The sequence below is a fragment of the Pinus tabuliformis genome, chromosome 5_2, assembly GCF_031772625.1.
Source record: "Pinus tabuliformis cultivar Carrire ecotype Pingquan chromosome 5_2, CPIR1, whole genome shotgun sequence".
Lineage (NCBI taxonomy): Eukaryota > Viridiplantae > Streptophyta > Pinopsida > Pinales > Pinaceae > Pinus > Pinus tabuliformis.
Genome location: NC_142306.1, coordinates 772905821 through 772977909, shown reverse-complemented (window position 1 = coordinate 772977909; position 72089 = coordinate 772905821).

Here is a 72089-nt window from a genome sequence, read left to right as displayed (position 1 = left end):
CCATTCTTCTCAACAGTTTGTTATTTATGAGTTGTTTCATATACTCCTTGGTCTGTATGTTAAATATGTTTTATTTTATGAGATATTCAGGTGCTATTTAATCGTTTGATTGTTAGTGAATGCAGGTTTCGAAGAGAAGGAGGAGCTCATCCGGATCAACGAGGCTGGACTACTACAACAGCGTTGGGTAACAGGTAGGATCTAAACACTTGATTTCTTATATTGTAAATGCATATTTAGAGAAGGATTGCTCTTAATTGTCTTGTTTTTCACTAGAAAGCCTTAAGCTTCTAGGGAGGTTGGCTTTGTCCGCAAAGTTGACTCTTTCCGCATGACAAACAGACTATTACTTATTCTCCGCCATTCCCAGAAAGATTGATTATGCCTCTCCCAATCGAATATCCCGACTTCAATCTCCTACGAGAATTAAAAAATATTTGTGTAAAAATTCCCCTCCTCTAGGCTATTTAGGACATTCCAATCTATCCAAAAACCATTAAGGAATTGTGTACCAAAAAGCCTACGAGGAAAATAAAGGTAACACCAATTGTCCACGTAGTCAGAACTTTGTCTAATTTTTTATTAGGCAGAGAAATACCAAGACCCAAGAAACTCTATTGTCACAGTACAAATAAATGGATGCTCCTTTCCCAATGCATTAGTCGATCTAGGGGCAACCATTAATATTTTCACGACAACAACCTATCAGAAACTTGGCATCACAGGGTTAGATCCAACTATGAACTTGCTGGAACTTGTTGAACGTTCAGTTATTAAACCAGAAGGGAAATTACAGGATGTAATGGTGTCTGTAGATTCTTGGGAGTACCCAATAGATTTCTTGATTATTAATCCTAGAAACCCGCTAGATGGACATCCTCTAATTAGGAAGACCTTGGATAGCGATTGCAGATTCTTATATAAGTTGTCGAATAGGCAGTACGACTATAGCCAGAGGAAATGATGTGAAGAACCTAGCTTTATACCCTCCAACTCAGCCAAGCCTAACCATAATAAAAACTAGGAAGCAACCTGTAACATATTTAGCCAAAAATATTCAATCACCACTAACTGTAATAGATGCTCTTGAATTTAAGAACCAAACAAAAGATGATATTATTAACACTCACATTAACCACCCAGCTGCCGTATCTAATCTAAAATGTCACATGATTGAAGTAGTCCTTGATAATGAAATTGAATAAGATCCTTTAAAAGATATCAATGACCAAACAATACCAACAATGATTGTCTATAACAGCAAACCTATTGAAATTGAGCCAGGGAAAGTCCTTAACATTAATAAAAACTTGACTGATGACGAACAGTAGAAGCTTATTCAAATCCTTAGGAAATATAAAGGGGCTTTCACTTGGGATTACCAAATATGAAAGGGATTGACCCCAAATTATGTATGCACCACATCTACACTGAAAAAGATGCAAGACCCATTCGACAACCTCAGTGAAGATTAAACCCTCACCTAAAGGATGTTGTTAAAGACGAACTACAAAAACTGTTAGATGTAAATTTCATCTATCCTATATCTGATAGTAAATGGGTTTCTCCATTAGTTGTGGTTCCTAAAAAGAATGGGAAATGGTGTATATGTGTCGATTATAGAGAGCTTAACAAAGCAATGAAAAAAGATCATTTTCCCCTTCTGTTTATCGACCAGGTTCTAGACACATTGGCAGGTAAAAAATTCTTCTCTTTCCTGGACGGCTTCAGTGGCTACAACCAAATCCATATTGCCCCTGAAGACCAAGATACGACTACCTTCACTTGCCCCTGGGGGACGTTTTCTTATAGGGTATTACCTTTCAGACTGTGCAATGCACCTGCTACATTCCAAAGAGCCATACTCAGTATTTTTGCAGACTTGATAAAAGATGGATTAGAGGTGTACATGGACGATTTTACACCCTATGGAGATGACTTCGAGTAGGCATTACAGACACCAAAGAAAGTCCTGGAAAGATGCATTGCTACTAGGCTCTACTTAAGCCACGAGAAATGCCACATGATGATGACAAAGGGCCTGATCCTGGGTCATTACGTTTCAGCAGTTGGAGTTCAAGTAGATCCAACAAAAATTCAGGTAATCCTCTTACTAGCTACCCCCTGCACTCAAACAGGGCTACGTGGTTTTTTGGGATTTTCTGGATATTATTGGAAATTTATAAAAAACTTCTCCCAAATTGCTGCACCATTATATGCTTTGACAGGAAATATCGATTTTATATGGAATGACAAATGTGACGTTGCCTTTGGAAAATTAAAACGTCTAGTATCAACAGCCCCAGTACTATGGGGCCTGACCATTCCAGATTTCATCTGATGCATCAAATACAACCATTGGAGTAGCTCTTGGCCAAGAAGAATACAAAAAACCCTATGCGATATACTACATCAGCAAAAATTTAACTCCTGCTGAGTTGAATTACACAGTGACCGAGAAAGAGTTTCTAGCTGTAATCTATGCTATTAACAAATTCAAACACTATATAATAGGATACCCTGTGGTCCTGTATAATGATCACTCTGCTATCAAATATTTAGCTAATAAACCTATTGCGAATGGAAGAGTGACACAATGGTTAATCCTTTTGCAGGAATTTGACATAACGATCAAGGATCGACGAGGAAAGGAAAATATGGTGGTAGACTTCCTCTCACGTGTGCCAAGAACAGATGACGCAGTGGCGATAGTAGACTAGTTCCCTGATGAGCACCTATTTTTTGTGACCATGAAAACACCCTGGTATGCAGATGTCGCGAATTACTTAGCAGTGGGAAATTATACTACCCAAACACCTAATGCCCAAAGAAAGAAAATTAATAGTGCAACGTAACGCTCGGTTCTCCTGGATCGGAGGATACCTCTTTCACACAGGAGCTGATATGCATATCCGCAGGTGTATTAGGGAAGATGAAATCTACGATATCCTAAAAGCCTGTCACGATGGACCTTGCGGTGCACACTTTGTAGACCGCAGGACTGGACATAAAATCTTACATATGGGCTATTATTGGCGCATGACTTTTAAGGACACCAAGAAATTTGTCCAAGCATGCGACAGTTGCCAAAGAATGGGCCGCCCTGGCAAGTCTAACGAGATGCCCCTACATCCATAGTTAGTCACCGAACCTTTTGAACGCTGAGTGTTAGATTTCATTGGCCCGATAAATCCATCATCTAATCAAAAGTAGTATATACTCGTCGCAATGGAATACGTGACTAAATGGGTGGAGACAGTAGCATTACCAAGAGCAACAGAGGACATAGTAATCAACTTTATTTTCAAAATTTTCGTGCAGCATGGCTTGCCCAGAGAAATAATTACAGATGGAGGGCCACAATTTGTAGGCCATAAGATTGTTGCTACACTAAAAAAACATCACATTTTGTACAGAATCACATCTTCATACCACCCGCAAGCAGATGGCCAAGTAAAATGTACCAACAAAGTAATCGAGGCCATTCTAACAAAGACAGTCACCTCGCATAGATGCGACTGGGCTACCCGATTACCAGAAGCCCTGTGGGCATATTGCACAACTTGGAGGAATACCACAAGATACTCCCATATCAGTTGGTGTTTGGTAAGGAAACTAACTTCCCCATAGAATTCGAAATTCAATCATTGAGGATAGCCTAAGAAGTAGGGTTAGATTTGTATGAAGGACAGATTAACATATTACAAAAAATAAATGAATTGGATGAAATCTGGCTATAGGCTCTTCAACATACTACACTTATTCAACAACAAGGAGCAAAATGGCATGACGCCCTCATCAAGAAAAAGATATTCCATGAAGGCAACTAGGCACTTCTATACGATTCCAAGTTCCAGGATTTCCCAGTCAAACTCTAGACTAGATGGTTAGGTCCCTATGAGATAAAAGAGGTGCATGATAATGGCACCCTTACATTAGCCACCATTGATGAGTCTGGCTACTATTTTAAAGAAAATGGGCATCGGGTACGCTTATACCACAAATCGCTTACAAGGGAATCCTTTCTCCAATAGATACACGAAGATTCTATGATAGAAATTATCATTGCAGAAGGCAACTCTTCGACAGCACCACTCCCATAAAAAAATTATTTTTGAAACTTGTACATACAATTGTTTTTCCATTTTTTTCTATTCAATTGTATTTTCTTAGAATAGTAGAGATGATTGTTTGTGGGTTTTTCTTTTTCAAGTTTTCCTTTGTTGTTCCCTACAGGGAATAACTGCTATTCCCTATAGGGAACAACACTTTTCGTGTGTGTTTTTCTTTGCTATTCCCTATAGGGAACAGTTGTTGTTCCCTATATGGAACAAAACTTTTTTGCATGTATTTTCTTTTGTTGTTCCCTATAGGGAACAACACTTTTCGTCTATATTTTTCTTTGTTGTTCCCTACAGGGAGAAATGATTTTTCCCTATAGGGAACAACACTTTTCGCATATTTTTTTATTTGTTGTTCCATACAGGGAATAGCTATTGTTCCCTATAGGGAACATCACCTTTTGCGTGTGTTTTTCTTTGTTGTTCCCTACAGGGAACAGTGGTTGTTCCCTATAGGGAACAGTTATTGTTCCCTATAGGGAACAACACTTTTGCATGTTTTTTCTTTTGCTATTCCCTTCAGGGAACAACACCTTGTGAGTATTTTTGAGAATACCCTTTCTTCCCCTTGCATGATCATTCCTAGCCCATCCCAGTTCACTCTTTATGTTCCTCTTTATGGCATAAAAGTACAATACATATCTAAGGACAACAAGCATGGAGTCTATTGAAGCAAGTGAATATCTTGAATATTATCATCTTTAACAATATTTCTTTATGATGATCGTAAAAGAAGGGACACAATTATCTATATCACTTCACTATCCTCATTTCCGCTATCAAGGAAACTGATTGATTATCTTTACCATGCAGGTTCTCCCTCGTCTCGTATAATTCTCTCTATTTATTATCAATAAGATTATGGGTATATTTTTTCTATTGATATTTTCAAACTTCTTTCGCCATCCCTACTCTTAAGGAGTACTGATCCACCCTCTATATATAAAACAGGGAGTGTTAAATATATAAAAATATATATATATATATAGATACACATATATATATTCACTAACAATTTTATGATTCTTTTCCTTAGATGGAGGATAGGGGGTCTGATTACGAGCCAGCCTACCATGATTGATTCGGATTTAAATAAGAACGCAATAAATTATAGAGATAACCATAAACATAGAGATGCAGTGGAAATAATACTTCATTTCATTAATGTAAAATACTAAAATATGCTTACAAACAGCAATGGAAATAAACCAGCTGGGGTGATGGTAGCTTATCTCTGAGAAGAGATGTGGTAGCTACATGCCTTTGAACTATGTTACAATGACGCTCGAAGGCCTATTTATTATTGAGAAACAACGAAAAACCCTTAACATCCCAAAACCTAACCCTAGAAGATGAAACGCCAAATTGTGGGCCCTGTTTGGGTAAATTGGTACATCAATTTCTCGGGGTCGTAACATTGGCACCTGATCTCTGTTTGATGCGTACAGTAGCTCATTAGAAATATCTATCCGTTAGAGCCTAGATTTGCCTCAGGCTGAAAAGACAAGGTTCTAGGTCCACATCAAACCACGCTCAGCCTCGTAGCTAGCCCTACGAGGACAGGAGAAGGCTCTCTCCGGGTCAATCTCAGCGAAATATAATCGATGGGGCTTGAGAAGACTGATTTAATAACTGATCTTAGGCTAGGTATAAAAGTGAAAAGTTTTGATTTGAGTTTTTTTGGGGTTTTGTTGGAAAAAAGGGACAGGCAAATTTTGGGTCCAGGGATGAGGCCAGATTTTTGCAGAGTTTAGGTAGGGGCAAGATAGGCAGTAGTTTTGATGCTTTGGATTGAATGAATGGGTGGATCAGACTGGTGAGGATCTAATGAGGGAAATAAGGTCTCAAGATTCCTCCTCAAATAGATGAAAACATGAAGAATTAAACAAAATATCCAGGCAGAGCATAGCAGTCCATGAATTCTACCTTAATCACTCATTTGTTTAATTGCAGAAGACAAGAGAAGCGAAAATGATACACAATAACATCAATGAACTTACAAATACATAGAGAAACACACCATCAAATCATAGAGCCACATGGATCCCAACAAGTGCTACAAAACCCTGGTCCTTCCTTTGCCAAAATTGCATAAATGAAATGTACAATAGAGTGCCAAGCAATCCCAAGTGTCCAACCATGAAAATGACTGAGAAATTACATAATATAGACAAGCCCAACCCATTCTCTTGCCTCTAGGGGTCAAGCTCATCATTCTAGGAGCCGTTTGAACTAATTCTAAACAAGGAACTGAAATCTAGGTAGTCAAACAACTTACCCCTATATGCTAGGAAACTAATTCATTCATTTAATTTTCACTTTTTAGTGAATGAATCCTCTAGAACAAGTAAAATGTGCCAATATTACATCATGGTTATGAAAATACATCATTTTGGATCAAGAGTTACATCAGAAATCAAAACTGGTCAAAACTGGGTGAATTTTTGAGCTGTACAGTGGAAAACAGGCCAAAATTCTCTATGCGCTGCGCCCAAATTCTCTATGCATTGCGCCACTTTGGAGCTAATTCTGAGGCACTTCTGGAAGTCCAAATTGAGCCCAAGATAGCTCGTTGGAAATCCTTGCCTATCTACTTTCCAACCCAAGTGGAATCTCTAGATTTTGATGTCATTTTCCCCTCCAAAACTTCAATCTTTCAAGACTGCTTCCTGTGGGTGCAAAAGCTTGCAAAAAGGCCATTTTTAAGGTGTTTTTGACCCTTTAGGCAACCTAGAACTTGATGAAATCCTTAGGTAATTCATGAGCATACATAACTTTCGATGACAAATCCAAAAATGTAAATTTTTCCTCCTGGAGATCTCCCAATTACAAGGGTGCGCCAAGTGGTGCTACGCGTTGGGCGGAAAAACCTGTTTTGTAACCAAAAATTTCAAAATTGACAAAATTTTCTCCAAATTCCTTGAAATTTGGGCTGGAGGTCTATCATTGAGTATCATGTTCAGCCAAGGAAGCCTCAGCCAAGATTCCGAGTCTATCATCCTTTTTTCGACATTTTAGTGCCCTCCTGGTGCATGCAGTTCTGTGGTAGAATCACTGTCTCGGTTGTATGATGTGTCGGTGTCCGTCTCCATGGTGTTACCAGTCTATGCCAATGATATGTTTAGCTCGTTGAAACTGAGAAATTGGTACCTTTATCTCCAATTTCCAAGTGTATGTTTGAGTTGTATGAAATGAGAATTTGGTGCCTTTTGTTTCAATTATCAAAATATGCCAAGTAGAAAGGTGTTGTGGCACATAGGGATAGTGGGGTCTTGTCAAGTGATAATTTGCACTTTTAAAACTTCTATGTTGACAATGTAGAGACAATGGGACAGTCACTTTTTTATTTGGGTTTACTTGGGATTTTGGGAATTTTTATACAAGTGAAATAGGAAATATGAATGATAAGGAATAAAGTCACTTAGGGATAGGAGAATGGAACTTAGGAATAAGTGTATAAGGGGATATAAGGAAATAAAAGTAGCAATGGGATCATGGAAGATGGGAAAACAAGGTGGGGAGTGGCACCAAAAATGTTCTAAGACTTCAACACAAAACTTCAAATAGAAATCTTTACTAAGAGATTATGGCTTAAAGTTTGATATTCAAATTCTCATACTTAGTCATATAACCACACCAAACACTCATCAAAGGCGATTGCAAGATGACTTGACCTTACTTGGAACATAGGAGGCCATTCCATTTGAAGTTTGATTTAGGTGGCGAAAATTTTAACGTTCCAGCCCTATGCGCCATGCAACAGCCCAACGCACCGGCACGCCATGTGCATCATGCCAATGTATTTTTACACTGCAAAAAAACTGCCCAATGCACTGCGCACAAACCCAATGCGTCGCGCCACCAAACCCTGTTTTTTAGTTCTTTTTTTAGGAGACTTTTGGAGGCCTTCCTAGCGTCCAAATTGGGTGCAGGATAGCGCGTTGGAAAGGTATTTGAGTCTAATTTCCCACCCAACTATAATTTTTCAATTTGGAGTTCATTTTCCCTGTAAAAAATCAAATCTCCCAAGACTGGTCAAAATGTGCCAAATGAGGCTGCCTCAAGGCAGAGTGCTGTTGCAGTCAACTTGTGAAGGTGTTCCTCAACTCCAAATTGAGCTCATGATAGCTCATTGGAAATCTCTTTGTGTCTATTTATCATTTTACTCATCAAGCAAGTCACTTGGCTAACCAAGCTAGGATAAAACGTTATTTTTCCAAGGTCACTTCAAAGGTGCATCAATTCTCCCGAGGCAATTGTATTTTTGACATTTCTCTAAAAACATGACACTTGTGTTAAAAGTGAAGGAGTTTTTTCTTCCTTGGCCTGTTGTGGATAAAAACCTCTCTCAGTGTTTCCAAATTCATCTTTCCTTGCTCAGAAACATCATTGGAGTAAAACCTATCTCGATGTGTGGAACAGGGGATTTGTCGAAATGAAGCGAAATGAAGGGGATAAAGGGCTTCTAAATTCTTGAGAAAATTTTAGGAAGTAGGGAGGGATGTTAGGAAGTAGGGGAAAGTGGAATATTAGAAATTGAGTGAGGGAAGGGGTAAAATATGGCAAAACATAGGCCTAGCCTAGAAAATAGGGTTTGTAGCAAGAAACTAGGGTTTGTGCGAAAATGAGGAATTGGAGGGATCTCAGTGATGGGAAGTGTTTAATAAGGTACATTAAGGATAGGGGAAGGTGTATGAACATCAGGATAAAAATTTTGCTGATGATTTGACCGTCCAAGAGAAATTACCTCCAAAACCCTAGGAGAGGGAAATGGACCTTGCCTAGGCACAACTGAAGCATGAACAAGGCGTAAAATGACCCAGTGGAACTTGACATGATGATGAAAACTCTCAGAATGATGGTACACTCAGCTGAATGGTGACATGCACCGACATCTGGAGAAATTTGGATGGAGTAAAAGCAAACCCTAGACCTAATACCTAGTGACCAAATTTTGCTTGAAGACTCACTGAAATGACAAAATTTAACCTTGACACCTTAAAATCACTTTGTAAGAGCATGTTTGATCACTGGAGGAAGGCTGCAAAGACTGACACTAACACTATCCGAGAATTATAACTTTGGGAAGAGAAACATTAGTCCATGGACCCATGTTGCTCCCATATTTCCCCAAAAACATCGTTTAGGGCCTCAAAATGGCTCCGAAAGTTCAGGACCTGAAAAACTACTAAAAATAGTAAATTGGACTACAATTAAGGAAACTGAAAAACTAAAAGATACAGTTGTGGGGGTCCAAGTGTGATAGGTGGGTGGCCACCAACATCCACTTGGATCATTCCTCCCCTAAGGAAGCAATGGTCCCCATTGCATTGAGTTCCTCCATGAGATGAGGAAACTTCTGCTAAACTTGGTCCCTAGTGAGTTCTTCTGCAATCTTGGATGTGTCCAGTAATGGTGGGAAGCATGGCCAAGGGCGGTACACATTGAAAACTTGGTGTAGGCGAAGGAATGGAGGAATGTGGTGCTCCAAAGCATTGTTTCCCACAACCTTGGTAATGTTGTACGGACCACGTCGGAGTGGTCTGAGCTTCTGATGGGCTCTTGTAAGGCGTTCTTTCTGCATATGTAACCAAACTTTGTCACCCACCTGAAACTTGTGTGGTGCCCTTGTGGGTGAGGAGAAGTTGTTCCTTTGTTCTTTCATGACCGTATCCCTCTGCTGCGTGGAGGAACCCTTCGCGGGGGCCATGAATGTGGTGACAATCTTCCCCTTACTTTGGGAGTGATCCAGAGAGAAAATGAATTTCCTAGTCTGGGAGATGAGCTTGTTTCCTTTCTTGGCAATGATCAAAGAGGTGGCGGTAGGTGGGGCTACCTTCGGTATCCTGTATAATGAATTACCCAAATAAATAATGACAGTGCGAGGCCTTGACTCATACACAGCATGTCACCTCCACAAGTATGGCTGGCCTAATAATACATCACAAACATCCAGAGGTGTAACATCACATAATACCTCATCTGTGAACGGCTTGATGTTGTAGGGAAGGCAACACTACCGACAAACTTTGAGATCTCATCCTTCATGAAGCCACCTGATACTGTACGACTGTGGGTGTGGTGTAGTCAGTAGGCCCAACTACTTCACAACCTCTGTTGAAATGAGGTTCTTTTGGCTACCACTGTCGACAATGAATTGCAGCGGCAAATGCTTCACCCACATCTATGAGTGTAAAAGACTCTCCCCCTCCTCTGGATCTTCGAGCTCATTCTTCTAGATCTTGGTGGTGACAACAATGGTGCTGGGCTCCACATCAATGATCTGCTTCCCTTTGTCATTCCCCTTGTCAGGTTCTGACTCAGGGTCAAAACATGCATCTGATTCTGAAGCCTACAACTCGGCCACCAATGACTGCTTGGTCTGACACTCACTTGTGTTATGAGTGGGACTCTTGTGGAACTCACACCACTTTTTTGTGTCCCTCTTTGACTTCATGGTGTTGTTCTTTTCTTGCTGCTTCGATGGGTTGTCTTGGGTTACTCCACCTTGGCTTTGTCCTTTGGTCTTTGGATTTGCAGATCTGAAGTCTCACTTCTTCTATTTGAAATTTTGCTTGATTTTGATAGCATATCGGTATGCCATGTTGAGCAAGGAGATGTTTAGGAACTCCATGTCTTCCTAGATGTAGCTTTGTAGGTAGCCACGTTATTTGAGTACCAAATGCAACTCAGAGTCCTTGATACCCAACTGGGTGCGAAGGGCATGAAAAATGTTTGTGAACTCCAACACATCCTGGTCCCTTCCCTGCCGCAGTGTGGTCCATTTGATGTATTTGTCCTCATAGCTTTTGACAGAGTAGTACTGCTCCTTGACGGCATCATGGAATGAATCTCAAGGGGGTGCAGCTGAAAATAGTTAGCCGGTATTTTCATCCTTCTTCTCGCAGTAGGTTTCCCACCAGTCCTTGATGTGGGGGGTTGCTTTGAGAAGAGTGGAAACAATCTTTTCCTGTCTCGAAAATTCATGAACAGAAAAACACCCTTCTAGCAGATTTAACCATTTATCTATGGCATCTACATCTATTTGACCCTCGAAGATGGGAATTTCGAAATTAACTTGTACCTTAAAGGGTGTGGCATTTCTAGAGTAGCTTATGGAAACTGATGCGTTGCCTCTAGGTAGCCACTAAAGGATCTGTGCAAAGCTATCCATCATCGTGTTCCTTTGCCACTCGAGGGCTTCTTCGAGCAAGATTTTGATAGGATCTCCTACCCCCTCATCTTTCTTCTCATTCACCATGGGAATCCATCGGGGTTTACAGGGCTGGTCTTGCAAAGGTTCGACTAGTTTAAGCCCTAACTCCTTATATCCTGACCTCGTTGGGGACATGCAAAGAAAAACAGAGAAAAACAAGACCGCTCTAATACCATTGATCTGGATTTAAATATGAACGCAATAAATTACAGAGATAACCATAAACGTAGAGATGTAGTGGAAATAATACTTCATTTCATTAATGTAAAATACCGAAATATGCTTACAAACAGCAATAGAAATAAACTAGCTAGGGCAATGGTAGCTTATCTCTGAGAAGAGATGTGGCAGCTACATGCCTCTGAACTATGTTACAATGAGGCTTGAAGGCCTATTTATTGTTGATAAACAATGGAAAACCCATAACATCCGAAAACCTAACCCTAGATGATGAAACACCAAATTGTGGGCCTCGTTTGGGTAAATTGGTACATTAATTTCTTGAGGTTGTAATTTTGGCACCCAATCTCTGTTTGGCACGTAAAATAGCTCGTTAGAAAGATCTATCCAAGAAATATAACTTTGGGTAGAGCAACATGGGTTCCTGGAACCATGTTGCTCCTAGATTTCCAAAAAAACATCATTTAGGGCCTCAAAACGGCTCCATAATTTCAGGACTCGAAAAACTGCTAAAAATAGTAACTTGGGCTACAATTAAGGAAACTAAAAAACTAAAAGAGACAGTTGTGCGGGTCCAAGTGGGATAGGTGGGTGGCCACCAACATCCACCTGGATCAATGATCATAAGGAAGGATTGAAGTGGCATTCCCACTATGGCCACCACACTAGGTATATGATCCACCGGATGCATCAAGAAACAAAGTCCTTGGAACAGGAGGTCTCATCACGAGCCGACTTGACCACTTTCGCTACTTCCCAGTGAATGGTAATGTGTTCATCTAGTTACCATGCCAACACATTGGTCTCTACTATGGACATCATAATAAACTTCCCCAATTATACATAGAGGACCTTGGCTCCCAAGGGTTAGAAATCAACTCTGTCGAGGCTATGGATGCCTGCAGGCAACAGAAGCTCTGCTTATGGTATTGAAGCTTTATTTTCTACATCAATACTTATTACAATGCCCTCTTCTTACTTTTCTATTTTTTTCTACAGAGAGATTATTTCCCTAACTTACCTTGAACCTTTATGCATGAGTTAATATTTCAAAATCAATCACAACATTTTCAAGTGGAATAACAATGGTAAGATATCATCTCTTGTGTATGTTGTCCTTTTTATTTGTCGCATCACCTCACGACATCTTATCACTTATTAATAATTCTCATTGCATGCCTTGTTTTCATTACTCCAATAACCTTTTATGATCCTTTCATTAATATACGTACCCTATCTCTTTTATTACCCAATCCATTACCCCTATACTTCGCTGCCAGCTCGTCATCTTTTCATCCATTCGGTCGTAGGCAACCTATCATTTCGAGAGGAGGCGAGGAACTCTAGTATACTCATGCATGTGCTGCCATCTTTTCATTTGATTTTTTAGAATAATACATCCCATAATCACAGAGTGTGTGTTATTATAATAGTCCTCAATTTAACGGTATTTATGTTTATAAAACATCACCTGATAGAGCCATTACAACTAGTTGGTGTTCCATCTCTCAGCTCTACTCATTGCTATGCTTTCTCCACTGCACTAATCATTTGCAGAAGAGGGAAGAACTCAAGCATCATGGGAGGAAAAACAGTGCGCTGAGAACCTTTAACACTGGCTATCTCCGATGAAGCCAAGGAAATTCTAGCTCGCACAGGATGGTCAACATATTTTACAAGATTTCAAACCCCCAATGAGGAAATCACCATTGAATTTTTACACCATCTACAGAATGGAAAATCCTTCGTGAGAGGTAGACAAATCTCCATAGCAGATGCTCTGATAACAGAAGTGCCTAGGTTGCTGGTAAAAGAACCAGTATGGGCTGACAAGCGATTAAGGCTGCATGATGCTATGGAGATTTTGCACGATTTTGAGGCAAGAATGGCCCAGGTCTTGGCCAACATGAACGTCTACAAGCAGCCTGAGGAACCACTTAATCCTAACTTATGAAAAACCCAATATCTAGGGAATTCTAGCTACACCAAAATTCTGTCTTCCTCAAGAGATACAAACCGCGAAGCAGAAATAGATACAGAGGCTATTCAAGAATTAGGGAACCAATCTGGTGACACGCTCCCAGTGGAAAATAGTCATGAAGGTCTAGACACAGAAAACATAGTCCAACAAGAGGAAGTAGAGACAGAGGTTATTCGGGAGTCTGATAATCAATTTGGAGACACACTCTTATTGGAACAAATCTAGGGTGAACAACCGAGCTCTTTAGAGATAGAAGTTATTAATGAGACTATTAGCAGACCAGTTACTCCTCAGAAAAGGCATAGAGCCAGAACGAAATCGAAGAAGCTAAGAAAAGAACACTAGAAGCTTCATAAGACGTCAAGAGGCTCCGAAGAAAAATAAAAGAAACCACAATGGGAAAGGTTCTGAGCAATACCCCTGTGGTAGTAAATGTGGTCATGCAAATGGAATTATGTGAAGATAGGGCTACAGGAACTCAAACTGAGCTCATACCTACTCAAACAATCATCACTCAAGAAGGACCGCATGCAAATTTATTAGACGTAGCTACTCAGACAGAGGTTTTGACCTCCTACAATAAATAAGTACAGATAGAATATATCCCCTCTTATAACATAGGCACTCAGACGGACATACAAGCCAAAGACATTATGATGCACCATGACCCCATTCTACTAAATCTTCAAGAGGGATTGGCACAAGCTCAACTCACATTGGAACGATTTGAACAAGAGACCTTTTCATAGCAAAAATATCAAGAGCTACAGAAACACCTTCGGGAACTTACTATAACAGAGAATGATACTTTTGACAGGTGTAGAAAGGTGAAAGAAAAAATGGAGAAGATCAAGTGCAAGCTAGACAGAGTCATAAATCAAACAACAATTGCCTGCTCACTGTATTCAGATGTCCTGACGTGCAAGTCTCCCACCACCAATTATGCCTTGTTTCTATTAGAACGATACCCGTTATTGAAAATCAAAGCTATAATATCTGGTAAACCAATTGAATTAGGGACAATTGAAGATTTTATAAATTTTTGCAAGCAACATAGTGTAAAGGTCCAAAGGCTTCTTTGGGAGTTTTATCTGCACAATTTCACATTAGAAAACAAGGTGGAAAAGAACCCTAACCCTTTTATAGGAGATGTTCAATTCCAGGCTTTTATTTTGTTTGTAGTTAACCAACTCAAATGGTTTAAAGCTTATAATTCATTTCAAAGACAGGAACATGGATTGGATCTTTGGGTGAGAAGTGAACCTAAACACCCCTTACAAATGTTTGCCAACCATAAGAGTCTGATGAAACGAGAAGGGGTGATTAAAACTTTAGGGCCCATACATAAGGAGATTGTGCAAAAAGGAATATCATATTTCCTCTCCATTCAAGAAAGATCTCTGACTGCATCTAAGCTCAGATGGATGATCTCCACTAATAATGTGAAAGATAGGGAACCATTTAATTACAGAAATTTTAAAGTTGTTGTGGCCCGTATGGTCACCTACAACAATATTATTTTGAGAGAAGGACCTTATTGGTTAGGATGTCAGTTTCGAAGTCCCATTATTTGGTATCCCTCTAAAGGTTATCGGGTTGACTATGAATTGCCTGAAGGACAGGAAGGGCCTGCCGTTGCACTCCTTGCTTGACATCATGGTTTTAGACCAATTTTTGATGCTTTCTCTCCAACCTACTCTCTAACTGCATTGCATAAAAACTATTTACTTTTCATGAGGACATGAAACAAGGTAAGCAGGGGAGTACGTTGAGTTACGCAATGGGTATATATTTACTGTTAATTCCATCACCTTTTTCCTATTTTCTTATCTCTTTCGTATCTTGATACGCTAACATATTGATGGATTATCATAAGAAATGAATGAACTACTCTCGATTAAAATTTGGCCACCGTAACTAACTCTTATTCATTTTTATGCAAAGAAATGATGAAAGGAATAGTTGTTGTTCCCTAGAGACAGAACAACATAAACCAACAAAGGAAGAATGAGGCGCGTCGGTTGCAGTCAGTTCAGAGGACGAATCAGGAGGATCAATGCTAAATATGAAGGGTGTCAGAAGATAGCATTCAGTTGTGAATACCTCAGGATATTTATCTTTTACATCTTTCTAACTAGAAAAGTTAAAACTGTAGGAGAAAAGGGGATCGACTTTTTGTTCATTTCAAATTCTACTTTATAGTACAGACTCTTTCTTTGGAGGAACAACACCATATTGTAATGAGAATTGAGTTTAATGGTTAATATATAATTTACGTTGTTGTTCATTCGTATTCTTTGAAGTAGCTCAGCAGTATTCATTGGTGGCTAAGTGCATGGCCTCTGGTGAATCAAACTGCAATCCTTTGTGTTATATATTTCTAATTCACACAAGTTTGATTGGTTTGATATTTTTCCCATTTTCTATGAGTTTATCTTATTTGCTATTTACCAATTTCCTATATTGAAGTTAGTACATTTTATTTACATGCTTCGCAGCGTTGTCATTTGATTCTATTTATCCTTATTGTAAATTAAATTAATTAGCAATTAAGACAATGAACATTATTGATTACAATAAGAGTGTGGTTAGTATCTAATCAGCTGAAAGAGTTTGGTTACCGCTATTGAACTCTCGGTTGACATCATTTCCATTTGAATTTCTGGTTTGAGATCTGATTACAGTTTCAGTTGAAGATTAAGTCTCGATGTAATATTTCCATTAACAGTTGTAGTTTTTGAGGTGTATCAAAGTTTTATATTTCATTTTGAAGAAACATTACTCTCTGGATTCATAACAAGCAGATATTTTGTACACTCTTGGAATAAAAGAACTTGCCCAGGTTGATGATTAATGTGAGGTAATTAGGAGTTTTAAAAGACACCTTTTAGCACCTAACAATGACCTTTTGACCAGGTAACATGTAGTCTCCACCGCCTCTACCAAGAATTCCTGTCCTAGCCCTGCACCACTAAGCATGCTTCTTGCCCTTTCCATCAACGTCTTGTTCATTATTTCTACAGATCCATTTTTCTCAGGTGTATATGGAGTAGACTTCTATTGTGCTATACCACACTTCTTAAAGAATTCTTAAAATTCCTTACTACAAAACTCTCCACCATTATCTATCCTCAGCAACTTTATCTTCTTTTCTATCTGGTTTTCCACCAGAGCCTTAAATTCTTTAAACCTGTCAAAGACTTTAGATTTCTTCTTGTGGAAGTATATCCATGTATTCCTTGAGAAGTAATTTATAAATGATACATAGTACACATACTTACCTAGTGAAGGAACCTTCACAGGTCCAAACACATCACTGTGCACAAGCTCTAATATCTGTTTCGCCCTCTTACCACTAGAGGGGAAACTCACTCGATTCTGCTTCCCATATACACAATTTTCACAGAAAACAAAATCCAAAGAGCTATTAGTCATACCTTATACCGTACCTTTACCATGAAGTATTCGAAGGCCCTTCTCTCCAATATGTCCAAGCCATTGATGCCATAGCATGGTCTTTTCTCCAAAGACCACTAGATTTTCTGCTCCTCTTTCAGGAACCACAGAACCATTGCACCCATCAATAACAATGCTAACTTGCAGCTTGTACAGAGTTCCAATCCTAAATCCCCACATCAATACTAGTGCTCCCCGAACCATCTTGCATGTATCTTTCTCAAACATTGTTTTTACACCTGCATAATCCATCTTGCTTATAGAAATCAAATTTCTAGCCAATGTAGGAATATGCAAAACACCCAAAAGTGTTCTAACCCTTCCACCTTGCAACTTCAACTTTAATTTTCTGTGACCAACGATTTTAGCCTTCCTATCATCTCCTAAGAAGACTTCACCACCATCATATTTCTCATACTCGCAGAACCACTCTCTATGGGGAGTGAAGTGAAAGGACGCACCTGAGTCAATCAAACATGCCTCATGATCTACATGTGTACTTGAAGAAGCCATGTGCACATCGCCACCTTCATCAGAGGTAGTTTTCGCCTTTAAAGAAAGAGCATCATTAGATCCCTCTCCTTTGTCAGGAGCTTTAGATTTACAGTCCCTTTTGTAGTGCCCTTCCTTTTCACATTTCCAGCAAACCACCTTTACACGTTTTCCTGGAGATTTATATCTCCCTCTAGATTTAGATCTCCCACTTGATGACTTATTTTTTTCTCTATTCTGGGACCGTCCTCGTACAGATAAGGCATCACCATTATGGCTCTCCATATTTTTCCATCTCATCTCCTCCGTTAGCAAGGATGAGACTATTTCATCAAACTGCAAGGTAGTTGCATTGCTACCTATTGTAGTAACTAGACTGTCCCACGAATTTGGTAGAGAACACAACAAACTGATGCACTTACCTTAATCTGAAATTTTAATATCAACATATAATAACTGACTTACCACATTATTAAATGCGTTCATATGCTCTGTCACCGAGTCTCCATCTTTCATCCTCAGGTTATACATCTTTTTCCGTAGGAATAGTTTATTTACTAGAAACTTAGATTGGTACATAGTCCCTAACTTGTCCCACAAAGCCTTAGTCATAGCTACCCCTGATACATTCAACAATACTGAATCTAAGACACACAATCGTATTATGATCCTTGCCTTCCGATCCAACTTTTTCCATTCTTGATCGGACACTGTTGTTGGTTTAGTAACCGGATCTACCGTGACCCACTGATCTTTATCCACCAACAAATCCTCCATCTTGAGTTTCCACAACTCAAAACTATAACCATAAAATTTCTCGATCTCTATCTTTCCACTGCTCACCATCTTCTTTCACCACTAGAATCGATCCCGCTGATCTCCCATTAAACAAGGTATACCACAGGCCCTGGAGTGAAACCCTTTAGCAACAAAGGCATCCCCTTGAAACCAAAATAGCTCCGATACCAAATGTAGGTTTCAACCCCGTACAAAAATTACCTAGATATGAATTCTAAAACACAGAAAATAAACAATGAGAGAGAATAACATGTAAAACACATATACACAGATATTTTCCCCTAGATCCCAAAACCAGGACTACCAGCTTGATTTTTCTTTTTTTTTCTTCTTTTAATGTTATAATACATATTTATACATGTCGAAGCATCCAATACCATGGAATGAAAACCATCGCGTCCAAAACCATGGACTGAAAACCATCGCGTCCAAAACCATGTGCGAAAACCAGGCGCAACTATATGTCAGATAACAGGGAAACATATGATGGATAACTCCCATTTGGTGCAGAAGTTTGTACAAACACCACAACAACCGTTCTGCAACTTTAACAGGTCAGTAGGGCATGCTGAGTGCAACTACCAAATTTATGAATTGATGATGGATAGAACACCCACTTATAGGGTTTAGGTAGAAACACATCCCCCTAACCAGAGGGTTGGGATGGCGCGAACAGGCTTTCAGGGGCGCAGACGAGGCCGAGGCAGAGGAGGACGCGGTAGAGGTTGAGGACAGCTAATCTGATACAACTGTGGAGGACTAGGACACTATGCCCATGAATATACTAACCTGACACGTCTTTCATGCAAATATTGTACATAGTTTGATCATGAGACAGAGGACTATCTTAACTGATAGCAAGGATACGTGGAAAACAGGTTCTACCACCTCAGCGTTCTTATAACCTACAGATGATGAGGTATGAGCATCATGAAGAGGATCTGAATGTGAATATAGTGCTCCGAAGTTGAATTGCAATGGATGATGATAAGGGGAAGAAACCAAAGAAAGTGCATGGGTTCGCAAAGCTCCAAGGAAGGAGGCTAAATTTGATTTAGAACTCGGACGCGAAATGTTCATGGAGGCAAAGAAGAGCTTCGTTGAGACCTCTACCTCAGGGAGTAGGGATAAGCCTGATAAGGAAATGGACCGTTCTATGCTTACGACCTTTCTAGGAACTTGTATGCCAATGTTGCGCGATAAAAAGGCTATGAAGGGGTTACAGGAGCTTATAAATAGATGTGCCAGAAACACTCCGAGTGAACTGTGCTTTGTACCAAATATTGGTAAGCATAAATCAAGGATAGGACAAGAGATGAGACTAACCGTGTAGATAGGAGAATATGAAATGGATCAGGTTATTCTAGATTTGCGGTCAGACACGAACATTCTACCAAACAAGACTTGGGAACGGATGGGAAGACTCGCGCTGTAGTGGTCTCCGATTCAATTAAGGATGGAAAACTAGCAAAAGATCATCCCCATGGGCTGGCTGCAAGGAGTAACTATAGATATTGAAGGCACGAGCCCATTGGCTAATTTTGAAGTAATAGAAGTTGTGGATGACAGCAACCCCTACCCTGTGCTCCTTGGCATTGATTGGGCTACTGACATGAATGGGGTAATAAACCTAAAGAAGCGAGAGATGATATTTGAAAAAAATCGCTTCGTGTAACAGTATCCCTAGATCCTACTAAAGGATCGCGTTGTACTAAACCAGTTCACGATTATGAGAGCGATGACGATTTGGACTGCATATATAAGATAACAATGTGAGACCAAGATTAGGTGAATGCGACAACAGATGGATGAATTACATGGGATCGCAAGAGCTCTTGCACCTCAGATTCTGATGAAGAATTAGAGGGCTGGAAGAATTAGCTACATGAAGTAACCACGCTTAGTTGTAACATGATGACTCGGTCACTGCACTATATATCATCAGAGGTAAGAAATCTTCCCACTTATGATGCCCTGAATGATGTAGATGTATTTTTGTATGCATTTGAGAGGGAGGTACCAAAAAAGAAGTGCTTCCACGCTTTGGACTGGGCACTACGTGCTACGCCCGCAAGATGGTCGGGTACGCACATGGGAAGTTTACACGATTGGCACGAGTGTAGGAGGATGATGAGAACATGGTTTGGGAATCTGAAGGTACAAATGACAGACAAATATGATGGGAAGGATGATCCGCATGCACACTTGGCCAAATGGGCTAAGGCATATGGAGGGAAGCCCCAACCTGAATGGGTGCACTTGTTCTGTCACACCTTGGATGTCATCTCGATGAACTAGTACTTGGAGACAAAGCTCCGTCGTGGTACAGGTGAATGGGATATTCTGCATGAAGGATTCATAATGACGTTTAGCTTCAAAGACGGGTTTGACTGTATTAACGAAGCGCTACATGAAGTTAAAGCAAAAATCTTTAGGATACCGCAGGATCCTTTGGATATGATCTACCTTGATTGGACTACTCAGCTAAGCCACATGCTGGAATGCTATAATGTGACTGTTGAAGAAGAAGACGAGGATCCACGAAAGATTAATATCCCCAAAACCGAGGGTCACCTGAAGGTTGAGGGATCACCGATTGAGAATCCTGATATAACCGCGCCACTGAAAACGAAACATGTAAATATTGGTACTGTTATCACTCTGATAATTTTTTTGAAGTAGAAAGAAAGAAAAACCAAAGGTAACCACAAACCTCTTTTGGAGATCAAGACCTTGCCTTCTTGATGCTTAGAGAGGGCTCTCTCTTTAAAATTTAACTTTGTTTTAGTTAAGATGCTTTAAGGCTAGCTATGATTGTTTAAGGGATTTTTGATTTGTATTTGAGATTGGGTGGTGGGATCTACTTAGGCAAATGGATAAATTGATGTCTTTAGATGATTGGGCTATGGAATCAAACAATAAGGAAGAAAACATGGATTAACTCACTAAAGGGAATGTTCCAAGGGCGTGATAGCAGAGTGTTTTTCAAATCTTTGACATAGAGGGGTGAAAGGATTTCACTCGGGGTGATAAAGCAGTTAAGGGTTCTCAGACGCGGATACTGAATGATGAATGAAGGGGTAATCAAGGTCAAAGGGAAATTAAGAATCCTTTAACCTGGATATTCAAGAAATCAATCTAAACTAAAGAGCAATTAAGAATTGTTTAATTTAAATATCAGAAGAAAACACTTAAATGCATAATTTTTAAGAGAGGGTGTAATTAAACAAGTTCTGAAATATTATTCCAGTTATAACATTTATATTGAGAAACACATTAAAGATTATGAATAAATTGAGAAAAATAACAATAACACATGAAAATACTTGTCTGAAATTTTCTCAACACATAAATCCTTGGAAATATCTGATCTTTATTTATCAATCTAGCTTGCTAGCTCAACAAATGATACAATAACCTTGTGGGTCTTCTGATGAAATAGTCTATAGAAATGTCTAATAGAATCCACCTTAATACTTAAAATTATGAAGTATTTATACAAAAGGATTTACAAAAATATCTCAAACTGTATTGAGAATTAATTTAGGAGAAAGAAATATCTTCATGCAGGAAGATAGAGACAACTATTGAACCACTTCATGTTGTCCCTTTTATTTTGGTTCTGCTATATTTGACCCTTTTCCCTTTAATTTTCTTTGTTGTTTGATCTTTCCCGCTAGATACTTCATTTACTTTAGCCTTTCATCTGATACACTTTGACTCTGTTGATCTGTCAACGTCCTTTTACCATGCTATTTTACTGTTACTGTACATTAACCTTTTTACTGCATATTTCTATAGTAAATCAATTAATTTCTCCCATGTTTTAGCATCAGGTATTTGGATTTTCAGTATATTTCTATATGTTTCATTTGCCTTTGTGTATTTAGAAAAAGTAGGCTTATTGATAAACAAGTGTTTTAACTCATGCTGGAGGTAAAACAAGTTTTCAAATGTTTGGTAGAGTACTTTTCCTATTTGCATTGCCTTTATTGATGATGTATTTACCTAATCTTTTGCTACCTCTCTGATTTTCTTGTTGTAATCCTCCTGTGTCATCATCTTATCATTTATCACTAAGGATTGGTTAATCATTTTTCTCTCAAAATCTGGAGCTTAGCCATAAATCTATCAATCACTAGTTGCATATTCCAACACCTATCCTCCAAGTTTTGCATCAATTTTCTCTTCGAGAGGACCTTTTTGACCTCCAAAATTGTCTTTGTTCTCTCCTATATTTCCAATTCCTGCAGCTCATACTTATTCTTGCTGTTAAGGAATTGGATAATTCTGGCAGCCTCTTTAGGCATTTTTCCTAATTCTACTTTTACTTTTGGGATGGCCTCTGTAGCCAACTTTATCAAATCTATTTGCTTGAAAATCACCTGAATAGATGGCCAAATATCATTGACAGATTCAATGATATTGACCCATAGTTGTTCCTTAGCCTGCCCAAGGGGTTCTTTCAGTGTTAAGTCCTTTTCTAGGGCTTTCAATCTTTCACTCATCCCGGTAGCCTTTTGCACTTCTTCTTTGTGCATGATTTTGGCAATCTTGTAATCAGTTTCCAAGCTTGTCACCTTCTCTTTGAGCTTATTCATCTCTGTGGTTTGTATGGACATTTTTTTCCATAGATTTAAGTAATTTTGCTACTTCTTCACCTAATGTACCTACTGCTGATGTAGATGTTGTACAAGCCGGTAGTGTTGTGGCCATTGGAGCTGTGGGAGCCAAAGAGGCTGCCAATGTGGAAGGAACAGTCGTGGTAACCACTAGGATGACATTTACCGAGGTAGTACCAACATCAGTTTGTTTTAATTGGATTAAGTTGTCCAAGTCCTTTTCTGTCTCCCTCAACTGATCATTGAGTTTAAGGACTAAGTCCATCAACTCTTCATGCTTAGTTTGGCTTTCCAAGACTTCCCGTGTCTGGGGGTGGTGTAGTTGAGGTATCTTCAACTGTTTCTGGAGGGCTACAATGTCATCATTCTTATTTTTGATTAATTGTTCAGTAGTTTTGATGTCTTTGGGATCATGTCCCAATTCAATTACCAAGTCTTCCAAAGACTTGATTTTGGTGTCTTTGTCTTGTGAGGAGGCCTTTTCCAACTGATACTGGGACGAAATGTTATTCAGTGAATTCTATAGCTCATGTGCAGCCATGGCCTTTCCTGTAAGGGTGGAGTAAATCATTTATCTAGCATGGTTGGGAAATTCAATTTGTTCAACGGGATGAATATCCCTTGCCAATACTTCAAAATCTATCTTCTTGAAATCTGCTGATGTTCTCGATTGTTGTACATTTTTCTTTGTGAAGGACATTTGCATCTTTCCTTCCTTGATGTCAAAGCTGACATCAACCTACTTTGATTAGGCGGTGTAAGCTTGAAATACTATGCATAGGATTGCACCTTCAGTTTCTCATTTCTCATTTTAATCTGCTTGAACCTGTCCTTAATGTCCCTATCTCTATCAGCAGGTTTATTGAATGAGGAGACTTCTATACTAAGTTGCCTTTCTAAAATTTGAGTTTTTGATGTAGATGGCTACTGTGTTTCTCCAGATGGAGGTGTGTCTTTGCTCATGTCTAACTCATCATCAATTATTTCTACTAAGCCTTCTGTGTCTTCATGTTCTGAAACAGGATTGAGCCTATGCCTTTTGCTCTGGCTGGCTTCATATTGTACATTGGAAGTGTCCATACCTAAGCTGGAGCCTTCCTCTCTATTCCTTTTGGGATTCTTTTCCTCATTCTGAGGAGTCTGCAAAATAGGAGGGGTACTCATGTTTCCTTCTTGCTCTAGTACTTGTAGAAATGAGCTTTCGTCAAGCTATTTCTCTAAATCAAGCAAGGTTTTTTCAACATTTACCTTTGTACTATCCCTATGTATGAGAGTGTTTTCGAAACACTTAGATTGGTTGGCATATCTCTCTATTTTTGGTATGGGATAATGAATGTAAGGTCCCAATTTGAACTTTTCTCTTAGTCTGGTTATCATCCTACTCAAAGGATGATAATTTCAGCAGAGAATTATCAGTCTACCATCAGACGATCGTCTGTTCTATGTACCAAAATGAATTTATAAAGCTGAGCATGGGAATGCCCGCCTCAGCTAGATCATGAAAGAAGAATGAAAAATAATGTATTTTATTGTATTTTATTACAGGGCACCTCTCAACGATTGAATGAACTTCAGATCCTCCTGATAAAGCATTTCACCCGATAAACGACCTCATACTTTAGGGGGCAACTGTTATAGACATTTTTGTGCCTAACAGCATGAAGCATGAAATGTCGATAGTCTAAGGGATCCAAAGTCCCTAAACATGTTGTTCCTACCCCTAGAGGAACAAGGTCAGCAAACCAGAGCACTGAAAATCAGTTCTCCACCTGAAAACACTCAAAAACAAGCTATTTCTGGATCATGTCAGCTGCTCCACTGAGCATCTGCGCTGAATGTCAACTGCTCCACTCTGTACCTGCACTGAATGTCAAAAGCAATGAAGGCTACCTGTGATGGGCGAGATTGGCCAAGTGGTACAGTCATTCTGCAAGGTGTCAAATGCCCAGGAAGCTTCCAAAATGACACTTGGATCAGGGAATTCGCCTTGTGATGAGTAAGAGGATCTAGATCTCCAAGTGGAAGCAAGAAACTCCAAGTGGACTCAAGAACTGAAGTATAACTAAAGTGGGAGAGGACACTAGTCAGCTTCATGCCAAGCTCAAGCTGACTCATCCTTTCTCCAAAACTCCTATATATAGAGCTCTCTCATGAGGTCTAGGGAGGCTGGAATCTTGTGAATGTAAGGAAGTGTTGTTGGTTTGTGCATAGAACTATTGGGTGGTTGCTTTGAAGGAGGTGAAGGGGAGATTTATTTTGCTGGGAGGTGTTGCTGGATTGGGCCTCTTATGGTTGTAACATTCTCAGAACTTTACTTCTTCCATTAATAAAGCATTTGAGGTTCTTCTATATGCATGTGTCTTAATGGTGTATTGATGCTTGTATATTTGATTTATTCTAATCCTTGAATCAGTTATGGATGTATGCTTCTTGTAGTTTCCCTTTTTTGTGCTTTTGCGTGATCTTTGTGTAGCTGGGCCAGTGAAGGAGCAAGGAGCTGGGAGCAAGCAGCAAAGAGGGAAGATTGGATCAATCATTAGCGGAAGATAACGGTTAGTGGATCTCTTCCTCCTCTCTCTTACATCTCATAAAGAAGTAATCTTGAATAGCTTTGCATTCGGTTGTTGCTGAGGTACTATCACCCTTAGAGTGGGATAGGGTCATTCCGTATTGGATACTTTTCCCAACAACAGTTATGGACCCTTCAAGGTCATACCTCCAAATGAAACTCTTCTTAAACTTCATTTGTTGCAAAATTTGATCTGCTTCCTCTCCTGCCCCTCTAGTATTGCAAATAAAAGGGCCTAACTGGGTTTTGATCTTGAACTGAGTCCTTTTCTTGGCTGAGACAATGTTGATATCATCAGAATTCATTATCTTCCTATAATATTCTAGAGCAAATAACCTCATGGGGAGGTATTTGGGTAGTTTGTATGGGTAAAGCTGGCAACCATAGATTCTTATTTCGGTGTGATTTTGGTAAATGTACCAATCTCCCACCTTAATTTGTTTGGATAACTGGAGTACTCTTTTGATTTCTTGGCTTATTCTGGGTGTAGGGCTTCCTGTCAGCATGGTCATGACTAGATGGACAAAAGAGTCAATGAATTCTGTGTAGGTGTATGTTGATGAATACTTGTCGAATACTGGTGTCCAAAATATAACAGACTTGGGCTGGCATCTGGTATCCAACTTCTGGATGGTGAAGGGAAATCTGTCTGATTGATAATACAAAAACATGTGGTAAAGTATAGATGAGTACTTGCATACTCTCTCATTGTGCATTCTGGTAAATTTTTCATGCATCCTTTCAGTTATGAACTGGGCATAATTGTATAAAGTAGCAGGAGGCTTTCCTGGGGTGAAAATGGACATGAAGGCCAGGATCAGCTCATCAATGAATTCATCTGTGTTATAGCCTAGAATACATGATATCATGGTTACAATTTGATTGCCCCTTTCAGAGAAAATGGCAGAAACATATGGAGGGGCATCTATAGGAATGTGTTGCTCCTCCACAATGAAAGTTTGGAATATTTGGGCCAGTCTAGATGGACTCAATTTGGTGTACTGGTCTAGCAAATCCCCAATGGAGAGTGGGGTTAGGTTTGGACCTGGTTGGACTCGCAACATTTCATTGATTGACTCAATTGTAATAGTAAACAAAACTTTTTGGTCTGGGGACATTATAGCTCTCTCACTAGGAATGTAACAAGCATGGCATAGATGAACAATCTCAGGAAAGACATGTACTTGTGGAAATTGATAATTGGGGAAATTGGAATCCCAAAGGCCAGTTTCATTAGCATGGTTTAGATATCTGTCTTTACTCAAACAATGAATTTTTAGCAAGAGTGTATAGCCACTTGTGTCTTTGATTTGAAAATCCCTGTCCTCCATGGGAAGGTGGTCAAGGTCCAAATGGGGGGCTATCATTGGTTTGACATCCATGGCGATGGGGGTAGCCATAATTCAGTTCTTGTGGATTTGAATTTGACTTATACAGGTTTATATCAGAGGTTTGAAGGTAATTTGGAAGCTTTCATAAGGGTTTGGGTATTTTAGTCAGGCACAAACTTTAATTTTAAAGTAATTTCAATTAATTTTACTTAATTAAAACACTTTAAAGACTGAATGTTTTCAAATTGAAAGGGTGTCTGGTAATTTTTCTTAAAATACTTGGAATTTGGGTGAATTAACTTCAAATTGGTGTTCTCGGCAATTGCAGAAGGTTGAATGGGCTATGGTATGGACTGGGAGCTTGATTGGGGTCTCTGCAACTTCTTCAGGAGTGAAATTGAGGTTAGCTGGTAATTCCAGGGTTTGAAGGTGTCACAATGGCTTGCAGAGGTCTACAAAGAAATTGATTAAAAAAGGCCAAATAGGGGTTCTCGGCCTTTTTATTGAACAACAGTCATTTTTTGGTGAGAGAATTACAAATAAATAGTGGGTGGTTTTTTGGGTTGGGTGGGGAAGTGGTTTCCCAAGCCCTGACACTGCTTTATGGAGGGGGCGGTATTTTGGCGAGGTCACCCAATCTACCTTAACACTTGACACATAACAGATGGGGGCTTGGACAATACCACTTTATCGGGTGGTTAAAATTCGAATATCGGGTGAACCCAATATGGCTGTGAACCATTGGATTTGGGTGCTGATGATTAGATGGCAGTTGGGTGACAGATTAACAAGGATGAAATGGGCAAAGGTTTTTTTTTTTTTTTTTTGGGGGGGGGGGGGGGCATTCGAGGCTTTAATCCATGGTGGTTTGTGATTATTTACAAGTTAAACATGGGATTAAATGATTAGACAGGATTAACAAAGGGATTATTTTAACTTTACCAAGAATTGGTGAGTTAAGAGGGTTTTGTCGGGGGAATGGGATAAAAATATAGTTTATAGTTAAACAAAGGGTTGGGGTATTATATACGGGATTTATTTATATATGGGAAAAGGTATACCAGGAGCTATATTATTAAGTTAAAAATTAATACGAACTTAAATGAGTGGAGTGAAAATACTACTAAGCATAATCTAATATTTGTGCATTTTCTTCACATACACTTATACAGGATAATAAAAAAAATTGTGGGTATTTTGAGTGAAATGAAACTGGGATTTTTACTTTTCATAGGTAGATGGTGTTTAACTTTAGGAAAATGGGTTTTATTAGGGTAATGAAGAGAAATGACTTTTACGAAGAGAATTTTAACACTTGATGTACATAAGTCATTAAGCCGAGGGTCCGGTCCCACCAAAAGTCATAGAAATGCTCTAAGCCTTTATGACTTGAAAATTTTTAGTACTAGAACATACTTGTGGATGGGGAAATTAGTAATTATAGGGACGAAATGAATGAGGGGGAGTCAATTAAATCAACTTGTAAACCTATGTTTTCGCTTTCTTAATTGCCCATGCACATTGAAACATATGATTAAGCATGATAAATGTGCTTTTCTCGAATCAACTTTATACTTCAGTAACCTTTCTTCTACTTACCCATTAATTACCCTAACTTTTTTTCATCATTTAGTTCGGTGCATTTAGGCTAGTAGACCCTTATCATTGTTTTTTTTTTTTAAGTAAACTATCTAATTCTATCCTTATATCTTCCAAGGGCTCAGATTAAGCTGATGAGCCCCTTTTATTTTCTCTACCTTCTAATGATCTACCAAGATTAAGCTGTTTGGTCAGATTTTATTCACTAACTATAAACACAAAATTCAAAGAATGAAATAGTCAAGATTAATCAGTTTGACTACCATGGGGTGTGGCATGTATGACAAGCTACACACAACCATTATTTAAGACAACAAAGCAGTAAAATTGTAGTGGCATTTAGACTTGCACACTTTCATGATCTGTTTTTGTGTTTGAGGTTCATATATTTTCATTTTTTGATCTTTTCTCATTCTTTTTGTGCTTTGATATTTCTTTTAGGACACACCCTCTTTAAATTTTTTAATTTTTAATATTGAAAACATTTGCATAAAGAAAAGGTATGTACATTATTACAAGGCTTAACCTTAGCCGATTAAAAATTATGAATACTATCACTATAGGACTCTAACGGGTATGAAGGCGGAGCCCAAATTCGTGAAGATTGGAGATTACTAGAATGATGAGATGGTAGATAAGGTCGCAAAATTGCTCCGCGAATACCAGGATTTGTTCCCTACCAAGTTTACAAAGCTAAAGGGGATAATATGAGACCTGGGCGTTATGAAGATCATGTTAAAACACGACACAAAGCTAGTTAAGCAAAGACCTTATCGTCTCAATCTGAAGTATAAGGAAAAGGTCCACTTAGAGCTAGACAAGATGCTTGCGGCAGGCATCATTGAGCCCATAGAAGAATATGATTGTGTGAGCCCAATGGTGGTACAAGAAAAGAAGCAGAAGGATGAAATAAGGAAATGCGTAGATCTCAAGAAGTTGAATGACACTTGCATACATGATCCCTTCCCGAATCCATTCACTGATGAGGTATTGGATAATGTAGGTGGCCAGGAAGCGTACTCCTTCACTAATGGGTTCTCTGGTACCATCAAATCAAAATCATGCCTGAGGATTGAAGCAAGACGACCTTCTTGAATGAATGGGGATTTTTTGAGTACACTGTAATGCCTTTCGGATTGAAGAATACACCTATTATTTTTTCATGTGTAATCATTGATGCATTCAAAGAATTCATTCATAAGTTTCTGGAGGTGTAATTTGATGACTGGATTGTGTTTGGTTTGGTGAACTGCCATGTGGCAAGTTTGTGCCTGATGCTACATACTTGTCGAAGGTACCATTTTGCACTCAATCTGAAGAAATGCTTGTTTTTTGTTCCTTTTGGGACTCTGCTGGGTCATGTGGTTTATAGATAGGGATTGATGGTAGATCTCACAAAGATCGTAGGGATACTTAACCTGGAGGCACCGAGGAGTGTAAAACAATTACACGCAACCTTAGGACATAATGGGTATTATAGGAAGTTTATCAAGGGCTATGCTCATATCACCACGCCTATGGAGAAGTTGTTCAAAAAAGGATGTCATGTTCTATTGGAACGAGAACTTTAAGAAAAATCTTGGATTTATTGAAAGAAAAAATGGCCACTGTGCTGATTTTAGTATTCCAGGATTGGAGTATGTACTGACGCAATTTGGGTGTCCAAAGATTTTGATGAGTGATCATGGCATGCACTTTCTAAATGAGACGATCAGCGTGTTAACGGAGGAATTTCAGGTATATCACCAGAAAAGCACGCCTTATCACCGACATGCTAATGGGACGATGGAAGCATTCAATAAGGTGTTTTAGAATGCATTGACCAAGGTTTGCAACACTGAGAAAAGTGATTGGGACCTACGCATACTCACAGTTATATGGGCCTATCAGACGACATGCAAAAAGTTGACTCAACAGACACCCTTTAGGCTTGTATATGGTGTTGAAGCAGTGATGCCCACGGAATACATTGTACCTAGTCTATGCATAGAAACACTGACAGGTATGAAAAATTGGGGATCCCTATAAGAGAGGCTCGTGTAGCTTGCTGAGCTTAGGGAAGAGATATTTCTAGCTGGATTTCACCAACAGGTCCAAATGCAGCATGAAAACACATGGCATTATCGACACATTAAGCTGCACACCTTTAAGGTAAATGATCTGGTTTTGTTATATGATAACAAGTTTGATAAATTTCTAGGGAAATTCAGAAGGCACTAGTTAGAGCCATATGCCATTAAGGAGATTACCGATGGTGGATCAGTTCAGTTGGTTAAATTGAATGGAGATCCCTTCCCAAGAAAGGTGAATGGTAGCCGATTGAATACATACATCGTGATCCGGTGATGTGACTATATGAGGGTATCATAGTCTTGGTGCTCCAGGAAGCTGAAAGGATGCGTAGGACTATAAACTACACTTCCTGGGTTGGGGGACTGTGTGATTGGAGGATTGTGCGGAGCAAGGAAATGTCACAGGGTTCATGACAATGTGAAGTGAGCTGCGCTACCCAAGGAGAAATCGTGCAGGTCAGCCGAAAAGTGACCGTTAAAGTCATTTTTCATGATTTGACGGTAGGAATGCGGCCAAATGGAGCGGGCAGTTGGCATTTAAGACAAACTCTATGGGGAAGATCCTTGGAAATCTACCACCAATTCGACATTAATGAACCGAATGTGGGGGGAACGGTCATATTTGAATTCAAAATTCCCTATAAATTCTAGGTGGAGGCCCAACGAAAAACAATTGGCATTTTGAGAATTGAGTTTTTGAGCTCTCAGGTGCACATGAAACACGGAAAGTTCAAAGCTTTCCTAGCTAGTTCAGTATTTGAGATGTTTCCAAAGGAGACATAGGAGTTGTTACAGAACATCTTGTCAACACCCACAAACGCTATGGACCCCAAAGTAGTGACAACCATGGGGCTGTGTCGGAAGTTGTTATGGAGGCAGACTACTCCATAGGTTGGAGAGGTATTAGCTGAAGTCCTCAAATCACCACGGATGCCTAGACTGAAGTTGACCCCAACCAAGGAGAGTGCGAAGGATAAGAAGGGAAAGCAGGTTGCGACACCAGTGCGCATGTCGCCAAGAAGAAAGCTAACGAAGGACAAGCCCACTGCATAGGAAAAGGGCAAAGCCATTAACCTGGAGCCAAAGGAGGAATAAATTTAGGACATCTCAATGGATGATGAGGAACTAGGGGTAGAAGTGGAGGAAGTTTAAGTCCAGGGTATTAACCCTATCACTAAGTGGCCTAAGTATGTCCCTCCGTGCAAGGGCAATACCAAGGTGCCAAAGGACATTGATGAGAGGAAGGTCCCCTTGCAAACCCCTTTGCTAGTAGACAAGATTATCTTGGAATGACCGTGCTTGGGGTGGGTTCCTCTATTAAAACTAGAAGATTGGGAATTATTTGACCATGAGAAGTTCCAACACTTAGCGACAGAGCAGCTAATGTGCTGGATTATTGAAACAACCACCGGGATGATTGCATTAGAACCGCGGAAGTGGCTTAGGGGAGTAGACAAGGCAGGTTTGCTCAACCTACAATGGGTGCAGCACTGCAATTGCACCTCCATTATAGTATTGGTCATCAAGAAGATGCTATGCTTGGTGCACAATGGGTGTATGTAGTTGGAGAAGCCGATACCCATCATCGACAGATTGATCCATAGAATCACATAGCTGCCCTATACAGGGGAAAATCTAGCCATGATGTTTGGCAGAAAGGGTAGTGAGAAGGCCCTCGTGGAGGCCATGAAGGAGAAATTCAAGATCATGAAGAAGTTGTGAGTATATGCCAACTCGAGTATCTGTGACCCTGCAGTCAAGGTGGCCACGCAAATTTTGGCAGGAAAGGTTATGAGGAAGGATCGCGCAGATGAAGTGTCAGAACCAGTTGTCGCACTTCCTACCCAATGCACCAAAGGAGTACAGTTTAATTGGGTACATTATCTCTGCGGTGAGTTCTTTGCAAACTGCTGTGAGGTACAGGAGCTTAGCAAGACCTCCCACTATGTGTGGCTCTTGCTATCTATTGTGCTGGTAGCCTAGGAGCTACCAGAAGACTGTCAATTCCCCTCAGTCGCACCAAACCTTCCAAAGGTAGTGAAGTACGCTTCATTGTGGGCAAGCAAGGATGCTCAGCGCTTCAAAGATAGTAAGATATTCTAGATCTTGGTGGAAATGAAAATCTGCATGGCTATCAATCGCAATCCACGATTGTCACCTACTGTGTTTGACAAACCGCAGGGGTATGCAGAGTTCAAGGCATACTTTCACCGGGTCTCAATCAGGGCATGAAAGGACCCTGAAAAAACATGGTATGACTTGCCTTACTTGGAAATAGACAACGTGATTGATGCAGTACTTGATTACTGGCTGGGAGAGTGGCACACTACCTCGGACTTGGCGGTGGGGTCAAGCAATTCCACCACGTAGCGAAAAAAGGAGCAGGCCAAGCTCAAGATGGTGTAGTTGGCTAGGAAGAGGAATACGGAGGTCCCTAACAAGGCCCAAGTGGAATGTGATTCCAACCTATAGATGAAAAAGTAGATAGGTGAAACAGAGCGTGGCTCTGACAAAGGCACGAGGTTGCCTTCACCTGAAATAAAGGAAGACACAGGCGAGCAAAAAGAGAAGCCTGGCACAGACCCACAGACAACGTCGGACCATATCAAGAGTCCAAGGGAATAAGAAAAAGTGGGGTTGAGGAACAAACCCAAGACTAGTAAGGTGTCATTGGACCCAATCACCCTCATAGAGGGAGATTTGCATGACATTAGAGACATTGTGCGGGATGTCACCACGAAGGCACTACAACAGTTCAAGAATTAGCAACAACTACTATTGGGTGCCATCCAGACAGGTATGCAAGAGCTATAGACCTGTGCATCATAGGCTAGCACAGTGTCCACCAGCCTCACTATCGTCACTTCAGAAGTTGTCGAGATACTGCGTGCGAAGGTATCCCGCACAATAGCTTTGCTAGATGGAGCACTGACCACAGAAAATGAAGCTGACAGATCCACTGTCAGTGCCCTCAAGGGAGTGGTGTTGAACTTGGCAGCACTCCTTGGTGAGGCACTCCAGCTATTGCAAGAGGGAGTGATTGCAGAGCTGAGGGGTCATGAACACCATGCTTTGTAGGTGATCAGTGGGCAATAGATTAATAATGAATAGTTGGCCCTACAACGAGACTCTTTCATCGCTGTTATGACTGAGGTAATCAACCGAAACAAGTGTATAGTTTAGGCCGTGGAGGAGGCATGCCGAATGGTCATGGAGTTGGCCATTCCTAAGAAAGAACCGGTCAAGGTGTACGTTCGCAAGCTTGCTACAGGGGTGCGCGACGCTCACACAAATTTTGCTAGGGTTCAGCTGGAGCTGAACCTACAAGTTATAGATTTATAGTTGAAGGCCTAGCCTTCTACTCTACCAGAAGTAAAGGAGCGGCGTGCAACCGCTATCACAGAAGCAATAGCAGTGGTAGACAGTGCAGTAGCAGACTGCACACAACTTTTTGAACAATCGTTCGAGGTCTTCACAAGCCTGCAAGAGGAACCTAATGTATAGTGGCTAGAGACAGAGGCGCAAGAACTGCACTAGTATTATGACGATGTAAAAGGTACAACGTGAACCTTCATTCTCACACAAAGACTTGCAAAGCTAGAGGAGGCCAAACAATTGAAAGAATAGGTAGATGCGACACAACATAAGGAGGCAGTGCTGAAGGTGCACTTGAAGCCCTGGTTGGATGAGGCTTATTCGGTCACGACCTTTATTGAAGGCAAGCTTGCTAATCTACAAGCAACTCAATAGAAGCTTCAGGCTGACAGTTTAGGACCAGCAACTGCGCAGTTGGTTGAAGAAGCAAAGCAAGAGGCCGCACATTGCACTACCGAGGTTGCCGTCATACAGGTCGAGATGGGAGGTCTTCACACCAAGATCTCCACGCCTACAAAGTGACTCAAGGGAGAGTCACCATGTTTGTGTTGGGGGCCTATTGGGAATGGGTTCCCACAAGGATAGTTTTGGGGCTAAAAGCCCATGTTTTTGGATAATTTTGTAATAAAGTTGTAAAGTCTCCACATTTTGTGGTGGTGGAGTGCGAAGGTGTCAAGAGTCGTAAAGGGTTGTCCACCTTATTTTGTGAAGTGAAAATTTAGCTGTAAAGATCCACCCATGGCCCAAAGACCATGGGATTGTATAAAAAAGAGCTAAGTAAGTAAGCTCTATGTAGTTTGTAGACAAGTTTTGGAGTCTTGGTAGAAAAGTCTAAGTGTTTTGGGTCTTAGCTTAGGTAGAGGCTCTACAACTGAGTGCACAAAGGCCTAGGGTGGAAGTCTGTAGCTGAGTGCACGGACCCCTACAGCTGTGTGCGTAGGATAGATAGAGTCTATAATAAATGGAAGATATCAATAAAGAGAAGTATTCTGCAAACTCTATGTATTTAATTCCTATTACTGCATTTGGTTATATTGTGATTTGGGTTTAATTTAAAATGTTTATGTGATGCGTGAAAATATGTAATTATATTGGTTAATTAAACACAAGTAGGAGTATCAATTTACGCGGTGCTAACTGTGATTTTTTAGCAAGATAAGAAAAACATTTAAGGTAACTTGGGAACCTGTACAATATGTTGTCATAGCAATGCGAAAGTACCTGGATTGTGGGTTAAGGCTGCATGAAGGTCAACCGTACACCTTCACGAAGGTACTGAAGGGCGGAATAAAGGGGTAGACTAACAGAGCCCTAGAGCTTAGTGACCTCCGCAAAAGTAGGAACGGAGGGTATAAACTGACATCACAACCATCTCAAGGTGCGGAAACTTGGTTCTAGTATTCCCCTATACTACTTCGGGTGAGACTTCCGTCCATGCTCCATAAGCTGATGCGGAAAGGGCTAGTAGTGTAGGGATTGTTTAGATAACTATAGCTAAACCTGGGTCAGGCCCCATAAAGCCAACAAACTATCAATCCTAGTGTACTAGGCTCGGGGTGCCTATTTGATACTGTACAATGCTTGAATGAGTCTGCACACATGACATTGTGATCAAATGTCTCAAAACTATATGGTTTCTCTATATACACTTTGTCCTCAATAACCCGATTGAGAAATGTTGTTTTTACATCCATGTGGTGGATCTTCCACCCCATCTGCATAGCCAAGTGAAAGAATTGATATAAAGGATGGATACCTTGCTACGGGAGAAAAGGCTTCCTGATGTTGAATTACCTCAACATGAGAGAATCCTTTGGCCACAAATATGGCCTTATACTTCTACTTTATTCTATCTGCTACATCCTTAACCTTCAATATCAATCTCGAACCCACAACTGATTTATCTGTCAGTCTAGGGACCACTTCCCAAACATTGTTCTTCATAATGGATTCATATTCATTAACCATTGCATCAAAACAAACGGGTTGCTCAAATTATTCGTCAAAAGAGGATGGATTAGTCTCTACAAGCTCAGTTATTAGATACATGTAGCTAGTGTACCTCTTAGGCGACCTCCTTTTCCTGCACAAATTTGAAGGAGCTCCCACATTATCCCTCGCATCCTACACGAATCTATTAAAATACCTAGTTATTTTTCCACCTTCTTTGGATGGTTATGCTTGAGTGGATGTCTTGAATTTTTTTCCTCTATACCCCCTCATTTGTGGTTGCTCCACAACTTCTTGAGGCTCCTTACGAGGCTCCTCCTTTGGAGCTAAACACTCCTCTTATAGTGATATTTGAAGCTCCCTCTCAAGATAGAATCTCATTTCTTGCTCCTCATGAAACTTTACATCCCTTGGCACAACTGTCATTATGAGGGAAGGTAAGTACACCGGGTAGTTGTGTGGAGTTTAGGTGTTGATTAAGATACCCTTCCCTGCCATAGGTTCTAACTTCATCCTCTAATCCGTGGGGATATAAGAATATGTGAGATGTCCAAAGATACGAAGATGTATCACATGAGGCTTCTCTCTAGTGAAAGCCTCCTCCGGAGTCATATTCCCCAATACTTTGTTAGGACTCCTATTTTGAATATAAACAAAAGTATTGCAGGCCTCAACCCATATAAGCAAAGGTAATCCCTGATCATGAATCATCACTCTACTAGCCCCAACAATAAATTTGTTCTTCCTTTCAGACACCCAATTTTTCTAGGGGATATAAGGAACCACTAACTCTCTCCTAACTCAGAAAACCCACCATCATTGTACTCAACACCATTGTCTAACCTCAAGACCTGAATGTTCCCACCTGTCTACTTTTCCACAAGATATTTGAGCTCTTTATAGTGACTAAAGACATTACACTTGGTATTCAAGAAATATATCCAATTCCTCCTAGAGTAGTCATCATTGAATATAACATAATACTCATAACCATCCAAAGACACATGAGACCTAATCAATTCTAGTATACTTATAGATTTGCTGTCACTCGATGGGAATGGTAACTTGGTGTACTTTCCCAAATCACACCCTCTGTAGACATCGTAATGATCGACACTAAAATCAAAAACTCAAGTAGTGATCTCCCTCAGTACTCTTAAAGATCCATGATGTATATGTGCCATCCATCGGTTCCATAACTCACACAAGTCTCTACTGCTGGTGGTAATAGTGTGAGTTCTATGAAATATGTTACTCACCAATGCTCCTACTAATTGAAAAGTAAACCTGTATAGTTTCCTAGAGCAAACTCCAATCATTTTGGCCGAATTCATGCAAGCTCCCCTATGATGCATCAATACCTGCCCTCCTAAGAAAGTGACGTCAAACCGCTTCTCCTCCATAGCAGACACTAAAATCAAGTTCTTCTTCATCCTCGAAACATACAAAACATGCATGACCTTATGTTGACATGGCTAATATGCAAAATTTCAACAAGGGGAACTAACCCGATCACAAGCCCCAAATAGACCTGCTTTCGTCTGGAATGGCTAGCTCTGACGGGTTTTAGGGGACCCCATAAACTATTTAGACACGCTAAAAGATTGCTTCTAGGAGGATGCTATGGGGTAAAATGCACGGTGTATGGAGAATGAAAACTACCCTCAAAGGCCTTCCCGGGACCTTCGACAGACTGTAAGATTATTTGCAGAAGCTACCAAGTTATACACATGTTCATCTATCAAATATAAGTTGACAAAGTATGGAAAGAGGATCACCTCAAGTCTCCTTCTAGATTTGTTTGGAGATCGCTATGCAGCCAAGAAGAACTCCTTCAAAGCCAGCTCCAAGACAATTCCTGCACAAAGGAAAGGCAAACATAATCACAGCATACAATATTGAAAACTAATATAAGAATGCACAATGAATGTATACTTGTATACAGCTTAAACTACTCAACTCGACAAGTATCGAAATGAATAACTCAATGAACAATGTTACCGACACTATGGAGTAGGGAAGACAACTGCAGTTATATATTTATAATGGAAGAGTGATTACAACCATCTGTTGTATCGGCCTTCCCTTGCCCCTTCTTCTTCTCTCTCTCTTTCTCTCTTTCAACTCACTTCTTCAAGTGTATGACAGTTCACAACAGCTTAGTGGGGTATCCTTTCAAATGCTCTGACCCGTTTCACAATGGCCCTCTCACTACTTATGTAACAATTGAGTTATGGCTGCCAAGATACTCCTAGAGTTCATTACGGAAAAAGCCATGAACCTGCTCTATTTTCAAGCTTTTTCCCATTTGCCTTCATTCTCAGATTGGAATTTCCCCAAATAGTTCGATTTTTGGGACTTTACCTACTTTTCTTGAGCAAATGTGGGGATAAATATCTAGATATTTGTGAGCAGATTCGTTGGCTTGACCCATTTATTATCTCTTAGTTTCACTAGCGCTCCCCCTGGTCTAACAACTTGAATTAGCAGGGTGACTAATGCTCCTCTATGCTTCGTAACAAGCTTTATAAAGCAGGTTCGCAGTGAAAAACTAGCGTTAGTGTGGATTCAAGGCCTACAATTGTGGTCTTTTCTTCATTCATGCTGTCTTTTAGCTCTGAGTTGATGAGTCGGTCATTTTGTCCTATAACAGATGCCCCCTAAAGTGTGAGATCAAAGGTAGAGAGGCTGGCTGAAATACTTTACTAAAACTATAATTTTCTATTAAAATTTTTAGAGAGAGAAGCTTTGGGTGGCAAGGGAAAACCTCATACAACAACATACATATATATAAACTACTAAAATCATGCCCTCATTCGGGCATTCCCATGCTCAATAGCTATGTCGAAGTAATTTTCTCTTCTGAGATATAACAATGTTGGCTACCAATAAGCACAGAGTGGATCCAGTGTCATAATAGATCATCCTGAAATAGCTGTCTCCGAGGAACAATATCCGCAGCTTGGGAGAGGAAACAAGGCTAAATGATGCAAGCCTCTACCCAAGGTCTTGATTTCTGCTTCACTGAACAGCATAGATCGGTACATGTGATAAGATTTGTTGACATCAAACATGCACAAAAATCATCTGATTACCAGTCAATAATGGAGACCATTAACAGATGTGAGGAAGGCCACCGATAATGTTGATGGTCTCCAAGATGCACAGTGAAAACTAGTGAGTGTGAAAGATTTCTTAAATCATCGAACAATCGTAGAATCGGTTAACCCGGAACCAATAATGAAAACCCTTGATCAAACACAAGGTAACATGCCACTAATGTCTGCAAGTACCAAGGCACTAAATGTGTTTCTGGGTTATCTTCCTAGATAGAGTGTTGAAGTCGATAGGAAGAAACCTGTCGAAAGGTAGGCAATGACGTGTCCTACATCAATCAACACAAAGCCGGACAAGAATGATTTCTTTTTAGGAATATTTTGATCATTTGGGTCTAAACAATGGAGGGCATGATGAAAGGATATGTATGATTGGTTGATAAAGGAAACAAAGGGGAACCCTTGAACAATAGAAGGTATGACAACTGTTTTAACCAGACAACACTAGACTCATGAACACTACAAAGTATTAGGATACGGAGATGCAATTACATTATGGTATATAGGCTAAAAACTGATAGGTTGGTAGGGTTCATATTGAGAGGCCATCAAAAGGAAGGTTTATTTGAGGGAATGCCATGTTCAAGGGAACGAATGATGCCAACCCACGCTTTCTAATACGGAATACAGTTGTATTGTCCACTTTCTCCGCCTGATTAATTTAATGAGTCTAGAAGGGTAAAATCATCAATCTTTTCATGTTTAAAGAGTCTGAAAAGGATCGCAAAAAAGAACAACTCTTTGCCCTATCTGATTAGTTTAATGAGTCCAGACAAGTAAACTCGTCGATTTTTTCATTTTTTCAGAGTTTGAAAAGTATCTTTAAAAGAACGACTCTATATCTTGTCTGTGCAATTTAGAGAGTCTAGACTAGACAACTCAGTGGTCTTTTCTATTTAGAGAGTCTGAAAAGATCGTAAAGCAAGACTCCATGGTGGTCCCTTTGTCATAGTTGTTAACTGGGTGTGACAAAAGGTTAATAGTATACCCGGATCAGTTACTTTTCCGTCTTTTAATCTATTGAACCCAGATAAAGAGAAACCTTTTTCCAATAGATGTCAACCTCATTTTGTTACGAGTACGAGGCGACAGACTAAACTCGTGTTTCATCATGAATTTTTAATGAGTCACATGATGACAAACTCAATACCTTCATCAAAATTTTTAATGAGTTAGATGAAGAAAACTCAGGGTATCGTTTTCAGTTTAATGAGCGAGAAAAAGAGGGAAAAGAATGGCTCATCTCTTCTTCATAGTTTTACGAGCTCGAAGGAGGAGAAAAACTCAGGGATTCTTCGATTTGAGAGTGAGAAACGTTCCCAAAAAATAAAGTCCTCTTGCTGCTGTCGTCTATTTTTAACGAGTCCAGTAACAAAAACACAGGATTTTTTAGTTTTAACGAGCAAGAAAACTACCTAAAAGATGCTTGGATCATCTTTATCGAGTTTAATGAGCCAAAAGACATAGCTCGAGATATTTTAAGTTTAAAGAGCAAGAAAAAAGTGCCTAAAAAGAATTCCCCTTTGGTCTTTTTCTGTTTAATGAGCTGGAAAAAGATAAAAAAGAGTTTCTCAGAACATCATTGCATGTGTTTAACGAGCATAATGATGAAAACTCGGACATGTTTATATTTTTAAAGAGCAATAAAATATCACCAAAAGTGCGCTGACTATCATTGCATATATTTAATGAGCTCAATGATAAAAACTCGGAGATGTTTATATTTTTTAAAGAGCAATAAAATATCTCAAAAATTTCTCTATTCATCTTTGTAGTAGTTTAACGAGCCCAAAGAAGGAGACTCGAGGTTTTTCAGATTAACGAGCAAGAAAAATACCATAAAAAGAATGCTTGATCTTCTTCATGGGAGTTTAACGAGCCTAAAGAAGGAGACTCGAGGATTTTTCGGATTAACAAGCAAGAAAAATACCATAAAAAGAATGCTCAGTCCTTTTTGATCTCATGCTTGACAATAGAAGGGTCTATGCCATGCATTTCCTCATAAGACCAAGGGAAAACATCGTGGAAGTCCCTAAATGGGTAGGTGAAGCTCACAATTTCCTCAGGATTGTGATTGGCTCCAATCTGTATGTTTTCCACGATGCCTATCATAATAGAAATATCGAGGAGCAATGTTTTTGAAATATTGCCCCTATTTCCTTCTGAGTCCAAAGGTTGGATAGTCGTATACGGTGAGGAAATGATTTCGTGTGCCTCAGATGGCAAGACTTGAAGAGGCATCATGTCCGAAGAAGATATCAAAACATGATGGTGTGAATCCTCCCGAGTTTGCTCTTCCAAACTTGTGATCTCTCTAATAGCTTCATCCATATGTAGGACTTGATTGAGTGGATCGAACAAAGGAGTGGTTATGGGGGGAGCAATGGTACCGTTGATTAAAACCAAAGTGACCATATATTCGGATGCAATTTGAATGGCTTCGCAGGATAATTCAGCTAGTGACAACAGCAATTGTTCTCCGTAAGTGTCAATGTCTGAAGGAGCCAGTAGGATCCATGGATCGGTCTGTTCATGAGGAATAGATGAAAGGATATTGACCATTTGTGAAACCTTCGGCGGCTGAAGAGGAAAAAGACCCATGAGGGAAGTAGCCTTGAATAGACCGGTACCTAAACTGACATAAGAGTCAGTTCCACCTCTTACTAGGGGTACAAAGCCACTTGGTAATGGTGAATAATCAGGGGTGCAGAAAGACAACTGATCTACTGTAACTACCATCCAATGGGAATTGGATGATGTGAAAGATAGTAGATACGATGGTTGTCATGGCATATGTCCAACTATGACCCAGCAAGAGATTATAGTCGAGTTTTCTGTCTACGACTTCTATGTCCACCGTTACGATTTTCCTAGACAAAGTGATGGGGAAACTGGCTAGGTATCCTTTTGGGATAAAGGTGTGGCCATCGAAATCTTTCAAGGAGTTCGACGGTGGGGTTAGGGTTGGAGAACCCAGGGCGAGCCAACATGAAGCCGACATGAAGCAAGTAGAAGCACCTTCGTCGATGACAGTTCTATGTATACCTTTACCTTTCAAAGTTATATGCACCTGGAATGCAAGCTGGTGTGAAAGGGGAGGTTTAAACTTGTCCATGTCGAAAATAGCAAGCATGGAATCCATTGTGTCAATACCTCCAATAGCCAAAATCAAAGCTTTCCATTGCGTTGGGAATGTTTGTAATACTTTGAGCGCTGACATAGATGATGATGCTTGCGCCAAATGCTCTATGATGTTGTAGTGTTGGGTAGCACGTGCAGATGTATTGTGCATTGTACGTCTAAGTGCCCCTTTTGGGGGTCGAATTACAAAGTCCTCAACCAGCCTTACGATATGCAAATCATTGGGCAGCGATGGGTGTTGACTTGAGGATGGTTTTGCTGCAGGGGCAACAGTAGCTCCATAAGGTTTGGCTCTTTTGGCGAGTTCTACCATTTCAAATGTGAAAATGGTAGAAGATCCTTCGCCAGCTGAAGGATGTTATGAACCATCGTTGCCCCCTGGCGTGGGTTGCTATTGGTTTGCATTAAGATTTTGCTACTACTGAGCGGGAAAAGGATTATTCATGACATAGGTGGTCCTACCATTATCTTTCCTAGCAAGGTAATCTATGCATTCCTGAAGATGCGAACAATGCTAGGTTACGTGGTCTTCAGCACAGATTTTGCAAGGAAATCTGGCAGGTGTATCCTTTTCATCATTAGTAGGTGTAACAGCCTTCTCTTTTGGGTTGGGCTACTTGGGTGGTTGCTCTTCAGAAGGAGCGGTCTTTTTCTTATTCTTCTTTTCCTTACCACTAGGATTTTGTGTAGACTGCATAGAGTTTATCGCAGTGGTAGGAAGAGAAGTCGTATTCGTAGAGGGGTCCACTGCCATCTTGGCAATGGAACCACTGAGTTGTTTTATAATGACCCTAGAATTTGCGTCGACAATCCCGTCGGCGTGCACTCCGGGGTGTTGAGTGGCAGAATCATTGGGGTTACCAGGAGCATTGGGGATTATGTTGTAAAGAGTGCCAGACTATGAATATATGAAATCTAAGTGCTGGGCACAATGTATCGATTGGTGTTCTGTGATCGCACCACCTAGAGTGACATCTCTAGTGATTTGCGGAAGTAAGGACCTACAGAAACAGTCTATTAAGAGAAAATCTAGGATGGGAGCTTTGAATAACCTTCACCTACATCTCCACTCATGAATATGATTGGAGATGTGGGTGGCAGTGTCTGAGTGTCCTGACGAAATGAAGTGAGGAGCTATATCCCAATCTCATAGCGGATAGGTAACTGGAAGTCCTTTAGGAATTCCATCGCTAAAGTGTCAAAGGTGTTTACTAATGCATATGGTAACTCAATATATCATTTCATTGCGTTGCCAGTGAGGGTACGGGGAAAATGATGTAATCAAACACTATCATCCACCATAGAGTTAGAAACACTCCAAAGATGGTAGGTGGTGATATGAGTGCCCAGATTCTCCCCTTGCTTTCCGTCGAACTTAGGGATTTCCATTGGTATTTTATGTAGGATCGGTAGCCATTGTAAGTTGTGGTAGATGAGGTCATTTGTTAGCTTGTATAAGTCGGTAATATGCAACGTTGCCAAAAAACGTAGAGAGTTAGGTGCCTGCGACTCGGACCATGGTGATGACGGATGAGCTGAGGAGCTTTGTGCTCCTCCCGTCATTTGGTTCCCCATAGTGTACATGGGTTGCGTGGTGTAGCAGTTGCTTCACGATATTGTGTTGTAGAGTGAAGTTCCATGAGGATTTTGATACTGGGGTATGAAATTGCCCCCAGTATAAGCAGTGCCCCCTTGACTCATTTGAGTCTGTGAGTAGGGTGCGCCCATGGATTGGTTGGGAACCCCTTGTGGATTCTGGACTGGCACATAACTAACCATTTGGCTTTGATTGATCGACGGAACACTCATGTCAATTAGCAACTGTCCATGCATGCCTAAGAACGGAGGGGAAACTGTGACATTCAATACCACCATGTGCATATTGGGAACCCCCCCAGATATCTGAAACTGGGGGTTGGAACTATACATTGGCAGCCGACCATATTGTTCGTAAACGGGAACCGCGCCCATAGTGCCGCATTGAGTGTTATATCAAGCACTATATGTGGCACTTGTCAAAGGTATGCATTGTGGCACCATAGGAGTGGAACCGGGCATCTACCGAGTTCCACTTATAGAGGGTGTTATGTGAGTTGTCGTACCTGGGACAAATGGGATAGCGGGATTCCACATTACTAGTGTTGTGATGACTGTCGACTGGGGAAGTGGTAGAGGACTCTAAAATTCCACAACCCGTGAGTCATCGACTGGATATATGGGAAAGTTCAACCTACTGAGGAAGGAAGTACAGGTACCACGGGAACCACGATAGGGTTCGACGGATTTGTGAGCAGAGTGTTAAAGTGAGGAAGAAATCCTTCGGCAAACTTGAATCGACAGTCATCCACACAGATCCTGTGTGAGATTTAGGAGACTAATTCCTCGAAGATGAGGAATCCGAGTCAGTGGAACTGGGCAGATGTTCCAAAATGAGTGCAGGAAGTCCTAACAATCGTTTGGAGTGACGATGAGGGCCAGATGTAGCCACGGTGACCATTAAGTTTTATCACATAATTTTAATGTGATATTCTTCAAAGTCTCAAAAATGATAGCACTCAGGTACCTAAAAATAAAAAATACACTAAATATATCAATTAGCAAATAGAGGGAAAGTACCTCGTCTGATAAGCACCAATCACTAGAGATGAAACCTAGTATCTCAATGAATAACAGAGAAGGATGGCCAAATGTATAGTTATGGTTTCTCTAGAGCTTTGCTCGAACCTCAGATTGAGGAGCCAAGTACTCTCGTGAAGACGAGCACCCTCCCAAAAACTGAAGACAGAGTAGATCTGTCTGTGTTAGGTACTAGGACAGCCCGTCCTAGTCACCTTGTATAAGTACTTAAAATTTTTGGCCATTAGAGATACCTCAAATCACAGACATTACCAGGGGGGACATAGTCGTAGACAACATGTTGTGTGGGCAAGAAACGTTAGTCCCCGACTCAGTTACGAAATATGCAAAGGGACCCCCAGCACACAAAATGCCCAAAGGATTTGTAAGAGAAGACAGGCTACCTCCAATTATAGTCTGATTTTGTCTCGTATTTCACTCCATTGTTAGTGGATTGGTCCTAGTAATATGAGTGGAGAAGGACTTTTCACTCGTTAACGACACTAGTTTTGGTTTTCAACCTTGGGTAGTTCACTCACATGCTTATCCCAAGATCCTAGCCTAACTAATGTTGGTTTGTTGAAAAGAGTAACTGATTGATTTTAATGTAAATTTTAAGTGTACTTGATTATTTGTCTTCGGTAGGGGTGTTGATGTATGAATATGGTGAGACTTATGACTCAATAAAGCATGCAAAACAATGCTCTGAGAAAAAAAAAAAAAAAAAAAAAAATTCAATTTTTATGCAAACAAGTATTATTCTACATATTCATCTTTCCACATATTCATAGATTCGTTTGTGCATCTAAATCCATTCAACACTTGCATAACCAAAAGATTCTTTTTCCAATGTTTCCTAACAACTACTAAAGACCAAAATGAAGCAGCTTACAACTATTTCAACAAAAGGATGAATCCAATTTATCAGTATTTCTTTCAAAAATAAATTATTTTAAGAGAGAAAAACTAAAACTTTTTCCTAAAAATAAATTTTCAGGACACCAAATTTGCTAACATAACATAGTTGAAGATCTTACTTCAGCCCATGAGAAAATCCCCCCCCCCCCTTTTGGTCCATAGACACTACTGGAAATCATGGAAATGGGAGACTAACACTCTGTTTCAGTGTAAATAGAGAGTTAGTTGTTCCACTAACGCTCCCTGTACACAGGCACAGTGCTTTATAAAGCTCTGTTTAGCCTTGTAACCTACATTAGTGAGGGAAGTTCCTCAAATAGAGGGCCTTTAGGATCAATTTATGAGGAGAATGAAAACTAGTAGGATGTAACAAGATAGTTGGTGGATCAAAAAAGGATTTGAATAAGTAGGGAGCTCTTAGAAGAAAGAGAAGAACTGAGAGGAGTCTGGGTAAACCGGGAACTAGATGTATAGTCCCTAGTGGAGTCGCCAATTCTGCTATGGGGTAAAATGCACAGTGTATCGAGAATGAAAACTACCCTCAAAGGCCTTCCTGGGACCTTCGACAAACTGTAACATTATCTTCAGAAGCTACCAAGTTATACGCATGTTCATGTATTGAATATAAGTTGACAAAGTATGGAAGGAGGATCACCTCAAGTATCCTTCTAGATTTGTTTGGAGATCGCTATGCAGCCAAGAAGAACTTCTTCAAAGCCGGCTACAAGACAATTCCTACACAAAGGAAAGGCAAACACGATCAAATCATACAATATTGAAAACTAATATAAGAATGCACAATGAACATATACTTGTATACAACTTAAACTACTCAACTCGACAAGTATCGAAATGAACAACTCAATGAACAATGTTACCAACACTATGGAGTAGGGAACACAACTGTAGTTCTATATTTATAATGGAAGAGTGATTACAACCATCCGTTGTGTCAACCTTCCCTTGCCCCTTCTTATTTTCTCTCTCTCTCTCTCTTTCAGCTCACTTCTTCAAATGTATGACAGTTCACAACAGCTTAGTGGGCTATCCTTTCAAATGCTCTGACCCCTTTCACAATAGCCCTCTCACTGCTTATGTAACAATCGAATTAAGGCTGTCAAGATCCTCCTAGAGTTCATTAGGGAAAAATCCATGAACCTACCCTGTTTTCAAGCTTTTTCCGATTTGCCTTCATTCTCAGATTGGAATTTCCCCAAATAGTTCAATTTTTGGGACTTTCCTTGCTTTTCTTGAGCAAATGTAGGCATAAATATCTAGATATTTGTGAGCAGATTCATTGGCTTGACCCATTGATTATCTCTTAGTTTCCCTAAAGCTCCCCTTTGTCTAACAACTTGAGTTAGTAGGGTGACTAACGCTCCTCTATGCTTGGTAACAAGCTTTATAAAGTAGGTTAGCAGTGCAGAACCAGCGTTAGTGCGGATTCAAGGCCTGCAATTGTGGTCTTTGCTTCAGTCATGCTGTCTTTCACCTCTGAGTTGATGACGAGGTAATTTTGTCCTATAATAGGGGAAGACTTCAATTATATCAAGAAAATAAAACAACTAACCTCTATGTACTAAATCCTATCTATACTACTTCTAACTACTCTAATCTAGTCTTAGTTGTCCTAGTCTATCCTGCAGAACCATAATATAGAGGTTTAAACATCATATATATGTTCGGCAGGAGCATGATAAAGAATATTAAACATCATGTATAGATTCAAGTCCAAATGAATCAATCACTGAATTCACAGCTAGACAAGACTGTATTAAAGCTAAATTGCAATCCAATCACTCATATAGGAATCCACATTCTTCTATAGAATTAAAACTTGCAACTGATGTTTAACTTAGTTTCAAATCAGAGACCGTTCATAAGTTAAATATGAAACTGAATCACATTCAATTTAACAAGACTAATATTGAATTGAAAGTCATCAATATGCATAAATACAAATCACATTTACATTCATGCCAGTAATAACACTCTAATCCAAAACAATATAAAGAGTCTGAAACTATGGCTCCTCCTTGAACCAAACAGTCCCCTTTACTCACAATAAATCAAAACTGTTTTTCTCCAAGCCAGAAATCCCTTCTACCTTCTTCGAAGGTAATACTTATGCGGCCTTGAACGACCCTCGATCTTCCATGACCTTTTAGTTCCTTCTTGTCATTATAAAAATCAGTATGTAGAGATGCGAAAGGTTGGTGAAACTACCGACAAGCTGAGGTCACCTTTGGTGGAGCATTCTCCTTCATGGGGAAATGGATGGATCTCCTTGGAACAAGAGAGGACTTTGTATCATTTCATAGCACCTGTGAGGAGTGGCTATCATTCTCAGTCTTTTATTTGAAAGAAACTGAAGATGCCCCATCATCCCCACATTTGGCATACTTTGTAATGTATCTTGTGATGATGACATCTTGGTGGATTAGCACTGTCATGAGTGCTTCCACTGAACTACAGGTGCACCTTTATTATTCACTATGGTGGTCTGTTTCCCCTTTAGAAGAGAGTGTTTTGGAATACCGACACTGGTGGCACAGAGGTGTCATCCTGACATACATCCCCTTCATCTGTGGCTAGATCCACTCAAACTCGCCTGCAGAGATAATCCATATTAGCTGTGATTATAAAAATATGATAGAAAAGCTCAAGAATAGCTTTCGCCATCATCGAAACTTAAAAAATGATAAGGCGCTACAAAATCAAAGGAGCAATCGTGAAAGAAAATGGCCCATGGTTTAGCCAAAAATCGTGCTGCGAACAAGTCGCTATGGCACATCCTGATGGCACATTACACACAACATCACCCCTATCGGGTTTCCTTTGAAAAAGCACTGCCCTCAATATCTTTTGAAAACAAAGAAATATACAGGAAAACCCAAGTCCGGTCGTTAGGCCGAACTTCAAATATTATATGCCCAGATTCACAATTATCGGCGGGTCCGGCGGACAGAGGCATGCTATATATATAAGCTTTGGGGCAAGGCCGATAGTGATGCGTGATATAGCCCCGGATGCAAAACATATATGAAATATAATTGATAATACCATCGAGTCTGGTAAATCGCGATGGATATGTGCATAAGACCCACACTCCCACCAATATGCGATATGCGATGGGGTTGCGGACCCGAAGCACATATAATTTAAGGCTCATAAATCCCTTCAGGTCTACGATGTTACCCTTCCCTTTGGAAAACCCAAACTTCAATGTTTTTCAGGAAACACAAGGATATAAGCAAAAAACCTGCGTATCCAGCCATATGGCCAAACTTGAAAATTAATGCGCCCAGTTTTATAATCATCGACGGGTCTGGGATATTTATGCACCCTTTATATATAGCTTTGGTGCTTGGCCGATTAGCGATTTGCAATGTGATGGAGGACTTAATCGCATCGCTCTTATTCATTCATGATAAACCAACCTTCGCCCTTTAATCAAGGCAAAGTGCGATGAGTGAAAAGGGATGATTCATGTATGCTTTGCGAAGCACTTCGGCTATAAAGATTTATGAAGGAAAATGAGGTGTGATAGAGGGTTCTATGTGTTAAGTGCACAAACGGCCATAGTAAGGGTAGGGGCGATTATATATGTAGGCCTATTTTGCCAGAGACACTTATGAGGATTGAGAAAGGTCCGATGAGGGAACGAGAGTGCAGGTTATAAATAAATCATGTTGCAGAGATATTTTCAAGGGGAGGTCTTGACCATTAAGAATTGAAGGGTTAACCCGGCATGGAGTTAGAGTTTCTGAGATGAAAGAAGATGATTCGGGGAAGTGAAAAATCCAACTTCAAGGGTACCCATTTAAAATTTGCTATCAGAGCATGTTTTAATGGGGTGATAGTTGTGGCCACAACAAATGGCGAACTGCTGGGCAAACCAGTTATATCTATTTCGAAATGACCTTCGGATCAATAGAACATCAGGATGTTAAGATAAACTTGAAATGCAAACTATATAGATGGACAAGCATGGGTTCCACTTAAACATTAACTGCTTCAGGAGGGATAGAGACAAATAGCTTCTACTTAATGATACGATTTTGATAGGCATTCTACAATGGCAGTATTATGTGGTTTATTGACCTTCCTTTACTTGTATCCAACTTTCAAAAATCCCTTTGGGGCTGTCACTGGTCTGTCCATAACTATTTAGGTGTGTAGCTCAACTCTTTATTGCTATCAAGCTTGATGTAGACATGTTTATCTTGCACTTTATGTGAGAATTTCAGTGCTATATTTTCATTGATTGAATGGGGCACAATCATGGATCTTGCCATATTTTTAAACTACTTAAGCAAGGTTGGGCTTGCTGTGTCAACTGGTACTCTAAGCCAGCAACAGTCCTTACTCTAACCGGCTTCCCAAACAACATGTCCTTCCATATTGGCACAAGGACTTGACATTTCATTTATTTTTAGGTAAGTCCTTCCAATTTCAGGCACAAGGACTAGAGCACAATTAGATTTGCCATAGGGTATGAGACAGTGATCTTAGCCCATGAAACGAGGTTTACTTGTGAGTAACAAGTATTGGACCATTTAGTGTGGTGGATGGGACCAATGGAGAATGACTGCAAAACTTACAAGCAAGTATAGGCTAGGTCTGAGTGGTATTTATTTAAATTCAATATTCCTCCATGCCAATCCAGCTGTAGTTACACATTTTTTGTTTTATAGAGATGCCCTTACATGCTCCAGATATCCAAGTTATCAAAAGATCTCACATAGTTCCCAACAGATGCCCATGAGGGGTTTCGGTTTGCATTCCACTGCTGATCCTCAAGTGCTCATGGGCTGATAGAAAGTTTGTTTGATTTGCAGGGAAATGATGGATTTAGTAATAGAAGAATCATTAGCAAGTTAATGAGGAAGGGAGAGGCCGAGAGTCGTGAATGAGGGAAAATATGAAAGGTATAACGAGACTAGAGAACCACCATTAGCTGGCTGAAAAGGAATGTAATTCAAAACAACAGGAATATAGACTTTGCAAAAACAAAAAAAAAAGGATAGGAATACAACTACACTAACAACAAAATGAAATGAACTCTAACCTACTCAGGAGGTAACCACCATGTGGTGGCTACTAGAAGTATCTCTTGAGATGCTGGCCATTAACAGGGAGTTTTTCAGTTTCTCCTTGTAAGGTTTTCAATTTGTAAATTCCATGACCAATTTTTTCCACAAATTGGAATGGGCTCAGCCATGAGTGTTGTAATTTCGTGTGCTTACCTGTTGGCTCACCCATGAGAGATGAAAAGTAAATAAATTTCTGAATGAAAGATATCACCTTGTCTTGACTTCCATTTATAAGTTTGTCATGCTCCTTTTTGTTAATGGCTACGTTTCTGAGTGTTCTTTCGCAATGCAGGAACTTAAGGATTTGATTAGCACCTTCGAACACCTGCCAAATTGCCAATTTGAGATGTTATCAGTTACAGATGATCTGAAAATCAATTCAACATAAATTTTATTCTTGTTTAATCTAAGATTAGGCAAAAGTTTTGCAGTCATAACAACCATCATATCGGTATTGTGGTTATACTTTCGAGGTATGTATGTGACATTGAATGAATTGAAATTGTCAATTAAACTCCATACCTCATGTCGGTACCTCACCAAGTGTGGCGGACTGCATTGTAAATTTTTCTTTACCTGGTTCACCATTATCTGTGGGTCATCAAAAACTCTGATATTTTTCACATTCCTTTCAATGGCTCTTCTCAAGCCTTTCAACAAGCCTTCACGTTATGTTGTGTTACTGGTGTGTGTGCATTCTAATTGGCTGGTCATCAGACATTGGTTCCCTAGTGGGCAAATGAAAATTTTCCCAGTGCATGCACTTTCAAGATAGTTAGAGTCATCAAAGTGGAGTGTCCCGAAAATAAACTCTAATGTTACACTAAAAGAACTACTTCCTATGAAATTAGTCCTATCATTTATTACAATACAAGGTAATTCATTAGTTGGATTGTGGGGGTGTTTAATTCTTTCTTCCAACAGTGTGTTTGTCAAATACTCCTTGACTATTTCTGCATGGCATTCTCCGAAACAAGTGTTCGTGGCATAAACATCGAAACTATAATTCCCAAGGATAGAGTTATAGAACACTACAGGTTCATTTGGGTTGTTTGGTTCCGTTACCACGTACTTCATGTATCTTTCCTGATCCACTCTCAGCATATCACTTTTTCCCCTCTGAGGCAACAAAACATGGGAACAATCAGTTGAGAAATATCCATTTAGATTCAATGACCAGTCCCTACTAAGCAGCATTCCATAAGCCTCAGGTATATCCACTACCACTATATCAATGACTTGAGTGTACTGAGGTTTGGCAACCAGCCGAATCAACACATCTTTCAGCGCCCCAATAACTCTCACACTCATTCTGTCCAACTGCATAATTCGAGTTTCAGTTTTATCGGGTATTGCCTGAAGTCTCTTAGCAACAACGTAAGGCATAATAGTTGATGAAGTGCCAGAGTCTACCAAGAAATTGTGCACATTCATGTTGAAGATTTAAAATGTGATAAGGAAGGGTGAAGTCATAGATTTTGATTTCCTCCCTATCATGGATGCACAGACATCTTAGGGATTTCAATTTATTTTAGATAAAGTGACCTCCATAGCTGGGGGTATTTGGGATGCACTAGAGGTACTTATAGGTTTGGACACTAATTTCTTGGTTTGGCCACTGGAGGTGGTGGGGGCTTTGCAGTGCCGCTCATGCATAGCTTTCAGCAGCAAATCTCTTTGCTGCGTTAATTTTAACAAGTCAAAATATGTGATATTAGCCCTATACTTCTTAAGATCATCCACAATATTGTAATCAATGTTATACACAAGAGGAAGAGTAAACATACAGTTTTTTCCATTATTAGATGGGAGTTTACCGTCTTGAGTAGCCTTTGTTGCAGTGGGAGATGCATTTTCTTTCTCTGGGTGACTTGCAACAGGGGCATTCTTGGATTAACCGCTATTGGGTCCCTATAATACTAGTGATTACCCCATTACTATTGTAATTGTACCCCTTATTAATATTGTTGTGCCACTATTATCCCCATATTGTTATTATTGTGCCCCATAGAAGCCCTCTATTGTTATTTTTGTGGCTTTATATTATTATTGTTAGGTCGGCTAGGTTATATTGTGACTCCTTAGACTCCTATATATAGAAAGGAGGTTTTGTTACTTGTATCATCCAAGAATTGTTCATCTATGTAATGTAAAGGAGGTTGCCCCCTCGAAGAGGCTGAATTCTAAGGCGTTGATCTATCTTTTATATCTTTTCTTGAGCTGGTTTCATAACATTTGGTATCAGAGCTTTGGATTCTAGGGTTTCGCTGCTCCAAGAAGGGCATCGTGGAATTTTCGCTATAAATTTTTTTCTGAGATAAAGCTAAAAAAAAACCCATTTGATAAGACATCGCGCTAAAGCTCGGATCCAAATTTCAGAGCTTTTCACATTATATTTGCAGAGATATGATCTGAGGAAGTTGGTCTTTTTGTAGACTCCTGAATTACATTCCAAACAGCTGAACTGGGGAAAATCGTCATCACTTTCTCTCTGAGCATCGGATTGAAATTTCGTAAGAAGGTATAGAAAGAGGACAAACTTTAGTTTCCTTTATATATTTTTTAGAGCCAAAGGTCAAAACAGTGACTCGTGGAATGTCGTACAAGTTTGATCTACTAAACTAGTCTATAATCAGGTCACTGTAGGAGATTTCGTATAACTCTTCCTTGGAGAATCCAATTTGGATCAAACTGGTGGCATTGGAAAGAGGACAAAGAGGGCTACTACAGGTCACAATTTCAGAATCGGATGATTTGAATGTACAGAGATACATCAGAGGAAATATCGAGCTCCTACAAAGTGAAAAACGATGTGTAGATTCTTTTAAATTTTTGCTTAAGATTGGTTTGAAATTTATTTTGAAGGAATTCAAAGGGCATAGTAGAGAATTATTATCGGTAACTGATGCCCCGAGGAAAGAAAATGCAAACACCTAGTAAGGAACCTAAAAGCTCTAGCATGACTCATGAAGAAGAGGAAGAAATGCAACATGATATATCAAAATTACAAGACTAACTGCACCAAGTGTCCCTTGCACAAAAAGGAACAGAATCTAAGATGGATGGTTTAAATAAAGATGTAGAAGCTAAGATGGATGGTTTAAAGAAAGGTGTAGAAGCTAAGATGGACTATTTAAAGAAAGGCGTAGAAGCTGAGATGATTGACGTGGAAGCTAAGATGGATGATTTGAAGATAGATTTGAATACAAACATGGAAGATTTGAAGACATGCATGGAAGATTTGAAGACAAATTTGAAGACAGATTTAACAAAGTTTCTATAATAAATGCTTACTAATGGTGAAAGGGTAGTAAATGAAACTCATGATGAGAACAAAATAAACATTAATCATGATTTCATAGACTCTAATTTTGGATCGAAGACCCACCATATTCTAAAAATCGATATGAGGAAGTTTGATGGCAAGGATCCCGCAACATGGATATTACAGATGGAGCAATTTTTCGATCTCAATAATGTGAAAAACACACAAAAGGTACATATTGCAACATTATATTTGGAACCAAATCAGTTTGCATGGTATCAATGGCTTTGCTCTCGTAAACAATTTATCACTTGGGCAATTTTTACGGAAGAATTGATAGCACATTATGAGGATACAAAAAGCAACACTTTCCTTAGCCAATTGATAAGTCTCAAACAAAAGGGTTCAATAATTGAGCACATTGAGGAGTTCCAAAAATTGAACATAAGGGTAAAAAATATTCCAGAGGAGCATAGGATTGATGTGTTCATAGGGTCTTTAAAGGATAATATCCAACATGATGTTCGCCTTTGGGAACCTGATTCATTAGAGAAGGCATTCAAGTTAGCAAGAAAAATGGAAAGAAAAATTATGGAAACCAAGAAGCATACCACTCACAACTATAAAGACGGAAGTTTTGTTGCCCCTAGTCTTCCACAACCTATAAGGTTGACACCACAACAATTGGAAGAAAAAAGAGAAAAAGGGCTTTGTTACAGTTGTGATAGCAAATACACTAAAGGTCACAAGTGTGCTGAGGAGAAATTATTCTACATAGATTGTGAAGAGGAAGAAGAAAATGAGCAAGAATGGTCAAAAGAAGAGGATATACTCCAAGAACAAAGCCTAGATAAAGAAGAAATGAATCCGACCATATCTTGTAATGCATTGGCGGGAATTACCACTCCTCAAACCATCAAGATAAAAGGACAAATCAAGAAGAAAAAGGTAATAGTGTTGATTGATTCAGGAAGTACCCACAATTTTATTCATCGTAAGGTAGCAAAAGAATTGAATTGCTTCTTATATCCAGCACCAGAGTTTCAAGTGATGGTTGCAAATGGAGGAACAATAAATTGCTCTCGAAAGTGCCATAATATCAAGCTATCCATGGGAGAATATGTATTGACTAGCCCAATGCTTTACATTCCAATGGGAGGTGCTGATGTTGTACTAGGAGTCCAATGGCTACAATCCTTGGGTACAATAGCTTTTAATTTTCAAGAATTTTTCATCAAATTTTCTACGAAAGGAAAGGAAGTTGAAATAAGGGGTATTGCAGGGAAACTAGGAAAGATAATCAGCTCTAAAGGTATGACAAAGCTTCTAAAAAAGGAACAAAGAGGTGTAATTGCACAATTATGTTCGCTAGATGTTTCCACATCGGAATCATCTATTTCTCCAAATCTCAAAAAAGTCCTGGACAATCATTCCAAGGTATTTGATACTCCCAAAGGTCTCCCACCTATGCGTGATCATGATCATGCTATTCATCTGATTCCAGGAAGTGTTCCTCCAAACATCAGGCCGTACATATATCCTTATGCCCAAAAAAGTGAAATTGAATGTATGGTTGCAGAAATGCTAGAGGCTGGTATAATTCAATCCAGTCAAAGTTCTTTCTTTGCTCCAGTAGTATTGGTGCACAAGAAGGATGGATCATGGTGGATGTGTCTGGATTATAGGGAGCTCAACAAGCTCACTATTAAAGATAAGTTTCTCATTCCTGTCATTGATGAATTACTAGATGAATTGCATGGATCAATTTACTTCACCAAGTTGGATCTTCGTTCAGGATATCATCAAATCAGAACGAAGATGGAAGACATTCTGAAAACAACATGTAGAACTCATGAGGGTCATTATGAAGTTTTGGTCATGCATTTTGGCCTTACCAATGCACCTTCAACATTTCAAGGTTTGATGAATTCAATTTTCAAACCATTCCTAAGAAAAATTTTGTTAGTATTTTTTGATGATATACTAATCTACAGCAAGTCTTGGAAGGATCGTGTTGAACATGTTGACAGGGTGCTACAACTATTGGAGGAAAAACAATTATATGCAAAAAGATCCAAATGTTTCTTTGGATTCCAAGAGGTGGAATATCTGGGTCATATTGTATCTCATGAAGGGGTTAAGGTAGACCCTAGCAAAATTAAAGCCATTAAGGAATGGAAAATCTCCACATCCATAAAGCATCTGCGAGGTTTTCTCGGGTTGACAGGGTATTATCACAAGTTTGTTAAGAATTATGGGAGAATAGCAGCACCTCTAACAAAATTATTGAAGAAATATGCATTTTCATAGACTCTGGAAGCAACAAATGCCTTCGAACATCTTAAAGTGGCAATGTGCCAAGCACCGGTCTTAGCTACACCAGACTTCACAAAAACCTTTACTGTGGAATGTGATGTTTCAGGAAATGGAATTGGTGTTGTTCTAATGCAAGATGAAAGACCCATTGCTTTTGAAAGTCATCCAATCAAGGGAAAGTTTTTACAGAAAGCTATTTATGAGAAAGAAATGTTGGCAATACTCCATGCACTTAAGAAATGGCGACCCTACCTAATGGGAAGACACTTCAAGGTAAAAATGGATCATGATAGACTTAAATACTTTTTAGAACAAATATTACCCTCTGAAGAGCAACAAAAGTGGGTCACAAAGATGTTGGGTTATGACTTTGAAATCATCTACAAAAAAGGGAAGCAAAATGTGGTGGCAGATGCACTCTCAAGAAAGGATGAGGATGTGGAAGCAATGTTGTGCGCCATTTCTATTATCCAACCAGATTGGATAAACGAATTAAGGGAGGAATGGAAGAATGACGAAGAAGTGTGAAAACTTATTCGAAAGTTACAACAATATTCCAGTACGTCTGATACATTTAGCTGGAAAAATGATTCGCTATGGTACAAAGATCGCTTATACCTCTGTAAGAATTCCCAGCTAAAACAAAAGATTCTTATGGAATTGCACACTTCTCCCTTAGGAGGGCACTCAAGATTTTTAAAAACTTACCACAGGGTTAAGAAGGAATTTTTTTGGGATGGCCTTAAATCAGATATTCAAAAGTTTGTGACGGAATGTTTATTTTGCCAACAAAATAAAGTTGAAACAATTAAGACACCGGGTCTATTAGAACCTTTATCCATTCCAAGCCAATGTTGGGAGGAGGTTTCAATGGATTTTATCACAGGTTTACCCAAGTCTGAGGGAAAGAGTTTCATCATGGTGGTAGTTGACAGACTTACCAAGTATGCACACTTTTGTGCAGTATCACATCCATTTAAATCCAGTACAGTTTCTACTGCATTTATGGAAACAATTCAAAAGCTACATGGAAAACCAAAGATTATTGTAGGTGACAAAGATCCCATTTTCACTGGAAATATTTGGACAGAATTATTTTCTTGTCTTGGTACTCAGTTAGATCATAGCTCATCTTATCATCCTCAATCTGATGGGAAAACTGAGATAGTAAACAAATGTTTGGAAGGATATCTTTGTTGCTTTGTATCTAATAAACAGACACAATGGGTCAAATAGTTGCCTCTGGATGAATGGTGGTAAACACTTCCTTCCATACAACAACAAAAATGACCCCATTTATGGAACTTTATGGGTATCATCCACCATCCATCACATCAAATTTAAGAGAAAATTATAAGGTTCAGGCAGTGGAACATCACATCGAACATCAACAACAAGTCCTCCAACTCTTAAAGGATAACCTCGTGTTGGCACAGAATAGAATGAAACAATAGGCAGATCAACATCGCAGCGAAACAAGTTTTGATGTAGGTGATTGGGTATTCCTACAGCTACAACCATATAAGAAAATGTCCCTCAAGCAAGCTAAGAAGGATAATAAATTATCAACAAAGTATTATGGTCCATACAAGGTGTTGCAAAATATTGGTACTATGGCACACAAATTGGAGCTTCTTGCAGCTTCTCGATTGCACCTAGTTTTCCATGTTTCATGTTTAAAGAAAGTTATAGGCGACAAGCTCCCAGTTCAAGCAATATTGCCAGAACTTGAGGAGGAAGGAAAAATTATATTGGAAACGGAAGCAGTCAGAGAAACAAGAAATTGACAGCTACGAAATCGACCAATTTCAGAGTATCTTATCAAGTGGAATAACTTATCTGCTGAAGATTCCACATGGGAGGATGAGAATTTTATACAGAAGTATCCAGAACTACTCAAGCATTGAGGACAACACTTTTTTGAAGGAGAGGGGCATGTTGGGTCCCTATAATACTAGTGATTACCCCATTACTTTTGTAATTGTACCCCTTATTAATATTGTTGTGCCCCTATTATCCCCATATTGTTATTACTATACCCCATAGAAGCCCTCTATTGTTATTTTTGTTGCTTTATATTATTATTGTTAGGTCGGCTGGGTTATATTGTGACTCCTTAGACTCCTATATATATAAATGAGGTTTTTTCATTTGTATCATTGAAGAATTGTTCATTTATGTAATGTAAAGGAGGTTGCCCCCCCGAAGAGGCTGAATTCTAAAGCATTGATCTATATTTTCTATATTTTCTTGAGCTGGTTTCATAAAAACCGCCATGTCTACTCTTCTTGACAAGAACTCTAGGAGTGGATTCTTTCACAGGGCGAACATGTTGCTTTGTTAGGTCTAAGGGCTTTGTCGCATCTGGGAGTGGCCCTTTACTTCCCGTGTGGATTTCATTAGCATTGATTTCTGCAGTGTTATCCCCTTCATCGTCGTTCTCATTACTATGGAAATCCCACAGCACATCAATTTGGGTTTTGATCCAAGTGGATGTTTGTGGCCACCCACCTATCCCATTTGGACCCCCACGACTATCTCTTCCAATTTTTCAGTTTCCGTAATTGTAGCACAATTTACTATTTTTGTCATTTTTTCGGGACCTGAACTTCTAGAGCCGTTTTGAGGCCCTAAATGATATTTTTTGGGAAATCTGGGAGCAACATGGGTCCATGGATTGGTGTTTCCCTTCCCAAAGTTATATTTCTTGGATAGATCTTTCTAACGAGCTATTGTATGCGTCAAACGGAGATCGGGTGCCAAAGTTACGACCCCGGAAAATTGATGTACCAATTTACCCAAACGGGGCGCACAATTTGGCGTTTCATCTTCTAGGGTTAGGTTTTGGGGTGTTATGGGTTTTCCATTGTTTCTCAACAATAAATAGGCCTTTGAGTCTCATTGTAACATAGTTCAAAGGCATGTAGCTACGACATCTCTTCTCAAAGATAAGCTACCATTTCCCTAGCTCGTTTATTTCCAATTCTGTTTGTAAGCATATTTTAGTACTTTACATTAATGAAATGAAGTATTATTTCCGCTGCATCTATTTGTTTATGGTATCTCTGTAATTTATTGCGTTGGTGTTTAAATCTAGATCAGTGGTATCAAAGCGGTCTGCTTTTTCTCTATTTTTCTCTGCATGTCCCCAATGAGGTTGGGATATAAGGAGTTAGGCTCGATCTGGTTGAACCTTTGCAAGATCAGCCTCGAAAATCTCGACGACCTCCCATGGTGGATGAAAAGAAAGACTAGGGGGTAGGAGATCCTATCAAAATCTTGCTCGAAGAAGCCCTCGAGTGTCAAAGGAATGCAATGATGAATAGCTTTGCACAGATCCTTCAGCAGCTACCCAGAGGTGACGCATCGGCTTCCAACAGCTACTCTAGAAATGCCACACCATTTAAGGTACAAGTTAATTTTGAAATCCCCATCTTCGAGGGTCAAATAGGCACAGATGCCATAGATAAATGATTAAATCTGCTATATGGGTTTTTTTCTGTTCATGAATTTTGAGTCAGGAAAAGATTGTTTTCACTCTTCTCAAAGCAGCCCCCCATGTCAAGGACTAGTGGGAAACCTACTGCGAGCAGAAGAATGAAAGTATGGGCTCACTATTTTCAGCCGCACCCACTTGTGATTCATTTCGGGATGCCATCAAGGAGCAATACTACCCTGTAAAAAGCTATGAGGACAAATACATCAAATGGACAACACTGCGATAGGGAAGGGAGCAAGATGTGTCGGAGTTCGCAAACATTTTTCATACCCTTCGCACACAGTTGGGTATCAAGGACTCTGAGCTACATTTGGTACTCAAATACCGCGACTGCCTACATAGATACATCTAGGAAGAGATGGAGTTCCTGAACATCTCCTCGCTTGGAACGATGTACCAATACGCTGTCAGAATTGAGCAAAAGTTCAAACAGAAGAAGCGAGACTTTGGATCTAAAAATTCGAAGACCAGAGGACAAAGCCAAGGCAGGGTGACCCAAGGCAACCTGTTGAAGCCGCAAGAAAATAAAAACACCATGAAGTGGAGGAAGGACATAGGAAAGTGGTGTGAGTTCCACAAGAGTCCCACTCATAACACAAGTGAGTGTCAGACCAAGCAGTCGCTGGTGGCCGAGTTGAAGGCTTTAGAATCAAATGCATGTTCTGACCCTGAGTCAAAACCGGACAAGGGGAATGGCAAAGGAAAGCAAATCATTAATGCAGAGGCCAGCATCACCATTACCACTGCCAAGATCCAAAAGAATGAGCCCGAAGATCCAGAGGAGGGGGAATGTCTTTTCCACTCATAGATGTGGGTGAAGGGTTCGCTGTTGTAATTCATTGTCGACAGTGGCAGCCAAAAGAACCTCATTTTAGCAGAGGTCGTGAAGTGGTTGGGCCAACCAACTACACCACACCCGCAATCGTATAGTATCAGGTGGCTTCATGAAGGATGAGATCTCAAAGTTTTCCAGGAGCAACATCAAGCCCTTCACAGACGAGGTATTATGTGATGTTACACATTTGGATGTTTGTGATGTATTATTAGGCCAGCCATACTTATGGAGGCGACATGCTATGTATGAGTCAAGGCCTTGTGCTGTCATTATTTCTTTGAATAATTCATTAGACAGGATACCGAAGGTAGCCCCACCTACCGCCACCTCTTTGATCACTACTAAGAAAGGCAGCAAGCTCATCTCCCAGACTAGGAAATTCATTTTCTGTCTGGTTCGCTCCCAAAGTAAGGGGAAGATCATCACCACATCCATGACACCCACGAAGGGTTCCTCCATGCAATAGTTGTAGAAACAGGATACGGTCATGACATAACACAGGAATGACTTCTCCTCACCCACAGGGGTACAACACATGCTTCAGGTGGGCAACAAAGTCTAGTTGCATTTGTAGAAAGAACGCCTTATAAGAGCCCATCAGAAGCTCTGACAATCTCGACATGGTCCTCACACCATTACCAATGTTGTGGGAAATAATGCTTTGCAGCATAGCATTCCCCCATTCCTTCACTTGCACCGAGTGTTCAATGTGGACGATCGTCGACCATGCTTCCCACCATTACTCGACACATCAGAGATGGCAGAACAGCTCACCAGGGACAAAGTTTAGCAGATGGAGGAACTCAATGCAATGGGGACCATTGCTTCCTAAGGGGGGAGGAATGATCCAAGTGGATGTTGGTGGCCACCCACCTATCCCGTTTGGACCCCCACGACTTTCTCTTTCAGTTTTTCAGTTTCCGTAATTGTAGCACAATTTACTATTTTTAGCAGTTTTTCAGGTGTTGAACTTCTCGAGCCATTTTGAGGACCTAAACGACGTTTTTTGGGAAATCTGGGAGCAACATGGACCCATGGACCTATGTTTCTCTTCCCAAAGTTATAGTTCTCAGATAGATCTTTCTAACGAGCTATTGTACACATCAAATGGAGATTGGGTGCCAAATTTATGACCCCGGGAAATTGATGTACCAATTTACCCAAATGAGGCCCACAATTTGGCCTTTCATCTTCTAGGGTTAGGTTTTTGGATGTTAAGGGTTTTCCATTGTTTCTCAACAATAAATAGGCCTTCGAGCCTCATTGTAACACAGTTCAGATGCATGTAGCTGCAACATCTCTTCTCATAGATAAGCTACCATCGCCCTAGCTGGTTTATTTCCAATTCTATTTGTAAGCATATTTCAATACTTTACATTAATGAAATGATGTATTATTTCCATTACATCTTTGTGTTTATAGTTATCTCTATAATTTATTGCGTTCATGTTTAAATCCGGATCAGGTTTCCTCATCCAAGGGTTCTTCTACTTGGTATCCTTCCTTGTCTTCTTGTTCTGGTTCGAGCTCTAGTACAGGTTCTTCCTTGTTAAGGAGCGATCCAATAAGAGCCAACTCTTCTATGTTTAAAGCACCTTAATTGGGTGGAGTAGGCAGTGCAAGTTGACCATGACTACCTTTTGTTTTCTTACAATAGAAAGGCTTGAAGGGCTTTCTGTTGTTATAGTCTCCTCCATTACCACTAGTACTTTCTCCATGATTCCTTTTCATATCAATGACTGTGTTCGTTAGTTTCTTAATGATCTGATGCAACCCTTCCACATCCGTGGTGTCCTTTTCTTTAGTTTCAACCCCTTTGTTATCATTTCCATTATTCTTCTTAGATGTCTGGGAGGCTTTCGTTTCTCTAGTTGTAGGGTGGCATGCTGTAAGACTCATCATTTCATTTTCAACAATCACTGATTCATCAATAGCATCATGTAAGGTTTGCACATTACTCCTTTTAACCCACATCGCTGTAGGGGCAGGTAGAGCAGAGATATAGAATTCCTTTAGCACCTCTTCAGTAGGTCTAACGATGGCTGGGATTCTGTTGAACAAGGTGTTGAACTGGATGTTAAAATCCTTAACCTTCTCCTTGGTTTCCATTTTCAGACAAGATAATTCTAAAACTAAGGCCGCAGGTGTTTTGTCATCACCAAACTTGTCTAAAAATTCCTACTGAAAAGCACCCCAAGAGGTGATTGACCCTATTCTCAAGTTGAAATACCATGTGGAGGCTGCACCAGTCAAAGTAAAAGAGAATAGGCAACACACCACATCTTCATTGATGACCCCCAACCTGCGCAAGGCTAGGAAGAAAGAATGAATATGGTTATCAGTGGTATCTACCCGCTCAAAGTCGAAATTAGGTAACACTCTTTCTGAATTATTTGCTAAGGGATGTTGTTGCCTAGGTACCACTACAACATCCTGTGCAAGCCAGGGAGGGAGCACTCCTGGAGGAGGAGGGGGTTGATTCCCACCGGAGGAGGAGGTGGAGGCTGATTCCCACCTGGAGGAGGAACGTTGACCATACTTTGGACAGGGAGGTTTTGGTTGGAAGCTTCTCCGTTAGGATTCTCAAAATCAAGCGAGGAGTTACCTTTAGAAGGGGAATCCTCATGAATTTCTCCCCAAGGGGTGTCGATACTTTGTAAGGATTCTAGCACAATATCTTCGAGAGAAGTGTCTGCAGAAGTATCTTTGCTTAGGGTAAAGATCCTGTTGGGTCCCTATAATACTAGTGATTACCCCATTACTATTGTAGTTATACCCCTTATTTATATTGTTGTGCCCCTATTACCCCCATATTGTTATTTCTGTACCCCATAGAATCCCTCTATTGTTATTTTTGTGGCTTTATATTATTATTGTTAGGTCGGATGGATTATATTGTGACTCCTTAGACTCCTATATATAGAAAGGAGGTTTTGTCATTTGAATCATCGAAGAATTGTTCATTTATGTAATGTAAAAGAGGTTTCCCCCTCGAAGAGGCTGAATTCTAAGGCGTTGATCTATCTTTTCTATCTTTTCTTGAGCTGGCTTCATAACATTTGGTATCAGAGCTTTGGATTCTAGGGTTTCACTGCTCCAAACAGGTCATCATGGCATTTTCGCTATAAATTTTTTCTGTGACATTTCAAAAGTCACAAAAAAATCTGTTTGAGAAGAAATGGCGTTGAACCTTGGGTCCGAATTTCAGAGCTTTTCGCGCGATATTTGCGGAGATATGATCTGAGGAAGTTGGTCTTTTTGCAGACTCCTGAATTACATTCAAAACAGGTGACCTATGGAAAATTGTCATAACTTTCTCTCTGGGAATCATATTGAAATTTCATAAGAAGGTGCAGAAAGAGGACGGATTTTAGTTTCTTGTATATCTTTTTTAGAACCAAAGATCGAAAATTGTACACGTGGTACTTCATACAAGTTCGCTCTTCTGGAAAGGTCTATAATCAGGTCATCTTGGGAGATTGTGCATAACTCTTTCTTGGAGAATCCAATTTGGATCAGACTGGTGGCATTGGAAGGAGCACATAGAGAGCTACTACAAGTCACAAATTCAGAACTAGATGATTGGAAAGTACACAGCAATATCGAGCTCCTACAAAGTGAAAAAAGGTGTGTAGATTTTTTTAAATTTTTGCTTAAGCTTGGTTTGAAAATTTATTTTGAAGGAATTCAAAGGGCATAGTAGAGCATTATTATCGGTAATTGATGCCCCGAGGAAAGAAAATGCAAACACCTAGTAAGGAACCTGAAAGCTCTAGCATGACTCATGAAGAAGAGGAAGAAATGCTACATGATATATCAAAATTACAAGAACAAGTGCAACAAATGTCACGCTCACAAAAGTTAATAGAAGCTAAGATAAATGGCGTGGAAGCTAAGATAAATGGCGTGGAAGCTAAGATGGACAATTTGAGGATAGATTTGAACACAAATTTGAAGACAGGCATGGCAGATTTGAAGACAGATTTGACAAATTTTCTACAAGAAATACTTACTAATGGTGAAAAGGTAGTAAAGGAATCTCATGATGAGAACAAAAGAAATGTTAATCATGATTCCATAGATGCTAATGCTGGATCGAAGAATCACCATATTCCAAAAATCAAGATGAGCAAGTTTGATGGCAAGGATCCCACCACATGGATATTACAAATGGAGCAATTCTTCGATCTCAATAATGTGCAAAACGCATAAAAGGTACATATGGCGACTGTATATTTGGAACCAAATCAGTTTGTATCGTATCAATGGCTTTTTTCTCATAAACAATTTATCACTTGGGCAATTTTTACGGAAGAATTGATAGCACATTATGAGGATACAAAAAGCAACACTTTTTTTAGCCAATTGATAAGTCTCAAACAAAATGGTTCAATAATGGAGCACATTGAGGAGTTCCAAAAATTGAACATAAGGGTAAAAGATATTCCATAGGAGCATAGGATTGATGTGTTCATAGGGTCTTTAAAGAATAATATCCAACATGATGTTCGCCTTTCGGAACCTGATTCATTAGAGAAGGCATTCAGGTTAGCAAGAAAAATGGAAAGCAAAATTATGGCAACTAGGAAGCATACCACTCACAACTATAAAGAGCGGAAGTGTCGTTGCCCCTAGTCTTCCACAACCTACAACGTTGACACCACAACAATTGGAAGAAAAAAGAGCAAAAGGGCTTTGTTACAATTGTGATAGCAAATACACAAAAGGTCATAAGTGTGCTGAGAAGAAATTATTCTACATAGATTGTGAAGAGGAAGAAGAAAAGGTGCAAGAAGTGAAAGATCACATCAAGAAAGAAGAAATGAATCCAACCATATCTCGTAATTCATTGGTCGAAATTACCACTCCTCAAACTGTCAAGATAGAAGGACATATCAAGAAGAAAAATATTCAAGAAGTGAAAGATCACATCGAGCATCAAAAAATGAATTCGACCATATCTTGTAAAGGATTGGAAGAAATTACCACTCCTCAAACTCTAGAGATAGAAGGACATACCAAGAAGAAAAAGGTTCAAGCAGAGAAAGATAACATAGAGCATCAACAACAAGTTCTCCAACTTTTAAAGGATAACGCCACTTCGGTGCAAAATCAAACGAAACAACAGGTAGATCAACATCGTAGTAAAAAATGTTTTGATGTAGGTTATTGGGTATTTTTACTGCTACATCGCAAGCAAGCTATTTGTGAGAAGGAAATGTTGGCAATACTACATGCACTTAAAAAATGGCGACCTTACCGAATGGGAAGACTCTTCAAGGATGAGGATGTGGAAGCATTGTTTTGTGCTATTTCTATTATCCAACCAGATTGGATAAATGAAGCAAGGTATGAATGGAAGAAGGATGAAGAAGTATGGCTACTTATTCAAAGTTGCAAAAAATCCCAATTCAAATAATATTGCCAGAACTTGACGAGGAAGGAAAAATTATATTGGAACCAGAAGTAGTCACAGAAACAAGAACTTGACAGCTACAAAATCGATCAATTTCAGAGTATATTATCAAGTGGAAGAACTTATCCTCTGAAGATTCCACATGGGAGGATGAGAATTTTATGCAGAAGTATCCAGAACTACTCAAGCGTTGAGGACAACACTTTTTTGAAGGAGAGGGGCATGTTGGGTCCCTATAATACTAGTGATTACCCCATTACTATTGTAGTTATACCCATTATTTATATTGTTGTGCCCCTATTACCCCCATATTGTTATTTCTGTGCCCCATAGAATCCCTCTATTGTTATTTTTGTGGCTTTATATTATTATTGTTAGGTCGGCTGGATTATATTGTGACTCCTTAGACTCCTATATATAGAAAGGAGGTTTTGTCATTTGAATCATCAAAGAATTGTTCATTTATGTAATGTAAAGGAGGTTGCCCCCTCGAAGAGGCTGAATTCTAAGGCGTTGATCTATCTTTTATATCTTTTCTTGAGCTGGTTTCATAACAGATCCTTGGCTTTCTCTTAATTGTCGGAGGTAAAGAGTGAAAGATGGGAAGCTGAGAGAGGAACGAGCGTAAACCCAAGTAAGTGTTCTGAATGGTTGTTCCTAAGTGATAGGATACTCCCATAGTCTCTCTTCTCTTGGTGATCGAGATTCGGGACTAAGAGGGATCTTTGCTTCCTCAGAATGAGGTTTTTTCATATGTGTGACAAGATCTCTCTGACCTTTACGACCCATACGTTAATCCTTCTGAATCCATGCGTGGCACTTATATATGAAATCGTGAAAAGCTGGGGAGCATGGTTCAGGCCCTCCTTCTAGCACCAATTTGTTGACATGGCTAATGTGCACAATGCTAACAAGGAGAACTAACCTGATCACAAGCCCTAATTAGACCTGCTTTCATTTGGAATGGCTAGCTCCGATGGGTTTTAGGGGACCCTGTAAACTATTTAGACACGCTGAAAGATTGCTTCCAGGAGGAAGACTTCGATTATATAAAAAAAAAAAATAGCTAACCTCTATATATTAAATCCTATCTATACTACTTCTAACAACTCTAATCTAGTCTTAGCTATCCTAGTCTATCTTGCAGAAGCATAATACAGAGATTTAAACATCATATATATGTTCGGCACGAGCGTGACAAAGAAGATCAAACATCATCTATAGATTCAAGTCCAAATGAATCAGTCAATGAATTCACGGCTAGACAAGACTGTATTAAAGCTAAATTGCAATCCAATCACTCATATAGGAATCCACATTCTTCTATGGAATTAAAACTTGCAACTGATGTTTAACTTAGTTTCAAATTAGAGACCATTCACAAGTTAACCATGAAACTGAATCACATTCAATTTAACAAGACTAATAGTGAACTGTAAGTCATCAATATGCATAAATACAAATCAAATTTGCATTCATGCCAGTAATAACATTCTGATCCAAAACAATACAAAGAGTATGAATCTATGGCTCCTCCTTGAACCAAACAGTCCCCTTTATTCACAATGAATCAAAATTATTTTTCTCCAAGCCAAAAATCCCTTCTCCCTTCTTCAGAGGTAATACTTATGCGATGTTGAACGACCCTTGGCCTTCCATGACCTTTCAGTTCCTTCTTGTCGTTACATAGATCAGTATGTATAGATGCAAAAGGTAGGTGAAACTGCTGACAAGTTGAGGTCACCTTTGGTGGAGGGATTTCCTTCATGGGGAGATGGATGGATCTCCTTGGAACAAGGGAGGACTGTTTATCATTTCTTAGCACCTGTGAGGAGTGGCTATCATTCTTTATCTTTTCTTTGAAAGCAACTGAAGATGCCCCCATCATCCCCACATCTAGCATGCTTTGTAATGTATCTTGTGATGATGACATCTTGGTGGATTATCACTGTCATGAATGCTTCCAATGAACTGCAATCACTCCTTCATTATGCATTATGGCGGTCTGTCTCACCTTTAGCAGAGTGTGTTTTTCAATATCGACATCGGTGGCACAAAGGTGTCATCCTGACATATATCGCCTTCATCTGCAACTAGATCCACTCAAACTTGCTTGCAGAGATAATTTGTATTAGTTGTGGTTATCAAAAGTATGATAGAAAAGCTCAAGAACAACTCTTGCCATCATCAAAACTTCAAAAATGATAAGGCATTGTGAAATCAAAGGAGCAATTGTGAAAGAAAATGGCCCCTGGTTTAGCCAAAAATCATGCCATGAACGAGTTGCTATGGCACATCCCGATGTCACATTACACACAAAATCACCCCTATCAGTTTTCCTTTGAAAATTCCCCACCCTCAATATCTTTCAAAAATAAATAAATACACAGGAAAACCGGAGTCCCGCCGTTAGGCTGGACTTGAAATATTATATGCCCATATTCACAATTGTCGGAAGGTCTGGTGGTCAGAGGCGCACTATATATATCAGCTTTGGGGAAATGCTAATAGCGATGCATGATATAGCCCCGGATCTGAAACATATATGAAATATAATTGATAATACCTTCAGGTCTAGCAGATCATGATGCATATGTGCGTAAGACCCGGGCTCCCGCCGATATGCAATATGCGATGGGGCTACGAACCTGAAGCACATATATGTTAAGGTTCATAAATCCCTTTGGGTCGATAATGTTACCCTTCTCTTTGGAAAACCCCGACTTCAATGTTTTTCTGGAAACAGAAGGATATAAGTGAAAAGCCTGCATATTCAACCATAAGGCCAGACTTGAAAATTAATGCACCCGATTTTATAATCATCGGTGGGTCCGAGATATTTATGCGCCCTTTATATATAGCTTTGGGGCTTGGCTGATTAGCGATTTGCGATGCAATGGAGGACTTAATCGCATCGCTCTTATTCATTCAAGATAAACCAACCTTCGCCCTTTGATCAAGGTGAAGTGCGATGAGTGAAAAGCGATGATTCATGTATTCTTTGCGAAGAACTTCGGCTATAAAGAGTTATGAAGGAAAATGAGGTGCGATAGAGGGTTCTGTGCGTTAAGTGTACAAATGGCCATAATAAGGGTAGGGGAGATTATATATGTAGGCCTATTTTGCTAGAGACACTTACGAGGATTGAGAAAGGTCCAATGAGGGAGCTAGAGTGTAGGTTATAAATAAATCATGCTGCAAAGATATTTTCAAGGGGAGTTATTGACCATTAAGAATTGAAGGGTTAACCCGACATAGAGTTAGAGTTTTTGAGATGAAAGCAAATCATTCGTGGAAGTGAAAAATCCAGCTTCAAGGGGACCCATTTAAAATTTGCTATCAGAGCATGTTTTAATGGGGTGATAGTTGTGGCCACAACACCTTCAAAGGAGGCAAAGACTCCCTCTGAAAGGTCACAGTCCCCACACCAACAACTCTCACAATGTGTTCATCCCATAGTACAATCTCAATACCAAGTGCCCTCTCTAGAAGATCTAAAAATAACTACCTTACACCTGTCATATGGTGGGAAGCTCCGTTGTCTATGTACCACACATTAGGTGATGTAATCCTACTAGATGTAGAAGTAATAAATGAAAAGTGCTTGTCAAACTATGAAGCAAAATTCTCCACCTCTCATGAAGTTGCAGTACCCTTCTTCCCCTTGTTCTTCCTCTCGAGACACATAGCAGCATAGTGTCCCATCTTCTGACATGCCTAGCATTTGACTTTGGACATATCCATATCTTTCTTCTTCTTCTCCTCCTTTCCCTTAGCCCCATATGATGAGATCCATTTCTTGGCCTTCCTTTGTTCTTCCCCCTGGTTTTCAAGGCTACATCCTCCTCATCTACTATCTTCACCCCACTGCTGCCATTGCTTTGTATCTCATGTTGCACAAAATAATCCAAAATTTTGACCCAATTGGGAATATTGTCCCTAGAGGTAACAAAATCTCCAAATATCTCCCAAGACTTAGGAAGTTCTACTACTGCTATCCTGACTAAGTATGTGAGTGGAACTGCCTCACCAATAACAATCAAATCATCATGTACCTGTTTGACCCTGCCAAGATAATGAACTACACTTTCAACCTTTGTCATCAGAATGTTATTCAATTGTTCTTTGAGTACCATATTCCTGCTCTCATTGGTAGGATGATAGAGAGTGGTTAGAGATGTCCACATCTGATATGCATATGTGTTTCCTCTCACCTTATGAACCACATGATCCTTCAGACTATCCACCAAAATCCTTTTCATCTTTGCATTATTTTTTCTGAATTTAATAAGGTCATCTGTAGCAATAGGATGTACAACCACTTGTTGCACTGTGTCCCAAGATGTTGCCTCCTCAAACACTATCTGAATTATGTCCTTCCAAATGACAAAGTTGGATATCCCATCCAGTCTGTCCTCTATCCTTAAGAAAATGGCCATGATTGCTGTCCAAAATATACAAAACCAAGAAAATGGAGAAATGAACTTTTCATCACACCTTTTTGTCCCAAAAGTTCAATCTGTGTGAAATTTGACCTTGTTGTCCCAAAATACCAGTTTGTTGTTCAAAATTCAGCTTGTTGTCCAAACCACTTTTTGCTATCCTAAACTATTGCCTGTTGTTCAAACCGCAATTTTCAGCCCGTAGCTCTGATACGATGTTGAAATTTGATGACTCAAAAGTTTCCTGCAATCCCAACTCAGTTTTAATTTCACCTTATCACTCCCATTCAGTTAAATTTCCTTTCCCATAAACATCCATTCAACATATAGAATTATGGAAATGAAATTTTGGAATTAAAACAGATGGGATTGTCAACACATGCTGAAAATAAATATGGACATAAACAGACCAACAAGACACATAAAAATGCACAAATTTTTTTGGTCAACTTCAACCCAGGCAAAACCCCTTCAATCTTCTCCGACGAAAACCTGTTAGAGAGCTCTTCAAATTTATTTACCTTTCAAGTTTAGGAAAAATACATTTTCAGTCAAAACAAAACAGTGAAATACAACTTATCTCTTGAGCCCAGAAATCCTTGAAACTTGTGCCAGCTTTGCCTCGATTTCCATGCCCACTTGAAGTTGAAAAAATGTATTGTACAGATAAGGACTGTATGGAATATACTGTATAGATTCTATACAGACTATTTGGATTTCTGTACCACTGAACGCGCTGTATGAATTTTTCAATTTTTTTCTCAAAATGTTCTCTTGAATGGCATGCAAATCACAACATTAAATGATGTTCATAGTGTAGCTTCCGTTGTCTTCTATACCTTCATTTACATGCCCATATTTTCCCATAAATCACTCGTTCAGCTTGCTGCAACAAATTTCTCCTTGAGAACTTTTCTCCAACTCTCAGCCTCCTTTCTCCAATCTGCTCTCATGAAGAATGAATGCAGTGTCTCTTTTCTATTCCCCCTTTTGTTTCCCTAAATGAATTTTGGGTAACCCTAAGATCTAATGGCTCAATTTCATTTAGATCAAGGGATGAGAATAAATGTGCATTTAATTCTTACTTTTTATTTTTTAAATCACACATTAAATAAAGTACCCACATTGTACTTTATGTCTAAAGTCACTTTTCACTTTACAATTTAGCATTGACATTACCACTTATAAAGTCACCCTTACGAAAAGAATTATTTTGGACACTTTTCCCTAGGTAGAGGCCAACCCATGGGAAACCACTTGTCCAAGGTGTTATAGACATTTTTGTGCACTGCAACCCCAATCATAAATGTCCATAAACTAAGGGCTCCTAAGCCCCTAAAGATGTTGTTCCAACCCCTAAAAGAACAAGGTCCGCTGATTACAGCATCTCCCAGAAGTTCTCCATGAAAACCTACTCAAAACTGGTCAAAACTGGACCATTTCACCTACCCCATGGTCAAAGTGCATTGCATCCCACCTGAATACACACAGTAGGTGCGATGCATGTTGAAAAGCCCTTCTATGGGGTGCGATGGGCGAGAGTGGACAAATGGCAGGGTCAATCCGCAAGGTGGAGGAGCATGGAATCTTCTAGAAACTTCTCCTGTGACACTTGCCTCTCTGCATTCGACAATGGATGAGTAAGAGATCATCAATCTCCAAGTGGA